We start from the raw sequence: 72,089 nt of genomic DNA, 5'->3' as shown, positions 1-72,089 counted from the left end.
TCTCCCTGGGCGACTTGCAGGGATCCAAGATCCAGGGTGGTAGGCCCAACCATAGGCCGACCACCTAGGACCCTAAAAATTATTTTTTTTTCTTTTGGTTTCTTCAACTTTGCTACTTAGTTAATGGATATGCCCTCGGCTATTGGCTTCATTATGTTCACTTACTAACTTTACTCTTTATTTTGCCTTTGTTGCAGATGTCCAGCTCTTCTTTGTCAGATAAGTCTGTAAGCGAGTGTACTCCACAAGCGTTCTTGGAAAGGGTAAAAAGGATTCTCCCATGCTTCGCTTTATATCTATTCAGTGAGGAAGATTTCTTGAAAATGTATTGTCTAATGGCGAGAGTGAAACAGACAACTCGGCAACCCTCCGAAGATAATCCTCAGATTGCCAGGCACATCACCCAGGGCTCTCCGCCTGGCTCTTCGCATATCTCTTCTCAGCATAGTACTCCTCATGTCTCTCAGGGCACATCTCATCGAAGTCACTCTTCTCAGTTGAGTTTGTCCGGTCAGCAGGAATCCTTGCCACACCCTTTGTAACGACCTGCTAATTAGGGTCTGTTACCAAGTGTGTTTAAAATTAGTGCTGGACTTGCTAAACAAGTCATTTGGACTAAACATGTGATTAAGCCACTAAAGGTTTAGGTATTACAAATTTGGTCAAGTCATAAACATTTTCATTAAACCAAAAACTTTGTTCTTTACACGAGATCCCAAAACCACAAGCTTAAAAGTTGGTCACAACCCCAAGGTTACATAATAAGCCGGCCTAGGCGGCAAAATTTGGGTTCAACTCTAGCTTCCTTGAGTATCTTGGCCATGGCAGTCAAGTGGAATGCATATGTACATTTCACTGCTATCGCTCTCCAACTCATGGCTGGCCAAGCCTCTCTTTACCTTTGCATGCACCACGAAGAACCCGTGAGCCAAAAGAATCATCAAGAAAACATATTAAACTATTCACGAAGTAATATATTAGACTAATAGTAATAACTGAATCTAGCATAGACCTTATACAAATCAGCAACCATAGAGTTGCACAAGTGCGTGTCGTACTCCCTTTCAATTTGTTTGGCATTCGAGCCAGTCAGGTGCTTGACGCACCCCCAAGGTGGCCCAGCCATGGTGGCCTGCACTCCACGTGCATAAGGCCAAACTCAGCTCATAAGCCGAGTCCTACAGGTCCTTGACTTACAAGTCAGGCCTCACATGCCCCCGACTTATAAGTCGAAGCTTTAAGATCCTCGACTTATAAGCTGAGCTTCGGAGACCCTCGACTTATAAGCCGAGCCCCTCAAATCACATATGCCCTCGACTAATAAGTCGATCTCTAACTAGATATCCCAACAATTTTCTGGTTTATAAATCGAGCTCCCTGGTCACAGAAGACAATCACATATTCCATTTATCATACATATATATAGATACAATGTATTATAATACATTTAATCAAACATACATAAGCATAATCATGCACATTCACAGGCCAAATGCCTAAATCAAGATTATACTCAGCATTCAGGCCAAGCCCCAATCATGTATGTTATATTCTGGGTGCAGTTTCTTACCTTCGGTCCAAGTGCAAGCTACCAACGAACGACTCTTGAGTACGATCCCTGATCAGAGCCCTTAGCGTTGACCTAGTCACAACCATGATAAAGAATTCCTTCAACAACGAGTGAATAAAGGCTTCCGGACCAAATCCTAGCCTCCGAGACATTGAATTCCACTAAACACGGTAGTAGAATCGATCTGAGCTCATAAGGTTGAGTTCCCGCACTCAAAACTTTCTCGGGGGCCAAAAACCTTTTAAGAGCCATGGCCCACCTCAATCAGAGGCTCAGCCTCCCCAAGACACCAGGCACGCACCACGATGCCCTTGAGACAGAGCCCTCCTTGGCTCCCTTTTGTTCTAGAGGGTCGTGGGACACCAAGAACAAAGCCGCAACTCGACCCCATCGAATCCAGAATTCTGGGATTTTCCCTTAGTCGAACCCAACTAAAAACAACCCAATCACAATCAAATCTTTAACTCAATCCCCATAATTAGTTTAACTCATTTCTAGCAACAAAACCTAATTAATTAGTTGACTAAAACTCATCAAGAATCCCAAAATTCACTCTCCCAACCCACACAAATGCAAACACCAAAGCTTTCAACAAAATCACAGAAGTATCATGAAGAATTAGAATTTAAACCCTTACCTCTGAGAAGATAACACCCTTGAGCTAATCCCCAAGTTTCCCAAGCTCAATCCTTCAATTTTCCAAGCTTGATTCCTCCAATTCCTCAAGATCCTCAAACCACCAAGAAGAGGGAGAGAGAGTTACGGGAGAGAGAAAGTATTTCTGGTTTTGTTTACTCTGTTTCTTAGTTTCCCTTCAGCTGAAGAAACCTCTAGCTTAAGCCTCTAATTAAGCACCAAATGACCTAAATACCCCTAGGCCAAACCAATCTCTCCAAAGCCCTTCAAGGGCAATTCCGTCTATTTCCACTTCCCGTAAATCCTCGAGTATTCCTCTAAATCCCCAAATATCTCAAAATAATAATCATTTAATCTCCCATTACCCGATAAATCCCAAAAATGTACTAAATTATGAAAATATCCCTAAGCTGACCTCGAGCCGGGTATTTTACCCCGTTGTGACTTTTCCGCTAACTTGCTCACCAGGATCGCCTCGCGTCGAGTAACCCAAATATATCCACATAATAATGTGGTCTCAATCACACATAATCAAATTTACAATTATACCCTCAGCAGGTCAAATTACTAAAATGCCCTTCTTATAAGAAACTGGCCCACATACACATTTAATATTTCTAAACATGTAAGCATAATTATATTATAATATAATTCACATAATAACATGTTCATGCAATATTAACACATAATTAAAACAAGTATTGCCTCCTGGCACCCTAATCCATGCACTAAGCCATATTAGGGAATTTGGGATGTTACAACTTTCCCTCCTTACAGGAATTTTTTCCTCGAAGTTTTTACGTGAACAGCTCGGGATACTGGTCCCACATGGTTGATTCCAACTCCCAGGTCGCTTCCTCGACCTTGTTGTTCCTCCATAATAGCTTCACTAAAGGTATGGTTTTATTCCTCAGGACCTTGTCCTTTCTGTCTAATATCTGGACTGGCTGCTCCTCAAAGGACAAATCTGCCTGCAGCTCCAGATCTTCATAACTCAGTACATGAGTCTCATCAGATATATACTTCTGTAGCATCGAAATATGAAACATATTATGCATGGTCGACAATGCCGGAGGTAATGCCAACCTATAAGCCACCTGACCAATCCTTTCCAAAATCTCAAAAGGTCCTACGAACCTAGGGCTCAGCTTGCCCTTTTTCCCAAATCTCCTCACCCCCTTGAGTGGCGAGACTCTAAGGAAGACATAGTCTCCCACCTGGAACTCCACGTTCATGTACTTCGGATTCGCATAACTTCTCTGTCTACTATATGATGCAAGCATCTGAGCTCTGATCTTTTCAATGGCTTCATTGGTCCTTTGAACTGCCTCAGGACCCAAATATATGCGCTCACCCATCTCATCCCAATGAATAGGTGATCTACACTTCCTATCGTACAACATCTCATAAGGAGCCACTCCTATGGTCGGCTAGTAGCTGTTGTTGTAGGAAAATTCTATCATGGATAAATATTTACTCCAAGAACCCTCAAAGTCCAGTACACATGCTCTCAACATGTTTTCCAATATCTGGATAGTCCTCTCAGACTGACCATCGGTCTGAGGATGATAGGCTATACTAAACTTCAGCTGCATACCCATTGCCTTCTGCAAACTTCCCCACAACTTGGAAGTAAATGTGGGGTCTCGATCCGACACGATCAAGGCTCCATGAAGACGTACTATCTCTTTTACATAGACATATGCGTACTGGTAAACAGTATAAGTCATCTTCACTGGTAGAAAGTGAGCCGATTTGGTATATCTGTCTACAATCACCCATGTCGAATCATGCTGACCCATTGTCTTGGGCAATCCCACCATAAAGTCCATTTTAATGTCTTCCCACTTCCACTCTTGAATGTCCAAGGGTTGTAGCAATCCAGCTGGTCTCTGATGTTCAGCTTTGATTTGCTGACACGTCAGACACTTGGCTACATACTCTGTTACATCACCATTCATCCTCAGCCACCAATACAAAGTTCTCAGACACTGGTACATCTTCGTGGTGTCAGGATGCAAGGAATACGGAGTGGTACGAGATTCATCCAGAATCTCCCGTCTAATAACAACATTCATTGGAACACAAATCTGACCCTTATATCTTAGCAAACCCATATCTAATATTGTATAGTCTCTAGCCACTCCAGCTAGGATGTCCTCTCTAATCTTCACCAACTGTGGCTCTTGTAACTGACCTTCCTTTATCCTTTCTAGAAGAGTGGACTGCAAGGCAATATTGGCTAACTGGTCCACTACTAACTCAATCCCTGCTCTGGTCATATCCTCCGCTAACCTCTTGGATATTTGCCTCCCACTGTACAACTGCCCTGGACCTCTCCAACTTAAGCCATCTGCCACCACGTTGGCCTTCCCTGGATGATAAAGGATATCATAATCATAATCCTTCACTAGTTCCAACCAACGCCTCTGCCTCATATTCAAATCCTTCTGTGTAAAGAAGTACTTGAGGCTCTTGTGGTCTGTATATATCTCACACTTCTCTCCATAAATGTATTACCTCCATACCTTTAATGCAAAGACCATCGTTGCCAACTCTAGATCATGGGTTGGGTATCTCTACTCATAATCCTTCAACTGGCGTGACGCATAAGCAATCACCTTCTTTGCCTGCATCAGGACATAGCCTAACCCCTATCTTAAGGCATCACAATAAACCATAAACTTCTCCTGGTCTATCGGAAGACTCAGGACTGGGGAGGTAATCAAACGTCGCTTTAACTCCTAGAAGTTGTTCTCCCATCTGTCTGACCATGTAAACTTCTGATTCTTACGTGTTAGTTATGTCAGTGGAGTAGCTATTCTTGAGAGTCCTTCCGAAAACTTCCTATAATAGCCTACCAATCCAAGGAAGCTTCTAATCTCGGAGGCATTCCTTGGCCTTGGCCAATTCCTAACAGCCTCAATCTTAGCTGGGTCAACCTTAATCCCATCTCTACTAACAATATGACCCAAGAATGTCACCTGCGGTAACCAAAACTCACACTTTTTAAACTTCGCAAATAACTTGTGTTCCCTCAGTCTCTAAAAGACCAATCTGAGGTGCTTCTCATGCTCTTCCTTTGACTATGAATAAATCAAGATATCATCAATGAAGACGATCACGAATCGGTCCAGATAGTCCTTGAACACTCTGTTCATTAAGTCCATGAAAGATGTCGGGGCGTTAGTCAAACCAAACAACATAACGAGGAATTCATAGTGCCCATATGTGGTACGAAAAGCTGTCTTTGGTATGTCTTCCTCCTTAATCCTCAACTGGTGATAGCCAAATTGAAGATCTATCTTCGAAAATACCATTTTACCTTGCAGTTGGTCAAACAAGTCATCTATCCTTGGCAGAGGATATCTGTTCTTAATAGTCAACTTATTCAGTTCCCTGAAGTCTATGCACATCCTTAAAGAAACATCACTCTTCTTCACAAATAACACTAGTGCACCCCACGGCGAGAAACTGGGTTTGATAAAACCCATATCCAACAACTCCTGTAACTGTACCTTGAGTTCCCTCAACTCTACTAGGGCCATTTGGTAAGGTTCCCTAGACACTGGCTGTAACGCCCTGGATAGCCAAGACAGTTACACTGTGTGTTTATAAAGTGCTAGACTTGCTAATCAAGTCGTTTAATTAAAAACGTGTTATTGGAACTACAAAGGAACTACGGTTAAAGTGTTTTGGTCTCAAAGGTCACATTTTCATAAAGAAACATTTCCTAATTACACGGGATCCCAAAAATGTTAAGTTTGAAACTATTTACAAAAGATTCAAGGACTAAATACAGTATTAGCCATATTAAGGCAAAACAGACAATTAGGCAGTCTCTGTCCTGATCCACTCCTCGGCCATGGCGACCGAACAGCCGGCTATGTACATTCAGCCCCACAGCTCTCCATCTCATGACTGGTCTAACTTGTCTTTGCCTTTACCTGCACCACGTAGCACCCGTGAGCCAAGGCCCAGCAAGAAAACACAACAACAGAGCATAAGCAATCAACAGAAAAATCAATATCTCATATAGCATCACATATTCTTAACCATATCAACATTCTGAATAGTCAAGCATTCAGCATACTAAACATATTAGTTTATAGCATACACCAAATCACATATGATAACTAGGGTTAGCGCCCTCAGGCCACACCCTCTGTTATCCCACTGACTCCGGCCCGCTTAAACCGAGCTCAGTGAATATTAATATGTCCTCGACTACCAGTGGCCAAGCTGCGCCCTGTGCACAAATATTGTGTACGGCACCCTTAGGCCGCTGTCACATGTCCCATGGCATAATACCATCATTGACATAATACAAATATCGGGAGTGCTTATTCCCATCACAAACATATAATCGGGTGCAGTTTTCTTACCTTTCGATTCGTTAGCTTTGATCACTTGACTCCTTGAGCACGATCCCTCTCGAGCCCTAGCACTCACCTAAACACAACCATAGGTCAAAGTCATCACCAAACCTCAAGTCCAAAACCTAGCCTCAGGACCAATCTCGAGCCTCCGGGAAGTTCTAGTTCCACCAAACAAGGTGGTGGAATCAAACCCCAAACCCTTGGTCAAAAACCCTTGAAAACAACCCTAAAATCCCTTTCTGAAGACAGGGTGGCGCTACAGTGCTCATTGGAGGGCGCTATAGCGCTACAAGCAGAACCAAAATACCCTCATCATGCATGGCCTAGCGCTACAGCACCCAAAGGCTAGCGCTGTAGCGCTAGTCACAGACAAGCAACAGCTCAATTTCCCTTCCTGCGATTTCCTCGAGCCAAACTTAACCAAAACTTCTCCAAACCTTCACCAAACTCAAAAACAAGCTTATTAACACACTCCACTCATCCCAAGCATCCCAAATATTCAAAACCCAATCACATGCATCCCTGATCTCAAAATTCACCATTGTTGCTCACAGACTTTAGAAACTCAGCAAAGACAATCAAACCTTCAAAGTTTAAAGCTTAGAATTTCATACCTTTAATGGGAATTCGATTTCAAGACAACCTCTACACCTCCTTAGCTTGCTCTTCCTCACCCTTTGGCCTGAATTCCCTAAAGTTCCCATCAAATCCAGCTTATGCACCATAGGTCAAAAACTAAAACCAGAAACTGAAGAAGCTACAAAGTCTTACCTCAAGTGACGGTGTGTTCTTGCTAAACCCCTGCCAATTCTTCAAGCCTAGCTTAGGATCCTTGATGCTCAGCCTAACCTAGCTCTCCTCTGAGCTTTGCTCCAAGAAAACCCAAGAAAAATGGTGAGAGAACCACAAACCGACCCTAGAGAAAACAGCTATGTTTTCCTCCCTTTCTTTTTTCTTTCTTTTCCTTCTTTTCTTTCTTTCCTCAGACTTCTATATGTTGGTTTTTATTGATCAAATCAGAGATTATACGCAGCGGAACAACAATCAAATTGTTAGATTAATCCCATAAGATTTCTAGATCTACTTCTTCACATGCATATACATATTGAATCAAGGACAAGAATAGAAAAATTACCTCAGGTCCTTCCTTGCTGCTATCTTTTCGTATGGCTAAATCCTCGAGATCTCACACCAAGATCTTCCAAAATGTTCTCAGGCACACAAAGAACGAGTGTGGGCTCACTATACAAATAATAGGCAATAACTATTTATCAGATGTTCTCAACACATGAGATCTGATAAAGTTTGGACCTAGGTTTTGTGAAGAACAATGACTTTAGTTTTTGTCACTGTTCTCTTTCTCTGAGAGAGATTCCTAGATATTTTTCTATCCCTGAAAAGTTACGTTCTATGAAAAACTGATATCCAATATTTAATAATATCCAATATATTAAAATATTTGTTATTTTAAACAAATTCAAAATAACTGATCAATTATCAGATTTTTGTTTAAATAATAATATTTTAATCATATTAAAATATCTCATTATTTATTTAATATTTAAATAACTAAAATTGTGGAATCAAGAGACTGAGTAAAGTCTCTTATGCGTGTAGCACAGTGCCTGTGCACTGTGCCACACGTGTACCACATGCTTGTGATGGCATGTGATTTTTCCCAATTTTTATTATTATTTAAATACCAAAAATCCCAAAAATAAATTAATTCAAAATTAATTATATTTTTGTTAAATCAAATAATTAATTAATTCTTAATTAATTAATTACACATAATTATAAAATAATTATGTTTGATACATAGAAAAATATTTTACTTATCACATAAGTCCTTTTGCCCATTTTTTGTATTTGCCTTTGACAGTGATTGTTTGAGCCATTTCGGGAACCATAGACCTATAACATTAAGCTCCAATAAATTGAAATTAAATAATTAAACTCTTTAATTATAATAGTTAATTTATTAATTCTGATATTACCCCACTATAAATTCAGAATTGCACTCTTTATGTTATAGATATACTTTTACATAAATCTTTTTTTTCTTAAGGCGCCCATTGATATAACCATCTTACAATAGTTCAACCCTCTAATTAATTAGTTCATAAATTAGAATGGAAGAATTACCATTTAACCTTTCTAATTTACTTCTTATTCCTTAAGTACCATTAATTCACTAGTGAATAATTAATCTATAATCTAATTATAGATTTGAGCTCAAAATCATTCAATTCCAGAATTAACCCTTAAGGGAACTAATATACGATTCGTTAGGAAAGATTAGATTCTGTATTGTTGATACATGTTCCCAGCCATCCATGATATTAAATCTCCAAAACAAAAGTCATTAGCCTCATTCTTTGAAGAGACCTTAACGAATGAATCAAAAGATTTAATAAACATGAACAGGAGTTCATGAACACTCAGGATTTAGGTTGATCTATAAATGATCATCAGTTATGATATGAATTACAAGTCTTTATTGTTAAATGGTTTTTGGATAAAGACTTTAATTCACATCGGTCCATGTCATATATAATCATATTATATAAAGCACATTTACCGAGATGCCTTTCCACATCAATAATCCAAATCTAGATTATTTGTATCATTATGATACTCAGTAAACCGTACTTACAACTCCAATTAAAGAATTCCATAACTTTAATTTGTTGTTGTTGACTATTTTTATTCATTCATGTGATCTTAATTCTCTCGTACTAATACAAGATCACATCCTCAATAATGAATATGGAATTTTTCTGATATTTACAAAATTATTCAAACAATAATTTAACAATCTAAATATAACAATAATAATAAACCATTGTATTTATTTATTCATAGAAAATCAAATGTCTTTACATGATTTTAGGACACACTCCTAACAATATATTATTCTACAACTTCCACTAACATAAAAGCCTCAGTTTTGCTTATCTCTATCTGCCAAATGACCACAATACTCCACTTAAGGGCATTTTGGTCATTTCGCCCAATTCCTGCTAGTTCCTCGAGTGTCTCTAATATTTTCCCGCTTACTTCCCAATACCTAATTAATCACCAATAATATTCCTCGATGTTAAAATAGACTCCAATATACTCACTAAATTCCCTTTTACACCCCCAGGCTCACCCCGAGCCGGGTATAAATCCCCGCCATGACTTTTTTGCTAATCTGCTCACTAGGATCGTCTCGAGTCACAGATCACAGATATATCCACATAATAATGTGGTCCCAACAATTATCACATATATGTATACAATTATGCCCATAATGACCAAAATTATGATTATGCCCTTCTAACCTAATCAGGGCCTACATGCATACTAATACACATAGTCATGCATCTCAAATAGTCAAATAGTCATATAACATGATTTAAATCATAATCATGCATTTTACTCATTAAAGTCACACATAACTCCCATTATGCCCTCCAGGCACACTAATCAAGGCCCTTAAGCCTTATTAGCGAATTTGGGTCGTTACCCTAGCTCTGTCCCTAGTGCCAGCTCAATAACGAACTCGATCTCCCTGAGTGGTGGCAGCCCTGGAAAATCTTCTGGGAACACATCCAGGAACTCACAAACCAACCTAGTCTCTTCTGGTCCCACTGACACGACCTGAGTGGTATCCACCACACTGGCTAGGAATCCTATGCAGCCTCCCTGCAGTAGATCTCTAGCCCTCAGTGCTGAAATCATAGGTACTCAGGGTCAATGCACAGTGCCAACGAATACGAAGGGTTCCTCACCCTCAGGTTCAAAGGTTACCATCCTCTTATTACAATCAATGGTTGCTCCATATCTAGTTAACCAGTCCATTCCCAAAATCATGTCAGAATCGGTCATAGCTAACTCTATTAAGTCGACCGACAACTCCCTGTCGTCCACCATCACTGGCAAGGATCTAACCCATCTCCTGGAAAACACTAACTCCCCAGTGGGTAGTAACGTCCTAAACCCCACAGCATAAAACTCACAGGGCCTACACAGTCTATCAATAATCCTAGTAGAAACATAAGATTAGCACCAGAATCAATCAGCACAGTATAAGATCTGCCAGCACTAGAAAGCTGACCTGTGACCACTATGGGCCTAGCTTTAGTCTCAGCTTGTGTCAAAGCAAATACTTGAGCTGGAGTCGAGCTTTCTATCTTCTTAGGTTCCTCTTTCTTCATTCTTGGGCAGTCTTTCTTAAGATGCCACACAATTCCACATACAAAGCAGGCCTTCGCCTGACACTCTCCCAGATGACATCTCCTGCATCTGGCACACTCTGGATATGTCTTCCAGTTCTCATTACTGCCTTGGCAGCCAATCTGTACACCATGTGGTGTCCTATCAGGTCTAGGAGTCAAACTAGTATCCGGGGTCTTCCTTTTCTGGTCACTAGGGCCTCCGCCCCTACCTGATCTTGAAAAGGGAGGTCTCGTCCTCCTCATATCCCTCCTGGCCAGGTTCTTGCGCCAGATCTTGTTCTCATCACCCTCCGCAGTAAGGGCTCTCTCCACTACCTGAGCATATGTCGTCACTCTAGGTACTGTGGTAATTCTGACATTCTGGGCTATCATAGGTTGTAGTTGTTGACCCTTGTTTTGGCCAACGACACGGAGTCAAGTATACGACAGGAAATTAGTACGATGCTTGAGAATACAATCTAATGGAAAGTAAAGAACACCAAGAATTATAGTGGTTCAGCCCCAGTGATTGGTAATGACCTATGTTCACTTGATACTATTATTAATATTGAGCTTCAAAGGTGTGATTAAAGAACTAGGGTTCCTGAGTTTCACAGACCTTAGAAGGAGAAACAATACAAACGATGGATAATAGCAATACAATTCGGAAAAGATCCCTTGATCTCCCCTTGAGCTATTTCTTGACTATTTATAGGCTCAAGGAGGATTACATGAGTCAATTAATCATATATTTCCTTAATAAACGGATATTCAGGTTATAATGAAGAGATATTCTCGGATATCATTACAACTATACAAATTTATACATAAATAAATGGAGTATACGACCAGGCTGGTCGTATACAAAACTTGAACCTCGCATATGGAAGTATCTCTAGTCGATAGGCGAGCAACATCTCAGCCACGTGTCAGCCACGTGTTGACAATTCTTGCCACGTCATCCACAGCTGTTTTTTGGATAAACATTTGCCCTCCAAGTTTATTTATTGCGACCAGCAATAAGTAAACTTAGGAAACTAACCTTTCGTATGCCCCACGAAATCTGTCAGAGACACTCGTGCTTCCTCGAAAAAGGTGACCTAATCACGTCCAATCACACCTTTTTGGTTTCCATGTAATCCTTCTGACGGCTATTACACTCCCCCATGCCTTGAAAAATGTAACTCATGATTACCCCTTTTCATCATATCTCAACCATTATAAATAATCCCCAAATTTACCTTTTCACTTTTTACTCGCCATTATCTTGCCAAGAACCCTCAAGAACTTCATCTCAGAGCTCAGAAATTTTGTAGATCATTCGTCGCTTGTTCTAAAGATCCTCTGTTCGCACGTCCAAAGTTGCTTCATTTCAGAACCTCCAATCTTCATCTAGGTAACTTTCTTCAACTTTCGTGCTCTCTAACATGCCATGCATACTGTCACATGCCTGTTTTGAGTTCTGAAATTTTTCATGTTCTTGGGTAGAAATGCATGAGGATTTGTATACTGATTGATGCTTGATAAGGTAGTGTAGTTTTGCTCGCAGCTCGACCCCTTGGAACCCAGAATTCTGGGTTTTTCCCTTAGTCGAACCCAACTAAAAACAACACAATCACACTCAAATCTTTAACTCAATCCCCATAATCAGTTTAACTCCTTTCGAGCAACAAAACCTAACTAATTAGTTGACTAAAACTCGTCAAGAATCCCAAAATTCACTCTCCCAACTCACACACATGCAAACACCAAAGCTTTCAACAAAATCACAGAAGTATCATGAAGAATTAGAATTTAAACCCTACATACTAAGATGATAACACCCTTGAGCTAATCCCTAAGTTTCCCAAGCTCAATCCTTCAATTTTCCAAGCTTGATTCCTCCAATTCCTCAAGATCCTCAAACCACCAAGAAAAGGGAGAGAGAGTTACGGGAGAGAGAAAGTATTTTTGGTTTTGTTTACTCTGTTTCTTAGTTTCCCTTCAGCTGAAGAAACCTCTAGCTTAAGCCTCTAATTAGGCACCAAATGACCTAAATACCCCTAGGCCAAACCAATCTCTCCAAAGCCCTTCAAGGGCAATTCTGTCTATTGCCACTTCCCGTAAATCCTCGAGTGTTCTTCTAAATCCTCAACTATCTCAAAATAATTATCATTTAATCTCCCATTACCTGATAAATCCCGGGAATGTACTAAATTACTAAAATACCCCTAAGCTCACCCCGAGCCGGGTATTTTACCCCGTTGTGACTTTTCTACTAACTTGCTCACCAGGATCGCCTCGCGTCGAGTAACCCAAATATATCCACATAATAATGTGGTCTCAATCACACAGACTCAAATTTACAATTATACCCTCAACGAGTCAAATTACTAAAATGCCCTTCTTATAAGAAATGGGCCCACATACACATTTAATATTTCTAAACATGTAAGCATAATTATATTATAATATAATTCACATAATAACATGCTCATACAATATTAACACATAATTAAAACAATTATTGCCTCCCAGCCCCCTAATCCAAGCACTAAGCCATATTAGGGAATTTGGGATGTTACACCCTTTGAACCGGGATACCAGTCGGGTTCCCCATCACTCTTCTTCTCAACGAGAACATACCGAGGGCTCTCATCGCTAGGTTACTTACCCTCAGGAGCATTCTATTCATAGGTTCCATCCTAAGGTGGTTCGCCCTTCTTCCAAGAGCAAGACAAGCTCGCCAGCTGTGCAGCAGAAGAAGAGACGACAAAAAGAGTTCCATTCATCAGATTTTGGGGCCACCTTTGTCAGTGAGATCATATGGAAATTGGTTGAGAAGCCTAGCCCTGCTGATTATGAGGTTGTTTGGTTCAAGGGGGCTGCCTCAGATATGACTGAAGAGAAGGTAAAGTACTTAAGGAAAACCTTTGACCTCTCTGGCGTTTCTATTACTATCCCTGGTCCAAACAACAGAGCTGAGGACCCACCTTTGGGTATGTGCGCCTAGACATGCTCTATCATCAAGTCTAGCGCCCTACTTCCTCTTCATCCATACTTCCGGAGCGTGGCGAATTATTTAGGTATTAGTCCTTCTCAGCTGGACCCCAATGCGATCTTGGTGTTATCTGCGTTGTACATTATCTATCATCGCAGAAAATAGGCTGCTCCAGTGCCTCACGAGATCCACTACTTATTTGATCTGAAGAAGAACCCTTCTCAGCATAACTCGAGGTATTTCCACTTCCACCATTATACAAGCGAGGGTATCGACACCTTCTTGGAAGAGATCTCTAGAAATAGAAAGGCGTTTAGATATGTCGATAACTATTTCTTCACTAAGGATGCAAAGGCTAAATACCCCAAGTTTAAGCACGTCGAGCCTTTTTATAGAACTCTCCTGACCCAAGCTATGACATTTAGGGCCAAGGCGTTGATTTCCATGACCCCTCAGGAGAAGAATGTCAAGACCCTCATTACTTTAGAGAACCTTAGGAAGGTCGGGTTGTTTCATCCTACTATAGCCAATGTTCCGGATGAAGATGGTCTTGAGCCCGTGAACGCCATAGACTCCCTGGGATCTATTCATGTCGACAAGGTACCCTCTTTTCCTGTGGTAGCTGGACAGGAGGGTGATGAGGTGGGTGCATCTGTCGCATACTCATTGCTTGCTTCAGATGACTTTGATGAGACTATGTTCGAGCCCAAATCTCATTCAGAAGGTTCGACACTTTATCACCTTTATTTTATGATTCATCTGTGCTTGATATCCTTCTAACATTTGATCTCTTTTGCAAATTCAGACATGTTCAGCCTTGTCCATGCCCAGCAGAGGTCGACTCCCACCGAGGCCAGTCCTTCTATCTGAGTGGCTAAGAGGGCCAGGGTTGAGGCTGAGTCAATAATGGAGGTTCCTCCTAAGGTCCCTCCTTCAACTCCTTTGGTGTCCAGTCCTAACGCAGAGGTAGAGCCATCCTTGCCTACACCAGTTCCTCCTATTTTCACTGATGCGGGTGCCTCCTGTTCTGCGCCTGCTCCCTTATCTGAGCCACACCGGTCTTCCATACGGAACCTAGGTGCCATCATGGACCAAACATCCCATCTGGAGCAAATGACAATGGATTTTAATGAGATTAAGAATGAGGACTTGAGCACCATCTTCACGAAGTCGCTCCTTGACATTCAGAGCGTAAGTCATTTACAATTTTCTTCTTGTCTCGTTAGCTTGTGTGCTGACGTTTATCTAACACTTGTATGTTTTTTTCAGGCACTGATGTTGGTCTCCCATGTCCATGATAGGTCTGTAGAGTATACCTCTACGCTTTCCAACCTTCGTTCTGAGCTTGAAGCTATCTGCCAGGTGGTGCTGGACCTTAGGCGCGTTCTTGGTTCTAGGGATGTGGACATTACATTGAAGGATGGAGAGATCAACACTCTCCATAGTACCATTGAGTTCAAATAGTAGGAAGTGATCAAGTTGACTCTCAGGATAACCCAGAAGAAGGGAAACTTGCCTATTGGCTCCAACAATCTGAAGCTAAGAAAGATAAGCTGATTGCTGACATGGACTAACTGCGGAAAGATGCTCTTGTCGAGAAGGAGCAAGAGGTCAAGGTTGCCCGAGACAAGGCTCAAGAGGTATATTCAGAGATAGATTTCTCTTGCTTCTACTTGATCTGGAAGTCCAACAAAGATCTGAACTTGGATTTCCTTCCCGAGAAGATGCGAACGAAGGAGCTTAGGAAGTGTCTGGCTCGCAAGGCTTTCGAGGCTCAGCGTGGTCTTTTAGATGATACTCCTTGCCCTAGTTAGTCTTCTTTTTGGTCTTTTATTCTTTATCTTTCCTTTTGTGCCATTGGTGGGGCACCTTGTACTTGACAGTTTTTACATATGACATTTTATGCCTTTATGCTTTTTTGTTATGAGTACTCAGTGTATTGATTGAAAAATTTTATGTTCAATGCTTACTAAGTATATCGACTCACAACCCTCATTGGTTTAGGTATCAGTATACTCTTAACACATGTATTTCACTTGCCATACTAACCTTACTCTTTTATGTTTTTCATGCTAACAACCATGGTAATGTGAGTAGTATGATACTTCACCAAGTACCATGAACAAAACAGGTCTGGTCGACCACCCCATGGGTGATAGGCCGACCACCCTACAGGTATGGATTGGCCAACCGCCCTATAAGGTTCCATGGCTAGGAGTCTCCTCACCAATGCCTTTTTTGTTTTTGTTTTTTGCACTTTCGGAACATATGTTAAACAAATGTCGTAGAAAAACTTGAGCTTGCTTAGTACTTAAGGTCACGTCCTCATTGCTTGTGTATACCCCAATTGGTATGTACTATATGCCCCCCAAGTGATCATGGGTTTAAAAGCCTTGGTCACCTGCTACTTGACCATTCCTTGCTTTGAGCGTTTAGACACATAGTACTATCATTTCCACCCAATGATGCAAGCAGCAAATGCTTGTCCCTCATTGGTAGTCAGGTGATGGTTTCATACTCAGTAGTAATGATACCTATACACAGATGCAGATTGTGTAGCAAGTGTCGATCACGATCTACGTAATCTCTCGTGTACTCGTTATAATGATTGTAGACGGAAGTGTCTAAGTTGGACCAACCGGGTCTAGATGGGGTAATCGAGCCTGTAACGAGTCTTAGATCAAATTATTAATCAGTCCCTCAAGGACCAGATTTGATTATGATTAGATGATGGCAACTGGTCTTCGGACCACTCTTTTTTTTGGTTGTATGGGTCAATGGGTTCCTCAAGAACTAGGATCGAACGTGATCAAATAATAGTGACTGGTCCTCGGACTAGTCTCTTTTGTTGATCGTATAGGTTGATAGGTTCCTCAAGAACCAAGATCGAACATGATCAAATAAATTGGTGACAAGGTCCTTGGACCAGTCTATTGTTTGGATCGTATGGGTCGATAGGCTCCTTAAGAACCAAGATCGAACATGATCCATAATTTGACGACAAGGTCCTAGGACCTATCTCTCTTGTTGATCGGGTAGGTCGATAGGTTCCTCAAGAACCAGGATCGAACATGATCAAATAGTTTGGCGACAAGGTCCTAGGACCTGTCTCTTTTTTGGATCGTATGGATCGATAGGCTCCTCAAGAACCAAGATCGAACATGATTCATTAATTTGGCGACAAGGTCCTAGGACCTGTCTCTCTTTTGGATCGTTTGGGTCGATAGGCTCCTTAAGAACCAAGATCGAACATGATCCATTAATTTGGCAACAAGTTCCTAGGACCTATCTCTCTTTTGGATCGTATGGGTCGATAGGCTCCTCAAGAACCAAGATCCAACATGATCCATTAATTTAGCGACAAGGCTCTTGGACCTGTCTCTTGTTGAATGTAATTTAAATAATTAAGAGAGACGTAAGAAATTAAATTCATTCATTGAAGCACAATAGTTGTTACATAGATAATTTGGAAATAATACATTTGCAATTAAAACTTATGTCACTGTTGAACAACTTCACTGATAGTACCGATGGATGTGTTTGGCATTGAAATAGTTTTTTATTAGTTATCCATTCAGTTGAGCTATCTTGTATGTCCCTGGTGGGATCACCTCCTCCACAAGGTATGGCCCTTCTCAATTAGGTCCTAGTACCCCTGCTACAGTGTCCTTAGTGTTTAGGAACACCCTCCTGAGTACTAAGTCTCCAACTTGGAATTTTTGATCTTTCACTCTGGAGTTGAAGTATCTGGCCACTTTTTGTTGATGTGTTGCTACCCTGAGACTTGCCTTTTCTCGTCTTTCCTTGATTAAATCGAGTGAATCTTCTATTAGTTGATGTTTCCTCCCTTGATTGTATGTCTCTAGTCTATGCGATAAGGGAGTGAGTTCAATTGGCAACATGGCTTCATACTCGAATGCCAAAGAGAAAGGCATATGGCCTGTCGTCATTCGAGCCGTCATCTGATGTGACCATAGGACCTTTGGAAGTAATTCTGTCTAGGCTCATTTGGCTTGTTCAAGGCATTTCTTCAGAGTGTATTTGATAGTCTTGTTCACTGCTTCTACTTGACCATTAGCTTGGGGGTGTGCTACCGAGGAAAATATATTTGTGATTCCATGCCTCGTACAAAATTCGGTGAACATATCACTGTCGAATTGAGTCCCATTGTCTGAGACTATCTTCTTTGGTAGACCAAATTATATGATATTCTTGACCACAAACTCTAAGACTTTCTTCGAGGTTATGGTGGCGAGCAGTTCTGCTTCAGTCCATATTTGGTGAAGTAGTCTACGGCTACAACAGCAAATTGGACTCCTCCCCTTCCCGTGGGTAGCTTTCCGATCAGGTCAATTCCCTATATAGCGAAGGGCCAAGGGCTTTGCATTTGTGTTAATTCATTAGGTGCCACCCAGGGTATCTTAGAAACCATATGACACTTGTGGCATCTTCTAACAAGCTCCATCGAGTCTTCATTCATCGTTGGCCAAAAGTATCCTTGTCTTAGGATTTTCTTTGATAGGCTCTTACCCCCCAACGTGATCTCCACAAAACCCCTCGTGTACCTCGATCATTAACAACTTTGACTGGTTGGGTGTAACATACCTTAGCAGTGGTAGGGAGTACCCTCATCAGTACAGGACCCCTTCGACTATCATATATCGTGCAGCTTGTCTCACCAATTTCCTTGCTTTGTTCCAATCACTGGGTACTACTCCTTGGTTGAGATAGTTAATAATAGGGGTCATCCATGTATCTCCTGACTCAACAGGTAGTGCCTCCTACTCAGTTTCCACCAAGTATTTGACGGGAACGACATTCAGGGTGTCCACATCTTTGGCACTGCCAAGCTTAGCTAAGGCATCAACATTAGCATTCTTCTCCCTTGGGACTTATATAATTGAGTATTTCTTAAACTGTGTCAACAAGTCCTTCACCTTGTTCAGGTACTGCACCATCCTAAGTCCTTTGGCTTGATACTCCCCCAGTACTTGGTACACCACTAGCTAGGAATCACTGAATATCTCCAGGGACTGTGCATGCACATCTCGAGACAAGCGTAGTCCTATTAATAATGCCTCGTACTCAGCCTCGTTGTTTGAAGCATTGAATCCAAATTTGAGAGCACAATGGATTAGGTGATTCTTCGGAGTGATCAATATGATTCCTGTGCCTGAGTTGTGTTCATTGGATGTTCCATCAACATATAGCTTCCATACAGGAGTATCTTCTTCCTTCTCGGTAACACCATTCTCTAATTGGTAGGAAGGGTCTTCAAGGTTGGTGCCTTCGACTATGAAGTCTGCCAATGCTTGTCCTTTTATCGCCGTCCTCGAATGATTGAGTAATCATCCTGAGGCCTCTGGTTTCCGAAGAACTTATCTCAGCAGTTGATCGGTCAGGACTCGGATCGAGTGATCTTGGAAGTATGGACGCAGCTTTCAAGAGGTGATTACTAAAAAGTAGGCTAGCTTTTCAAGAAGGGGATACCTAGACTCCGAACCTACTATCCTTTTACTGATATAGTACACAGGGTGCTGTACCCTATTCTCTTCTTTTACCAAAGAAGTGTTGATTGCATGCTCGATGATTGCCAAATAGATGAATAGTACTTCACCATATATTGGCTTCGCTAGGATGGGAGGTTGAGCGAGATGCTCCTTCAAGGCTTGGAAAGCTTTCTCGCACTCCTCGTTCCATTGGATCTTCTTGCTGCCCCTCAGTAGGTTTAAGAAGGAGACACACTTGTTCATTGACTTCGATATGAACCTACTTAGTGCAACTACTCTCCCTGTTAAGCTTTGCATTTCTTTTATTGTGGTAGGTGACTTCATGTCGATCAATGCTTTGATCCTCTTGGGGTTAGCCTCAACTCCACGTGAATTGACTATGTATCCAAGAAACTTACCAGAAGCAACTCCAAACGAGAACTTGAGAGGGCTTAACTTCATGATATACTTTCTAAGTATTGCAAAGCATTCCTCCAAGTCTCGAACATGCCTTCTTTGGACTTGACCAACATGTCATCGACGTATACCTCCATATTTTTGCCGATCAAGTCTCAGAACATTCCATTAGCTAAATGCTGGTAGGTGGCTCCTGCATTCTTCAAGCCGAATGGCATCACCTTATAACAGTATAATCCCTTGTTTGTCTGGAAGCTGGTATGTTCCTCGTCGAGAGGGTGCATACTTATTTGATTATACTAAGAATATGCATCCATGAATGAAAGTATTTCATGTCCTGCAGTTGCATCGACCAATTAGTTTATTCTAGGTAGTGGGAAGCAGTCTTTGGGGCAGGCCTTGTTCAAATCTGTGAAATCCACGCATGTTCTCCAGTTCCTGTTTGGCTTTGGGACAAGCACGGGGTTTGATACCCAATCTAGGTAGTAGGCTTCCCTTATAAAAAAAATTTCCTTGAGCCGCTCAACCTCCTCCTTCGGGGCTTGAGATGGGTCTTTGTCAAGCCATCTCCTTTTTTGTTCCACCGGTGGGTATTTCTTGTCCACATTGAGGACATGGCTTATCACTGATGGAGAAACTCCAACCATGTCCTTGTGTGACCAGGAAAAGACGTCCTGGTTCTTCTTCAAAAATTCTACCAATCATGCGTTAATTTCCACCTTTAGCTCCCTCCTGACTTTAATTACTTTAGTCGGGTCCTCCTCATCTAGTAGGACTTCGTCAAGATCTTTTAATGGTCATACCCCCATAACGTCATCCCCAAAGTGAGGATCAATGTCATTTCCCTCGCTTTGAGAAACTTGCTATAATAACAAATCTTCGTAAAAAGGAGCCCCTAGCTCCAGTAGAGTGTTTCTTTCAACGTCAACTTCCATGTTGACAACCTCATCGGTTCCTTCATTCTCTTCATAGCAGGTTACTACCATGTTGTTTACGCATGGTCCTTTCTTTGCCTTGACCACTACCGCATTATATCATTCTCGTGCCTCTCTTTGTTACCCTGTACTCATCTTTGCCCAGCGCTTGTGGGGAACTTCAAAGATAGATGCCAGATAGACATTGTTGCGTATAATGCCATCAGGAGGGGTCTCCCGAGCACTACATTGTAATATAATGAGTAATCTACCACTAGGAACTCTGTCATCACAGTCTCATGCCTAGGGGCATCCCCCACCGTGACCGGTAGTCTGATAGTTCCTGCTGGTGTTAGGCATTCTCCCGTGAACCCATATATCACTTGGGAATACAGTGTTAGGTCCTTGACTGTGAGCTTCATCTTCTCGAGGGGTGATTTGTAGATGATATCTACTAAGCTTCCCGTATCCACCAAGCATTTCTTCACTCAAGCATTGGCGATTTGAATGGTAAGGACCAGAGGGTCATTGTGGGGGTACCTCACGTGCCTGACGTCATCCTCCGTAAAAGTGAGAGTTTCACTTTCATACTTCAGATTTTTTGGAGACCATTCCTCGATTGCCATGCACTGGGAAGACTCATCTACCTCATGTCTTAGGTTCCTTGCATATCTCTCACGAGCATTGTTACTGTTGCCGGCTATGTGGGGCCCTCCACATATGGTATCCAATGTGAAGTCCATGGCCACTGGCTCCAATGGTGGACTCCTCTGGCTTCGAAACTTTGGATTCCTACTCAGGGTTTTGGTCTTTACTCAGTACCTCCAGAGTTTTCCTGATCGGAGGAGAAACTCTATCTCATCTTTCAAATGTTTGCATTCATTTGTGTTGTGCCCAAAATCATTGTGGAAATGACAAAACTTATTTTTGTCCCTCTTTCCTTCTGAACGCAAGGGTGTTGGCTTTCGGTATGGTTCCTCCTGGTATGTTGCCAAGTAAATCTCAGCCCTTGATGTAGTCAGGATGGTATAGTTAAAGAACCTGGGCTGGTAGGGTTGATGCTTAGGCTGTTTGTCGGTTGGTGCTGACTTATCTTTCTTTTCTACACCCTGCTCGGCCCCTGAGGTACTCCTCTTTTTACCGTTGCCCCCATTGCCGCCCTGAGGGTTTGCACCATTCTTGTCTGTCTTGGTAGTGGTTGGATGGTTTATGCCTTTTTCTTCCTTCATGATAGCATCATCTAGCTTCATGTATTTGTCTGCTCAGTCCAGGAACTCCTACAAGTTGTTGATGGGGTTCCTGTGTATGCTATCCCACAAGGAACTACAATAAATTATTCCTACCGAGATGGCAATGAACTTCCCCTCATCTCCTACTGTGGATGCTCGGTTTGCCTCTCTCATGAATGTAGTCCTTCAAGGATTCATCATTCTCTTGCTTGATGTCAGCTAGCTAATTGGCATAAATTGGTTGAATTCGTCTGACACTGAAGACTTTGCAAAATTCCTCCCTGAACTGCTCCTAGGAAGTGACGGATCCAGGTTTGAACTTCCAATACCATTCCTAAGCTGAGTCAGAGAAAGTGGTAGGGAATACCCTACACCTTTACTCATGTTCCACACCGAGTAACTCCATCTGATCCTCGAACTTTCCAATGTGTCGTACTAGGTCCTCCTTCCCAGTGTATGTTGGAAGTTTCGGGGTCTTGTATTTTGGTGGTGGTTGATCAGCTTGGATCTTGGCACTGAAGGGACTCCCACTTCTATGAGTTAGCTCGATATCATAAGGTTTCTTTGTTAGACCCTGAACAGCGATGACGAGTGCATCTCTTTGAGCCTGCACTGCTGACGAGATCGCTGCTCTAGGTGGCGTAGACGTCCATGGTACCCTCTCCTAAGCGCTGGTCCTCCTGTTGATGACCTCCCTTAGATCCTGAGGTTTTGCATCTTTCCTGAGTCTATCGAACACGGTATTGGTGTTGTTCATTGGTTCCTTTCCCTTGCGAGACTGAGGGTGTAGGGGTTGTAGGTCTGCCTTGCCCTTGTCGGTGCAACCCTGCCCTCAAGCCTCTCCTCCTACATGACTTTGAGACTTTGAGCGGCCATTTCCATTCCTTTCATGCCTCTCAGATGTTTGACCCTCATTTCCCGCGTCGTTTCGTCTATCCCCCTGGGATGGGGCCTTTGGGTTGGTAGCACTCTTACTATGAGATGAAGTGTTATTCTTCTTAGTCATGGAGGAGGCAGTCTTCGACTGTTCCTCTTCATCCTGTCTCTAGGAAAGTGGCTCTGAGAGCGTCCTTGGGGTTCGACTCCTCCCCTGGGACTCCCTATTATTATTGTCTCGCATTCCTGCTACTTTGTCCTGAGCCTCCTTCACCGCCTGAGTAGCGGCTTCAGCGTTAGCTCAAGCTAACTAGGTAGCCTCCTCAAGGGCCACAACAACCTTCTGGTGCCTTCGGTCAGCTTCCTGCTCCCTCTGGACCTGTTCATCTATCTTTCGTCGTTTTCGTTCCATAGTCACCCTTTGGAGGGCAATTTCTGCAGCAAAGGCCTCCTACCTCGCCAAAAATTGTGCCATCTCCTCCTGGTGAGCATCTTGTGGATCTTCCACATCAAGTCGATCTCCAACTTCCACCTGAGTTCGTTAACGGGATCGATGGGATCTTGAGTGGTGGGATCCCTGAGAGCCGTCTTCTTTGTCTGACTGGGTTTTGGAGGCATCGTAAAACTGATGAAAGTGTGTTTCTTGATTTCGTACTCTCAATGAAAGCACCAAAATGTTGACCTATTGATCTGCTAGGTGCTAGGCATGTTGATCTCAGTTTGAATGAGCGTGAGTTTTACCCAGTGAAGTGTCTTTGGGAGTATAAGCCATCCACCCTATGAAGGATAGGGTGGGCCGACCACCCCAAGGGGTTCTTGGGCCTACTTAGTCTGACCACCCCTAGGGATTGTGGTCAGGCCGACCACCCTAGCAGACCGATGCCAGGCCGACCACCCCTAGGGGGTTTAGGGCTAGTTGACTTTCTATAGGTCCTGGACCTATCTTTTTTGCTCATCTGTCTTTTTTCAATACTTCGTCGTTTTTCCTTGATTTTTGATGTCACGTGCCTCTTTCTCATTCGCCACGTCATCTATGGATTTTTGAGGGATAACAATATGATAAAATAAATACATCATATTTTATAGTGGTTCGACCCCAAAAAGATGAGCTACGTCCACTTAGTCACTTTTATTTAGCTTGAAGAACCATAGTTTCTGGCGAACCTGCATCGCCAATTTTTCTATAGTCCTCCTTCACTTTACATTACATAAAGACTGTTTATACAATAATGGAGATTTGATGATGGACCCAAAATGGGTATGCTTTAAATATTTATATCGCAAGCGCACGAATCGTTCATATAGAATAGTGATCGTGTAAACAAGGATGTCGAACCCAAAGGAGTTGTCTAAAATAAAAAAAAAAGAAAACTATTTTAAACCAAAATTAATAAATTCTAACCTAGCTCCAAAGATTGATGAGATTTAATGTCATGAACATAAAATAAAAGATTTAAAATAAAACTATTTAAGAGAATAAAAATAAACCAATTATGATTTGAAAATAAGTTGTAAAAGAAAGATTATTAAGATACTAGAATCCACAAAATGTACGTTTAATAATACTTATTAGTGTATTGATTCCCAAGTTTTAGTGATAGTTAAAATCTCGTATACCACGGGAGTGGCTGCCGATCCCAGCGCAATTGGGGGAGTGACGCGCTGCTGGGCCGGATACTACACCCCGTATCCTTGAAATGCTTGGGCACTTGGCTGAGGTGCCAGCTGCCATCCGAATGCTTGGATTTGGGCCTCCTCCCAATTAATAAAGCCTTGGGCCCTTATTATGAATTCCTCGAGGGTAGCCACCTTGCTGCACTGCATGTCATCCCAGAGGGGAGATCCGGCCTGAATCCTGGATTGCAGGGCCACCAGGCATTGCCCATCGTCCACCTTGGTCTTGGAGGCTTCCTCGGTGAAACGTTGGATGTAGGCCCTCAGCGTCTCCGTGGGGAGCTGTTTGATGTTGGCGAGGGCACTGATCTGCATGTCCATCCTCATGGCGGCCACGAACTGTTTACAGAAGGCTGACTGCAGTTTGAACCAAGATTGGATGGATCCCGGCTTGAGCCTCTTCCACCATTCCTCCGCAGGTCCACCTAGAGTAATCGAAAAACAAAGGCACTTGCCGTTATCACAGGCGTGGGCCACGGTCATTAGTCGATTGTAGCGCGACAGATGATCTCTAGGGTCGATGTTCCCAATGTAGGCAGGCAGACTCGGCATTTTGAATCCTTTGGGGAGCACCACATCCAGGATTTGCTTGGCGCAGGGTTCCTTTTCTTCCTTGTAAGAATCGGTGTCTACTCCTTCCTGCTTGTGGACCAGGCGGTTCGTGACTTTCTTTGAGGCGACCAGCTGTTCCATGATCTGTTTGGCCATCTTGTCTTCCAGGGGGACTCTTTCGTTCCTCCTGACATTGAGATTATTTCTCAAATCGCTGCCTCGGGGCAGATCTTTTCCTTGCAAGCCCGTTCCTTTCGAGCATTCAGCCCATTGCGTAGGTCTACCCGAGATGTATCATCCCCAAAGCTAGGGGCGTTTGGCTCGTCATTCTACTGGCACTCCCAGTGGCGCTGGTTCACAGAAGCGCTTGGATGGAAAGACCATTCCCGTCCAGTCCGCCCTAGGGTGGACCGGGGCCTGGTACCCTGCGGGTGCGTCCCTCACAGATTGATTGGGTGGCCCTGTCCTGGGATGGGGTGCACCTTCTCTTTCCTAGGGAGCGGCCAGGGACGGGTCCCGGTCTTCTAGACAGGAGGGACTTACCTCTGGGAGTTTGCTTTGGCCTTCCCTTTCTCTTGGGCCGGGTTAACCAGGCCCTGTCCGGGATCATCTTGTCCCGGGGTAGGAATCGACCTCGCTTCTCCGAGCGCACCATTCCTAGCTTACGGAGCGAGTGGTTGTGTTCCCGGAGGCGGAATGACTGGAGGGTTAGCTACTAAGCCTTGGGCAGCTATGAAAGCTTGCAGGGCTTGGAGGGAATCTTGCATCCATTGAGTGGCTTCCTTTTGTTCGACAATCCTGGCCTCTTGGTCCAGGACCTACTGTCTCAGTTTAGTCACCTCCGGGTTCTCCTGGTTGGGGTCTACTTCTTTAGGGATCGCAGGATCCTCAGCTTCGAGATCGTGGTATTCCCCCTCATTTCCCTCCTCTTCCTCATATTCTGCCCCGCCTTCGTAGTTCTGCGACTCGTTAAGCTGGGACATCTAATGAGGTGTGTCTTCAGATTGACCTTGAGGAAGAGGTTGGCTGGGCAGTGGCTCTCCATTGCCTTGTTCTTGATTAGTAGGGTTGAAAGTGGTGTGTCTTGTGTTCACCATTGTTGCAGATGTTCAAGATCAACTCTAGCTTTCTTCAGCTCTCAATGAAAGCACCAAAAATTTTACCGAGTTTTTCAAAAACTATAATAATAGAAGAAAGGGTTTGAGGAGTAAAGATAAGGTTTTTACGTGGTTGGGGCGTTAATGAGCCTTAGTCCACGAGACAGTTGTAATAGAGCTTAGAGAACATTTGAAAATTGAGTTTTGCTACAAGTTTGAGCAGAGTAACTGCTTACAATCAAAATCTCGGATCCCCTCCCCAGTGCACCATTATTCGTAATTATAGGCACAAGAGTGCACTGGACTTGGGCCGGGCTGACCCGGGCCCAATAAGGGCGTAAATACCATTAGCTTCTCTGATGGGAGCCCAATACAAAGGATTAAAATATGAAACGTACAATAATCAAAGCCTATTGAGCCAAACCAAATAATATCTTATTCTAAGACATGAGACAAACTGGAGTTTCAGTCTGGGTTCTCTGGGCTACGAGGAAGATTTAGGGGGACAAGATCAGTCAGAGTAGTGGCAGCGCAGTTCTGAACCAACGGCGTACAATCCCGAGGTAGCCTCTTCTGCAGGCTAAGCATGGGTACAACCCCCACTCTTCATGGGACGATGTCATTATCTTGGGCACTTTATCTCGCCAAACTCGGACAACCAACCCGGGTTCGTTTACCAGGATCCGGGTCTATCCACAATGATCCCGGCTGTAACGCCCTAAACTCCAGGGACCGTTATGGTGTGCCTTATAAACAATGCTAAACTCGTTAATCGAGTCATTTGGCAAAAATGGTGTAACTAAGTATGATTAGCGGTTTAGGGATTAAAATTTTTGGTTACGATATAACGTTTCATTAGAACATTTACTGTATACATTGGGATCCCAAAAATATAATTTAAAGGTCTATTACAATAAAATATTTACAACCAGTCGATCTAAGCAGCAAAACAAGGTTTAACCCTAGTTCCTCTTTCAACCCTCGGCCGTGGCGGTCGAGCAGCCGCATATGTACACATCGCCACCTAAGCTCTCCAACTCAAGGATGGTCCAGCTTTCTTTTGCCTTTACCTGCACCACATGGCCCCCATGAGCCGAAGCCCAGCAAGAAAACTTAATATGCTCATGAATAGCAATAACATGTCATCAAATCATAAGGCACACGCCTAACAAATATAGCCCTATTCAAGCAGGCAAATAAGTTCACGTAATGATGGGTATCTAGGATAAGGAATCCTGCCCTCCTGAGTGGATGACTATCAAGTCAATCCTAATCAGATAAATGATTTAACACTGGTGGTTCCGGTAACCATGCTGGGCTTATAGCCCTAAATAGAAGAGTGACAGTTGTAAAAGTCACTAAGGTGGGTTCCATTCCCTCTATAAATAAGTGATCATTTCACTAGCTTAAACAAGATAGGTGTTTGATGAACTAGTCACCAATATAACCTATCGGATGACCATAGAGTCACAACCATGGGATTCCGATCCCTAGCCACGTGACAAACAGTCACCTAGGCCTTTGGCCCTGCTCTGAGTAACTAGTCCTAGATTAGTCAAGCGCTTAGAATTTTCATCGAACTTCGGGTTGGTTCAGCATTAATGCTCCTAGAGTCATTCAACGCTGATATCTATTAGATCTAATCTTTTATCGGCCCTACGTTCATGACGCTTATGCCGTTTCTGACTCTCAGGTCAGTAAAACGCGACCAGTGCCGACCCTGACTAGTCAGTGCCATACACAAGTAAGCAATGCTACCAAACATATATCATATGTCAAATATCCAAATACTTAACAATTTCTAGCATAATTGGAATCATGCATAAACACAGAGACTCAAGCTCTGAACAGTCTCATATTCAATATTCATGGCATGCCCTAATCACATGTTTCTTGTGCATCACATGCATCACATTTAAACATCCAACATGCCTCATTAATAACCATATACAAGTGAGCAAGATTGCTAAGCATTCAATATGCTATCAATATTCACATTTAGACATCCAACTTGCATCAAGAATAACCATGCATGTCACATATGGGGTGCAGTTTTCTTACCTTTGGTCCAAGCACAGGTTACCAATAAATGAGCCATAAGCACGATCCTTACTCCAAGCCTCTAGTCATAACCTAGTCACAACCACAAATGTTGATCCATTGAGTTCAAGTTCTAAAACCAAACCCGGAACCAAAACCTAGCCTCCGAGACATCGAATTCCCACTAAATCGGGTAGTAGGAACGATCCCGAGGCCTAAGGTTTGAGCTCCCCTAACCAAAACATCAATTTGGCCATAAACAGCACCAAGCGCCGCGGCCCTCCCGGCAAGCGTCGTGGCCCTCAAGCCAAACAGAACCTCCATCTGCTTCTTCAAGCCTGGGCCGCGACGCCCAAGAACAAGGTCGCGGCCCAACCTCGAACCAGCCATTTTTCCCCATTTTCAACCTTTTAAAACCTTCCAAAAACCTATCCAAACATTTCCAAACTCAAAAATCAAAGTTCCCAAACATCCCCATCATCCAAAACCAACAAAACCCAAGTCTCAAATCTAATAAAAACTCATCAAAGCACAAAGTCCAATTCAAGCTTAAAAACTTAAAACTTAAAACTTGAATTACCTCCAATTGAGTTGTTTCCAACTAAATACTCCAGCTAATTAGCTTCTAATCTTCCCTAGGATCGCTATGCCTCGATCCTCGCTTGAATCCGAGTCCTAGAACTCAAGTTTCCTTCAAAAATGCGATCGGGAGACGAAAATGGAACTTTGAGGGAGAGAGAATGTTCTGAACGTTCTTTTTATTTCTTAAAAGGTTACTTCAAGCTTAAGTAGCCTCAACCAAATCCTAATGCTCGGGGTCCCGAAAACACTCCCGGGGACAAAATAGTCAAAACCTCCAGAATTTCCCCCTGATCTTACTAACTCCCAATTTATCACCAAATATTCATTCCCATTACCCAATAACCTGGTAATGCTCTAAATACCCCTTTACTCACTCCGAGCCAAGCATAAATCCCGTTGTGACTTTCCCACTAGCTTACCTCCTAGGATCGTCTTGTGCTGAGTAACCCTAGCTTAACCAAATAATAATAAAGCTCCACACACATATCACATATATGCCCGAAATGGCCAAAATATGAAAATCACCCAATTACTCAGAAATGGGTTCACATGCATATTTAATACACCTAAACATGCATATTATCATTAAATAGCATAATAAATCAATTATGGCCCTCCCAACCTCCTAATCAAGGTCCTAAACCTTATTAGGAAATTTGAGACATTAACTATCCCCTCCTTACAGAATTTCGTCCTCGAAATTTATCTGACTTGCTCGGAATAAGAATTCCGCACAACTGATTCCAGTTATTCAGGTCGCTCCCTCAACCTCACTGTTTCTGTAACATTACCTTAACTCAAGGTACACTCTTGTTCCTCAGAACCTTATTCTTTCAATTTCATATCTGGACTGGTTATTCCTCACAGGATATCCTAGCCTCAAATTCCCAGATTCTCATAACTCAGCTCATGAGTTTCTCTTAACCCATGTTCTCAGCATGGAAATACATAATACATTGTGTACAACTAACAGTGCCAAAGATTAGGTCAATCCAAAGTCAATCTGACCAGTCCTATCCAGGATTCAAACTGGCAAAATAATTTGGGGTTCAACTTGCCCTTAACTCCTCACTCCTTTCCATGGCGATACTTTTAAGGAAGATACAATCCCTTACTTGGAATTCCATGCTCCTGCTTTTCTATTCAGTAAAACTTTTCCATTTACTCTGAGAAGTGAGCATCCAAGCTCTAACCTCTAATAATCTCAATGGTCCCCTGAGCCACCTCAGGATCCAGATATAACATCTCACCCATCTCATTCCAATGAACTGGTGCTAAGAATTTTCAAACATACCTCATCTCATAAGGTACCTTTCCAATACTAGATAGCTCTCCCTTTCCCTCTCTGATTTACCATCAGTCTGAGAATAATAAACTGTACCAAATTCCATCTATATACTTATCGCCTTTCTTAACCCTTCCAAAACCTAGAAGTAACAATAGAGTCTTCATCTGATGAGATAGACCTTGAATTTCATGACAGCACACTATCTCTCTCACAAAGAGATCTGAATACTGATCAGCTGTATTATTCGTCCTTGCTGACAAAAATAAACTCACTTAAAACACTGGTCCACAATGACCCAAACCAATTCACGTTGTCCCACTAACCTGGGCAATCCCACCGCGAAATCCATCGCGATGCTTTCTTGTTTCCATTATAAAATACTCAAAGGCTGCAATGGCCCCACTGATTCCTAATACTCTGTCTTGACCTGCTAACAAGTTAAGAACTCTATAACGTATTCCATTATGTCCCTCTTCATCCCAAGCCATCAATAAAAACTTTCAAACTCTAGTACACTGCCATGATGCCTGAATGAAGAGAATAAGAGAGTAGCATGAGATTCATCCAGAATCTCCCAATTAACCTCAGTGTCCATCGAATTCCAAATCCGATCCTTATACCTCAATAAATTCACACCTGACACTGTAACACCCTTAGCTAATCCAGCTAAGACTTCCCACGCAATCTTTCCTATATGTGGTTCACTTAGTCATCTTTCCTTTTGATATTTTCTGAGATAGTAATCTCAAGCATAGAACTGACCATCTGGCCCACCAGAAACTCTACTCTAGTTTTAATTAGATCCTTTAACCAACATGTTGCATAAGTAATCACTTCTCCCTATTACTGAGATGTCATAACCACCTACTAACTGAATCTAATATGCAAGAACACTCAGAACTCTTTCCCAAGGCATATATAATATCCTGCCCCTAAGGCGTTCCTTGACCTTGGCAAATCTCCGCAAGAAATACATCACGATACCATCGTCCAAGATGATCACAAATCCCATTCAAATAATCCTTTGAATGCCCTGTCCATCTAATTCATCAAGATAACTTGACATTGATTAAACTCTCAAATCATAACTCAGCACTCCCAGTGCCCTTATCTGATACAAACACAGTCTTCTGTATACCCTTCTCCCTGATCTCTAGCTGTAATAACCATATCAAAGATCCACCTTGGAGAATACCATCTTACTCACTAGCTGAACCTTTAATTCTTACAACTCTGCTGAGCTATTCAATACAGTTCCATAAATCTGACTCCATTCCTGGCACTAATCCAATCACCATTCTATCCTTTTTATGCAAATACAACCCCGACTAATCCTCTGGAAGCACATCAAGAAACTCACAGACTAATCCAGTCTGTCCTGATCCCACTGGCACAATCTAAGTGGTATCCACCACACTAGCTAAGAGTTCCATGCATCTTTCTGCCATAAAACTTTAGCTCTCACTACATATGTCATAAGCATACCAAATCTATGCACAATGCCAACTGCCACAAGGCTTTCCTCTCTCAAGCCCAAGAGATACTATTTTTTCCTTGCCATTTAAAATTTCCCCACACTTACTTAACCAATCCATATCCCAGATCATACCAAAGTCAGTCATAACCAACATTATCATATCAACTGATGAGTCCTTTTCACCACAATCCAACTCATCTCTTAAATCACCAATACAATATTACTTTTACCATCATAACATAACCATGTGATCTGCATACTAACTTTATGCTTCTCTATATGCAACAAACAAAGGAACAACATAGCACCAAAACCAATCAGCATAACTCAAAAATTAGAACTAGAAAACTGACCTGCCACCCCTGAGGAACTAGTCTCAGTCTCAGACTCTGACTGCCTCAGAATAAACACTCGAGTTGGAATCGAGCTGTCTATCCCCTTCTGCTTATCCTTCCTTAGCATTGGGCAATCCTTCTTATGATGTCCAAACATTTTACATGAAAAACATGCTCTTGCTCAACATTCTCCTAGAAGATGCCTCTTGCACCGAGCGTATATTGGATAAGTCTTCCAGCTTTCCTTCTTGCTTTCTCCAATAAGTGGAGGTACCACTATCTGAGCTCCGTGCTCTCTGACACTCTTATGCCCAATCTGATGTCCTGCGCTCTCAACAGCAAGAGCCTTCCCTACCACCTGAGCGTAGGTAGATATTTCATACACTGGGGCAACTCTAATGCCCTGAACTATTTTGGGATTCAACCCTTGAATAAACCTTTCCTTCCGAGCTACATCTGTGGGTACCATGTCAAAAGTGAACTTGGCCAACCCATCAAATATGTTAACATACTCGGTTACTGTTGCATTTCCCTGAACGAGATTCAGAAACTCATTCACCTTAGCAGTCTTGGCTGCATCACAGTAATACCTTTCATTGAACAGCTGCCTAAATTCTTTCCAATCCATCACAGCTGTGTCTCGTATCTGGAATACTACTTCCCACCACGTCCAGGCATCATCCCATAGCACACATGTAGCATAGATCACCCTATCGTGACCCACTAGCTCCATACTGTCAAGAATGGAACTGATCATGCCCATCCATTGCTCAGCTCTGAATGGATCTATGCCTCCCTCGAAGACTAGAGGGTAATACTCTTGGAATCTTCCACAGAGAAATTCCCATCTATTCTCAACCCTAGGCTGAGCCAAAGCTGGTGCCACTACTAGCACAACAAAGGAAGGGGTGCTCCCCAACAGATTCTGCTGTTGCTTCAAACACCTAATCTCTTCCTCATGCCTATGCAATCTTGATTGCAAATCCATGAACATCTGCTAAAAATTCATAGGAGCAGATGAAGAACTGAAACCCTAGATGTAACTCCCAGCCTCAGTATAACCACTACCAGGCCTCATTATCTGCCTTGGATATAAACCTACTGATTGAATCTGGAGTCAATAACTTGACCCATTAATCATGATGAGCATATCAAGAACTTTCCCCACGGAAACAATCTTACCACACCACATTTACAAACCATTTGCAGTGCTATAAACATGCCCATGGCATTCATACATCAGTCATAATTCCTGCTCTTCCAACATTCACACCATGCCTCCAACTCCAGCATGCAAATATCACATTTATATATTCATGGAGCAGGTAATCATATAATCACATTCATATACATATTCACGAAGCATATAATCATATAGTCAAGAGTCAAGCTCTATCAGAATCTCATGCTCCCTAATACACTGTGCAGGTAAAGCATTTACATTCTATTTAAGCAGTTAAGCACATAACTACAGAAATAGTTACCATTCTCTGAGTGAAGCTATCTTTAGTGACGAGTGTACATGCCCAGCTTGCACTACACCAAATACCTATTTCCATAACACATGAATATAATACTAATAAAAAAGTATTATGAGACGGTATTATATTGGGCATGAAAAAAAGACGGTAATATACACCATCCCGCCACTTAGCCTTTTTTTTCATTCCTGAGACCTGAAAATTTGTGAGACCCGAGAGACCCATTTCCTCTCCTTCAACATTTCCTTAATTCTAGTCGAGAGACCTGAAAATTTCTTTCATTCAATTCCTTCAACATTTCTGAGACCCGAGACCTTCAACATATCTCAGGGGCTATCGATTTACTCCTGACCATCTACAAAACGGAATTTGCAACAATGGGTGGTTACCTGACTAATTCCTTGGAGGTGAGTACCTTTAGTTTATGGCGTATTTATAGTTTTTGTTGTCATTGTGATACCTAACTAATTCCCAGCCCCCCCCCCCCCCGACCGACCGACCGCCCAGTCAGTAGCCACCACCGGTCACCAAGCACCAAGTTTCAAGTCACCTCCCAGTCCCAGCGGCAACCCAAAGTTCGTGCAGCTCTAACCATCTCCAGTTCACTCAACCCAAAACTCTGAGGCGTTGATCTTCTATCTCCGGTAAGCTCCAAAATCTAAGGTTCTACCCTCCTCCATTCATCTATCTATCTTCCCTTTTCTTGCTAAAGCCAAATGCATTTCGATTTTTAAGTATTATTTGCATAAACTAGGACGAGAAATTGGGATTGGAATGGTTCGAATATTACTACTCTGGTTTTAAGTTGGGGTAGCACTCACTCGTGTTGGTTGGTCAATCTATGAGAAGCAATTTGGTATTTGTAACTTTGTCTAAAAATGGAGTGCCAGATTAGTATATTGATTTCACCATTTGAGCATCTAGGTTACAGTATTGCTTATCAGTGAGACTACGAATTAAAGAGGTGGAATTAAAGAGGTGGAGCGATCACTTGGTGAGCGTACAAAGGATTTCGAGTTGTCCAGGAGGTATATAATTTTGTTTTATTTTTTAATTGTTTTCTGTAATAGTGAGTTCCAGAAATTCATTTCAATCTAAAACCCGTGATATTGCAATGCTTTGCAGAAAATGAGACACATGGAAACTTCATTGTCTAAAGCCAGTGCGGTGTACCCTGATTGCTCTGCCATGGCTGCTAAGCTCTGTGCTATGGCTCACACAACCGATCGCAAAATAAGCAAGCAGCATATCTTGTCCATATTGCTTCACGAACTACCTCGAAAGGGCTCCATCGTCTTGCTATGTGCCTTACTGCTGAATGCTTTGCTTTAGAGCCAAAAGAGAGGCAGCTTCCCAAGCAACAGAAGATAAAAATTTTGCATGATCAAAACCTTCATCATTATGTTGTATTCTCTGATAATATTCTGGCATGTGCAGTGGTTGTTAGCTCCACTGTTTCTGCAGCGGCGGTAATTTGAATTCCTACTATTCTTCTATGTTTCCTTTCCCAATAATGCATATTTTAAGCAATGGTAAAAAAATGTTGCGGCGGCTTCTTGGCTTTTATTTCATTCTACACTTGTAACTACTTATTCTGGATTCCATGATATTATTGGTATGAAATAGATATATCAGACCTTGATCGTTGTTTCTTGTCATAAAATTGTGCAGGAACTAAAGAAAATTGTGTTTCCATGTGGTGACTAATTCACTCAATTTCCCTGAAATCTCAATGTGGTTCATATTGAACCCTCTAGGCAAAGCCACAATCTAAATCCAGAGCATAGACAATTTTGGGTGGTTGTTCACCAAGTATAATAATCCAATATTGAAGCAAGAGTCTAGTGATTCCAGATTTACTTTTCAACTTAACCACCTTCGTTTCTATCTGCCCAAGATCTTCCCTGCACTGAATAAGGTAGTTCTCTTTGACCATGATGTGGTGGTGCTAAGAGACCTAACTGGGTTGTGGCATCTTGACATGTAGGGACAATGATGATTCATAGTAGAAAAATTTTACAGCCTATTTTTCTTGCCTTAGGAACTTCACTTGTTCATTTTATTCTATTTATTATAATGATTCTTCATGTTACTTTGTATTTTATATCTTTATTTATCAGATATTGTTTGCTAAAAGGTCTCACTATCAATCAATACCTCATTTCCACCATAAAACAGATATTAATACTTCCATTCTTACTCATTCTATGGCTCTATTTCCTAATATGCTGCTTGTGTCTCTCAACACCAATATTTCTCATCCAGGGATTGTAGAAAAAATGCCTCTACGAAATTTCATTCACTGTATATATATATATATATGTTCATGTTTATGTGTGCTTGTAATTTCTAATTTTATTAGGTTTCTGCTTGTGTAGCGCCTCATTACACTGAAACTTTGCTTGATGGGACTAAGTTCAATTCCAGCCATTATAGAGGATTCCTTTCAAGTTTAAGCTTGGCCAAGGTATTAATTATCAACTAGTGTTTGTGGTATTGTATTTTTTTCTTTCTTTTAACTTATAAGTAAAAAATTGTATTATGTAAACTACTTTATATAATACCGAAAAAGTATTATTATAAAGTATACTATACTTTATAAAGACAGGTTAAACATTCAAGTATTCCATGCCAATCTGATTCGTTTTGTTTATGAATGTCCTGAAATCTTGCCTAAAATATAGCTGCTTATTTGAATATTTGTGGAAAGGGATAATGTTGCTTATTTGATGCAATGAAGACCACATTCTGAATCTCTTTGTAAGCTCTTAACAAGCTTTTCTTAAGCTATTTTTACAGCTGATGTTACTGATTAAGGTTCACTAATTGATTATCATAGTCTGTATCAAGAAATACTGCAATAAACTTAAATTCTACCATTATGTAGTTATGTGTAATAAGGATTTAAGTTTGATTTCTCTAGTTTGGTAAGTTTTACCATTAGTTGTGTGTAATATGGTTCAAATGGGCAGGTTTAATTGTTGTATATCTTTTGCTCTTTTCAATCAACTTACTATCAAATTATGCTCTGTTTTATAGAGTGATAGTAGAAAGACTATATTTTTTGTTACTTTTAAAAGTTGTTATATTAATGAATAATTGTTAACTTATTATACTTTGCATATGGCTTTATTTATAGAGTGATAGTAGAAAGACTATCATTTTTTTTTTACTTTCACTCATATATTTTTTCTTTGTTTTAAATAAGACTACATGCTAACATATTCTTGTGCAATAGTGACAGCTTATATGGTCTTCACCATTATCAGAAAAATTAAGTTGCCTATTTTATATGGTCTCTTTTGTTATTTTTGTTCCCTCTTGATAAAATTAGTTCTTGCTTAATTAATTGCTTTTACAGAATACCATAACACAAAAAGTGACCCAATATATATAATTAAATGATGTTAACGTGATGCCAATTTATTGTAATTAAATTCTGGATATAATTTTTATGTAATAATAAAGAAGAAGAAAAAACACACTCACACATCACCAGTTTGTTAAGCTTTTCTTAAGATTTTTGGTCTTATTGTGAGAATAATATATATTTTTGTACGTAATTATTTTTTTTATACATAAATAGAAGAGCTCAACAAATTTGATACACCAGTTTGTTCATTTTCTCTTACATCTAGATTCTAATTAGTGTAGAGCTCAACAAACGTGGCAGTGGCGATGGTGTATTGGAGAATGGCGTGGTCGATTTGACGAGTCAGGTACACCTGATGGAGAAGGGAGATGCGGAGGGGTCCGAGAGGGAGAAGAAGGAGTTCGAGGAGAGGGAGAAGGCCTGGCTTGAGGCCAAGGAGATGAAAAGGAAGAAGATGGAAGAAGAAGAATAGGAACAGCGAAAGAAGGCACTGGACGAAGAGTCTCAGAAACAGCAGGTACTTTCTTCTTTTCTTTACTTTCTTGGAGTATTTTGGTTTTAACGGCTGTTTAGTTGCTAGAAAAGAATGAAAAACTAACCAAATTAATATAATTATGTGTTTTCATTGTTTACAATTCTCTGTTTTCACTGTTTCTCTTACTCTCTGATTGTTCTTTCCCCTTTAATTGCTGAAAAAAATGATGAATGTCGTAGTAGAAGCTCTGTGACAGTGTGATTTTAATTTGGATTTGGAACAGTTTTTCTTATCTGCTTTTATTTCCATTGTTTAGTTGTTTATAGTTTTCGTTGTCTTGGAGGATAATTGAATGTTCTGTGAAGCTAATGTTAAGTGCATTGGTTTTATGAAGGGGAGTTACAAAATAGAGTTGCTGAACTAGAAGAGAGTAATTGCAAACTAGCAATTCTCAAGGCTCGGAGAGATGCCGCAAAAGTGGCAGGCTTTCCTGTCTTAAATTTAGGGAGCAAGCATGTTAGTAGTGACAAAGTCAGAGATAAAGTAAAAGATATACAAGATATGGAGACTGCTCTTAAAGAATTAATGGTAGTGTAATTACCTTTCTTTCGAACACTTACCTTTGTAACTGATTTGAGCTCTGCAGGATCAAGCTTCTTGCCGGCTTAAAGAAATAAAAGGTCTTCATGAAGAGAGAGTACAAATATTACAGCAGTTATCTAACTTGCAGGTCACTTTAATGTATAACTAGTCTTTTGTGTGTGCTGGTTTTATTACTTTAAATTATCATTTCACTAATGCTGACTCTTCTCGCAAATGGACAGAGCATATTGAAGAATGTAGCATGTATTTCCTCTTCCCAAGCCTACCTCTTAGTGAGAGATCAAATTGAAAAATCAAAATCTAAAGTTATTGAGTATCAAGCTTCGTATGAGAAACTTCAGGTTACAACTGGTCGGTAGTTTATTTATGCCTTTAATCTGCCATTTTTTGCTAAGATGTCATTCTGATGCTAAAAATAATGTTGTCATTGGAGATTGTAGGCTGAGAAGGATATTCTTGTCTTAAAGGAAAGGGAACTCAGTGTTAAAAGTGATGTCATTGATTTCCTTCGAAGATCTGCTGCAATTGAGAATTCAAAGATTTTAGATCTTCGGATAGAAATACAGAAGCAGAACGATGAGAGAAAGATGATTGAAACAAAGGTGGAAGATGCTTCAAGAGAACCTAGTTAGAAGAAACCTGAAGCTTTATTGCAAGCCAATGGCTCTCTTTATTCTTTAATTCTGATGGAAGAATTATTATTTCAGGAAGAAAAGAAATCATTGCAGAATTTAAAGCCTTGGTGTCTTCCTTTCCTGTGGAAATGGAAAACATGCAAGACCAATTGTGAAAACATAAAGGAACTGCTTCAGATGTTCATTTTTTGAGGGCTGATGTGCAATCTCTTTCTAGCATTCTTGACAGGAAGGTGAGCATGTTTTTCATGTGGTGAAATTATTGGATGTTATCATTGGGCTTGTGATGACTTTTGTGCATCAGGTGAAATAGTGTGAAACTCTATTCGCTAGATTCATTGGTTAGGCTGCTGAGATACAAAAATTGCAAACCGTGGTATGTATTATGTTTTTCAGATTTGTATCTTTTAGATGGTCACTAGGTGGAGACTGGCCATCACTATTAATCTTTGGTTAATTGTATAAATGTCATGTCACATTAAATTTATCCTTCTAAGTTCTAAGTAATGGAAACTGGTTCTATGTTTTTATATTCATTGATTCTTTTCAGTTGTGCAAAAAATCTGCCAAGTCTATGATGTTGTTTAAAACATCATCATATAGATCATTTAAAACTCCATGTATAGGAATAGAAAGAGTAAATAATGAAATGAAGAATTCTACCCAAGAGAAGGATGTGATTTCTAATAAAGAAACAGGACAAGCTAAGTGGAGCTCTTATTCGCAGTAGTGTATGTTAGTCATGTGCCTTTAATTGGATTGCTAGTTCAATAAAGTGAATATTCAATGCTTTCCCTTCAATCTAAGTTCCAGCTTATGTGCGTGTGTGGTTTATTACTTGACACTAGCCATATAAATATATGTAAATGGTAATTTTGTTCCTGTTGAAGTTACATTATGAAAAGAAAAATATCCGCGTATAGTCTAGCCAAAAGAGCAAAAATTTCTTCATAAATAGCTTATTTAGTCCTATTATAATCGTGCTACTGGTTTCTATTGTGGGTCTTGGGCTCTTTGCAAGGGGATTCCCACTTGTAATGTCCAGAAAACTCTGTTACTTTTATGTCTTCATAACATAACATTATTAAAAAGGCCTTAATAACACTTTCTTTTTTCCTTGTTCTGTATGCAGCTTGCAAGGGTTATTTAATGACTGCAACTGTTAATGGAAAGCTATTCTCCGGCTATATGATGCATTGTTGTGCTTGTTTAACACAACATAGAACTAGATCTGATCCATAATTTGTATGAGAAGCTAATAAAAAATCTGTTTTTATTTTTCAATTCCCATTTGCAGGAGAGAGATTTAGTGATGTGGTTGGTAGCCCATATTACGTTGCACCAGAAGTCTTATGCAAGCGGTATGGGCCAGAAGCAGATGTTTGGAGTGTTGGAGTGATTCTTTACATTCTGTTAAGTGGAGTGCCTCCATTTTGGGCTGGTAGGATTTTTAAAGATGCTTCTTGTTAGTCATTGTTGTATTTAGTATCTGTTTTTCTATTTGTGTCTCTGTATGTGTATTTTGTGACCTTTTTTCTTTCCCCTTGGTTTCAATAGAGAGCGAGCAAGGGCTATTTGAAGAAGTATTACATGGTGACCTAGACTTTTCAACAGACCCATGGCCTAGTATTTCTAAAGGTGCCAAAGATTTAGTAAGGAAAATGCTTATTCGAGATCCCAAAAGGCGGATATCTGCACATGATGTTTTGTGTGAGTTTCTGTCACTAGTTTGCTTTCATAATTACAATTTTTGTGTTTAACTTGTGTTGCTACTGAAATTAAAGGGTTGCAATTATTGTTAAGCAAAGCTTTTCGGAAAAGCATCTGTTATTCATTTCAGCTGCTTTATAAATAATTATTCTCATCATTTTTGTTCAACAATTGTCATAATTTTTTGCTTATGTATAATTCTATATCAAGGTGTTCTTAGGCACAACATTTTGTTTGCACGATGACCTTTTGTTTATATGTCTCACAGGCCATCCCTGGGTTCAAGTTGGTGGTGTGGCTCCTGACAAGCCTCTCGATTCTGCAATATTAAGTCGATTGAAGCAATTCTCTGCAATGAACAAGCTCAAGAAAATGGCTATTAGAGTAAGTCACTTTATGTATTAAATAAGTGAATGGTTTGAAGCCAAATAATTGATAGTCATATACCTAAATTAAATTAATAGATGACTTGTAAGTATTCAACTCATTTCTTTCCCCTTTTTTTGGTAGGTAATTGCAGAGAGCTTATCTGAAGAAGAAATTGCTGGCCTAAAAGAAATGTTCAAAATGATAGACATTGACAGTAGTGGTCAAATCACTTTTGAAGAACTTAAGGCTGGTTTGAAAAGATTTGGAGCTAATCTTAAGGAATCTGAAATTTATGATTTAATGCAAGTAGTAAGTTCATATATGTTTAAAGATGATTATATGCACCTAAACTATTATAAATGGGATATCCTTGTTCTTTTTATTAAGATTCCAAATGAAGAGGCTGAAAAAACTGTGCTTCTCCCAGAGCTAAGTATATATTAAAAGATGATTCTAAACACCTAAACTATTGAGAAGCTCTCCTTTTGGTACCCTAAACGTCAGAATATATTGTTTTTGTCTTTAAAACTTTTCCACTTTAGCCCCTGAACACACATGTTGTTAGATTTAATTTAAGGGCACAGTTGTAATTTCATACAGAACTTAATATTTAGTATTGATCTCTAAGCCTTTTAAAAGCGTCATTTTATATTTTACAATTAATGTTAACTATTGGGAACACTTTTAAAAAATTTAGGATCAAAATGAAAAGATTTAAATCTAGGACTAAAAAAGATTTTCCCTGTAGTTTGGATCGATATGCTAGTATATCATGGCATAGATTTTTAAGATTAGATATACACTAGTATGGACTATGGGTTGCCTTTTTAGTTCCTTTTTCCTTATAATGGTCTCTGGGCTTTGTATGGTTTTCAACTTTAAACCAAGCACCAAGAGGTTGAAAATTTGTTCAATCTTGATTATATATGTTTTTTTATATATAAAAAATCCTTATATGTGATAATTTGCTTTACTCTTGTTCTATTTCTAAATTACTTCAAAAGATATTTCACCTTTGGTGACAAATCTCAGCAGGAAATCATTGAAATTGAAATATTATTCTTTCATCATAAGCAATGAGATTACTCACCTTTTAATATGCTATTCTCTTCTTCAATTATGGTGATCACTCAAGGATATGATAGAGAACTAATTCATAAATTGTTTGGAGAATAATACATTAGATATTCTTAGTTTAACTTATTTACTGATTTGCAGGCAGATGTAGATAACAGTGGAACAATTGATTATGGAGAGTTTGTAGCAGCCACTTTGCATTTAAACAAAATTGAGAGAGAAGATCATTTGTTCGCGGCATTGCATTTAAACAAAATTCCTTTAGCATTACTTTTAGAGAGGGTCGTAAACTTTAGTGTCATAATTGGCAACAAGGTTCTTATTTCTTTCATCCTTCGAATTTTTTTTTATATTTTTTTACAAGATTTTCTTGAGAGATCAAGATTTTACAGTAAGAAGAAGCTTAAATGCTGGCCTAAGGTATAGCCAGGGCTCAGTTATATATGCTTTTCTTTGAATTCATGGAGATCTCAGTCAGTGTTTGCAATGACCTTTGCAGCCATACCATGGTTTGTACACCATGAGAGAAAAAAAAAATTGTTTTCTTTACCCTTTAGTTTACTTTATGAAACTCGTTGAAAATACATTATGTACTTCTCTTGACAGAAACTGCATTTTATCGACGATCCAATTTTCTACACGAAATGTTTTTCAAGCTTCTCTTGCTTGATTTTTTATCATTTTTCTCTTCATTCTGTACTATGCTTCTCACAATTGTTTCCTGGAATCAGAGTGGATGAAAGTATTTTTCACATAATTTTGTTGTGTTTTAATGACAACTAAGAATGTGCCTCCTAAAAGGAAGTTTTGATAATATGAAGAAAAAAGTGATAATTATTGTTTAAATCAAGATGTGAGACTTATTTGTCTTTTATATTGTTTGTCATTCCTGTAATAGATAAAGCAACCATCTTTTGCAAACTGGCTTTCCAGCTAACAGTTGTACCGAAAACTGCCAAAACATAATCTGTAAGTGATTTTCTAATTTCTAGACAGCCTGCAAAATATGAGTCAACAACACCTTTTATAGCAACTGTCCTATATTCGTTTCCAGCTCCACCATAGACCAGAAATCTATACCCAAAATTAGTTTTACAGCACCCAAATCTTTCATCTCAAATTCTTTTTTCAGTTCAGCCTTTACCCTTTCAATTTCTCTTTACACTCTTCTATCCATTTTGTCAAAATTTACTAAGTCATACTTAAAATGCCTTTAAAGTAAATGTGTGTGTATATTTTATCCCCAAAATTGAAGATCGAATTAGATAAATTTTGGATTTCAAAGGCTGTTTTAATATCTATTGACAAATTTTAATTTTGTATTAATCTTTTAGGTATTGATTATATTCTTTAGGTTGTGGAACGAATTGGCAAGGAGCATTGCAAAGTTAATTTGCAAGAGGTACGGAATTTGTTCTTTTAACTCTTATTATTAATATCTTAAAAATGTCAGAGGAGTTTGAATATCTTAAATATTCATCCATAGAGAAGTAGGTTCTGTGATTAAAATTGTGTGATGCGGTGATAACGGAAGGTTGAAAACTTGTGTGTATTAGAGAAGTAGGTTCTGGAAAATTTGTTTGTGTACTGCGGTGATATAAGGAAGAAAACTTATTGTGTGTTGTTTGAATTTTTTGACTTGGTATTGATAGATGATTGGGTAAGCTTTTATATGTATAGATTAGATTTTTCATTATATGTATAGATTAAAATTTTCATTTAGTCATATTGTTTTCATTATTTCCATATGTATAGATTAGATTTAATTGCCATAACAAAATTGCCATAACCCAAGCTAAAATCTTGTCTTTGATCCAAACCCAATTAGTTAGTGGCTACCATTTTAGAATCTGATTTTTAAATTAAAAACAACACTAGAATCTCTTGAACTAGAGACTATTAAATGGATAGAAAATAAACCAGCAGAATTAACAAAAAATGGTGGTCAAGGCACAACATAGACCAATGCCAAGTTACTTGTAGGGCTGGAAAACTAAGATCTAATAATTTAGGAAGAGAAATCAGAGATCATAGATGGAATATTATACAAAGACAAAAATCTAAGTCTGACCATTGATGATACTGAAAGGTTAAATATTTTTGTTTATAAAAGAAAAGATGGTGATGAGGCTGACATTCTCATCCTTCATGTGATCTATTCCATCATACAAAAATAGTCCACACTCCACAAGCTGCTAACATGGCAATGGAATTTTGGAGGGGACCACTCTAAATACTAAGAAATATAATAATAATAATAATAATAATCTTGAGCAAAAAATAATAAAAAAAAACAAAAGAGATCAATGTCTTTTCCTTTTCTTTCCTTTTGGTTGGTTACCACCATTTGGATCATATAACCAATTATTTTTACAGATTTAAAAGACTGAATTAATCATATTATACTCTCAAGGAACAAGTTCTTAAGAGCACATGATGCAGAGTCTGCTGCTAAACCATCAAATTAGACATAATATCCCTTTTTTCTTAATCAAATTAAAAGGGCCAGTGCCCACTAGGCCTTTTCATTGATATATTTACAACCCACAAAACAATTGAGGTCGAAAATAACAATATGGTCAACTTCTCTATTAAACAACATTGACTTAATGACCTTTCTTTTCTTCTTCTTCTTCTGCAACTAACCCCAAAACAATACAGATGATCTAAAACATAAGCTGCTTGCTATTTTCAAAAGATACTAAGAAGACCCCCTTAAACTATGATGATCCTACTACCTATTGCAATGTCTATCAGAGGAAATGAAATGAAAAAATATTAAAAATTTCTTAAACTTAGCAAAAATAAAGGAATTCTTCCATTTTTAATCATTCATAGGATAAATAGCAAAAATATGATATTTAACTGAAGAAAAGGATCTTTTTAACTGGTATGACCTGAAATTCAACCAAGGCATGTTTTCTTTTAAAAGCATGTGTGTTAATGACCTTGTCATGACCCTGAAATTACAACTGCAAATAATGTGATTGTCTTGTCTAACAGTTGTTAAACCCAGACAAAAAACAAGATTTTATTAAGAGAACAACATCAAATTCAAATTCATTGGAGATGGATAAAAGTTGGATCCATCTTAACAGGTTAGTAACCAAAATCATATAGTTTATTTTGGGTATAAGTTTAAGTGTCAGTGCTTGATTATTGACGTATGCTCTAAAATTGTAGAGCAACGGTGGAATATGAGCAAAAAGCTAGGGAGTTTGTTAAGACAGCCATGACGAATCTTGGATTTCCAACCAAGATTCTTTGTCCATGCAACAAATGTCACAATCTAAGACATCAACTTTCAGACGAAGTTGTCGAACACTTAGTTTTTTGGGGCATGGACCGATCTTACAAAACATGGTTTCATCATGGGGAAGATCCAGTCCAAAGCAGCACGACAAACACAAGTTTTGAATATTGTATGTGGACCAAGTTTCTTTGTTTGCTTTGGTGTAGTTATGAATTCATTATTTTTTATGTGGTGTCCTTTCTTGGATATAATTTCCATAGCATTTTTCTTGATGTAATTTGTGATGCTAGATAATAACAATAAAATATTTCTTTGTTTATTTTGCAGATGTGACAAGCGAAGCAGAAAATGATACTTAATTTTGAAGGCTTTGTGTTGGGCAGGTGCAGAATATTTTGTGTTGAAAGTAGTAACTTTTCACTATGTTGAATATTTAAGACTCCTTGAATACTTAAAGAACATTTTGTTGTTGATGACAGTGTTGAATGTTTTAAACTAATTTGTGTATTGTTAATACAATGTTGAATGTTTTTACTTTTTGTTATTTGAAAATCAAGTTCATTTGATGATGCTAGTATATATTAGAAAGTTAATTTTAATTATATAAAAAAATTAAAATATAATGGAATAAATTAGTGTTATAATACGAAAATTGTGTTATAATATCTATTACAATAACACTTTTTATGCAAAGAATTATGTTATGCAAACTTCATTATATAACACAAATAATGTGTTATACTAAAGTGTAGTATAACACAAAAAATGCGTTATACTAAAGTGTAGTATAACACAAAAAAAAGTGTTATACTAAAGTGTAGTATAACACAAATTTATAAGTATTGAAATGTGTTATATAATCGACTATAAATAACACAATTAAACACTTATCTATTTATTAAAATAACACAGAAATTGTGTTATCATTGACAATATAATAACACATCTGTATAACAATGATAAAGTCTTATGTAAAGTACCTTGACCTACGATAACATAGTCGGTCTTAACACATCAAAAAGTGTTATGGTATGTTTTGATAACACATTTTCGGTGTTATTAAAAGCATTTTTTCTTGTAGTGTTGTCTCTAGGAACCATAAACCTTGGCAAGCTCTGATACCAAGTTGTAACGCCCTAAACTCCAGGGACCGTTACGGTGTGCCTTATAAACAGTGCTAAACTCGCTAATCGAGTCATTTGGCCAAAATCGTGTAACTAAGTATGATTAGCAGTTTAGGGATTACAAATTTTGGTTAAGATATAACGTTTCATTATAACGTTTACTGTATACATTGGGATCCCAAAAATATAATTTAAAGGTCTATTACAATAAAATATTTACAACCAGTCGATCTAAGCGGCAAAACAGGGTTTAACCCTAGTTCCTCTTTCAACCCTCGGCCGTGGCGGTCGAGCAGCTGCATATGTACACATTGCCACCTAAGCTCTCCAACTCAAGGATGGTTCAGCTTTATTTTGCCTTTACCTGCACCACATAGCACCCGTGAGCCGAAGCCCAGCAAGAAAACTTAATATGCTCATGAATCACAATAACATGTCATCATATCATAAGGCACATGCCTAGCAAATATAGCTCTATTCAAGCAGGCAAATAAGTTCACGTAATGATGGGTATCAAGGATAAGGAATCCTGCCCTTCTGAGTGGATGACTATCAAGTCAATCCTAATCAGATAAATGATTTAACACTGGTGGTTCCGGTAACCATGCTGGGCTTACAGCCCTAAATAGAAGAGTGACAGTTGCAAAAGTCACTAAGATGGGTTCCATTCCCTTTATAAATAAGTGATCCTTTCACTAGCTTAAACAAGATAGGTGTTTGATGAACTAGTCACCAATATAACCTATCGGATGACCATAGAGTCACAACCATGGGATTCCGCTCCCTAGCCACGTGACAAACAATCACCTAGGCCTTTGGCCCTGGCTCTGAGTAACTAGTCCTAGACTAGTCAAGCGCTTAGAATTTTCATCGACCTTCGGGTCAGTCCAACATTAATGCTCCTAGAGTCATTCAACACTGATATCGATTAGATCTAATCTTTTATCGGCCCTGCGTTCATGACGCTTATGTCGTTTCTGACTCTCAGGTCAGTAATACGCGACCAGTGCCAACCCTGACTAGTCAGTGCCATACACAAGTAAGCAATGCTACCAAACATATATCATATGTCAAATATCCAAATACAGGGCATTCAGCATGCTTACTTAACAATTTCTAGCATAATTGGAATCATGCATAAACATAGAGACTCAAGCTCTGAACAATCTCATATTCAATATTCATGGCATGCCCTAATCACATGTTTCTTGTGCATCACATTTAAACAACATGCCTCATTAATAACCATATACAAGTGAGCAAGATTGCTCAGCATTCAATATGCTATCAATATTCACATTTAAACATCCAACTTGCATCAAGAATAACCATGCATGTCACATATGGGGTGCAGTTTTCTTACCTTTGGTCCAAGCACATGTTACCAATAAACGAGCCACAAGCATGATCCTTACTCCAAGCCTTTAGTGATAACCTAGTCACAACCAAAAATGGTGATCCAATGAGTTCAAGTTCTAAAACCAAACCCGGAACCAAAACCTAGCCTCTGAGACATCAAATTCCCACTAAACTGGGTAGTAGGAACGATCACGAGGCCTAAGGTTTGAGCTCCCCTAACCAAAACATCAATTTGGCCATAAATAGCACCAAACGTCGTGGCCCTCCCGGTAAGCGCCGCGGCCCTCAGGCCAAATAGAACCTCCACCTGCTTCTTCAAGCTTGGGCCGCAACGCCCAAGAACAAGGCCGTGGCCCAACCTCGGACCAGCCATTTTTCCCCGTTTTCAACCTTTTAAAACCTTCCAAAATCCTATCCAAACATCTCCAAACTCAAAAATCAAAGTTCCCAAACATCCCCATCATCCAAAACCAACAAAACCCAAGTCTCAAATCTAATAAAAACTCATCAAAACACAAAGTCCAATTCAAGCTTAAAAACTTAAAACTTGAATTACCTCCAATTGAGTTGTCTCCAACTAAATACTCTGGCTAATTAGCTTCTAATCTTCCCTAGGATTGCTATGCCTCGATCCTCGCTTGAATCCGAGTCCTAGAACTCAAGTTTCCTTCAAAAATGCGATCGGGAGACGAAAATGGAACTTTGAGGGAGAGAGAACGTTCTGAATGTTCTTTTTATTTCTTAAAAGGTTACTTCAAGCTTAAGTAGCCTCAACCAAATCCTAATTCTCTGGGTCCCGAAAACACTCCCGGGGACAAAATAGTCAAAACCTCCAGAATTTCCCCCTGATCTTACTAACTCCCAATTTATCACCAAATATTCATTCCCATTACCCAATAACCCGGTAATGCTCTAAATACCCCTTAACTCACTTCGAGCCAAGCATAAATCCCGTTGTGACTTTTCCACTAGCTTACCTCCTAGGATCATCTTGTGCTGAGTAACCCTAGCTTAACCAAATAATAATAAAGCACCACACACATATCACATATATGCCCGAAATGGCCAAAATATGAAAATCACCCAATTACTCAGAAATGGGTTCACATGCATATTTAATACACCTAAACATGCATATTATCATTAAATAGCATAATAAATCAATTATGGCCCTCTCGGCCTCCTAATCAAGGTTCTAAACCTTATTAGGAAATTTGGGGCATTACACCGGCTCCCATCTTGGTTTTGCAAGCCGTGGCCTTCTCTGCCGCGCCTCGGGACGTTGGGGGGAGCGGTTCCGGGTTCATACCACCTGCCTCGATGGAGGTCCCGGTCCGCGCTCCCGGACGCCCTTTGGGCCTTGCCCAGACTTGGGCTGCCAACATCCGTTTTCCTCTCGTCAAATGGGCCCGATCTGGGCCTTAACTCCAAATCGGGCGGCCCACGGGCTTAGAGCAAGGATCCGGACACCCGGAAAGAAATGGGGATAACAGGAATCAATACTTGTTCGCTCGTAGCTGTATTTAAAGGATAACATTTATTTAGGTATGTTATGTATATCCTATTTCTTATCTATATACACCAGGCGAACAGAGAATCCAAAAGCATTTAGAGGCTACACAAAGTACATGCAGGAGTGTAAGAGTAAACAAGCCCAAGAGGTGGCTGTTAAAAAAGAGTGCCTATGTAACAATTAGAGAAGTGATCGTTTTGGGTTTTTAAAAAAATGTTATTTTATTAAAATGTCATTTAAAGTGTATTACCAAAAAGGAATGGGGATGTTTGTTCACATAACTAAGTCAGAATTATGCAAAGTACGAAAACTGACTTGGGGGCAAATGTTATACCCATTTTTGGGCATTTATGACATTTCAAAAAATAGCAATTATAAAGGGATGATAAATGGAACATATAGCCTTCCTGTTCTCACAAAGCACAAAGTACTTTCTGTTTTCACGAAGCACTAAGGAGTTCCTGTTCTCACAGAGTACAAAGCAGACTACCAAGCGCTAACATAAGGGATTTGGTCGTGTGGCCACATCCTTCAGCCTCTGTTCGGACAAGGCAAACCATTACACGCTAACAGAAGGATCTTGTTCATTCAACACACAAAATCCACGCTAACAGAGTTAGCAAAGGAGTACAGAGTTGTCATTTATCAAAATATAACTGTAGTTTTGTTGTAATGTATTATTTGCGGGCCAAGCCCAATAACTTAGGTCCATGAGCTAATTGTAACCCTAAACTCATCACTATAAATAAGAAGAGATGAGATAGAAATAAAGGGTGGGAAATCTATAATGCCAAATCTCCATTCTTGTATAAACAGTCCTTATGTAATGTAAAGTGAAGGAGGACTATAGAACAACCGACGACGCAGGTTCGCCGGAAACTATGGTTCTTCAAGCTTAAATATTAATAAAAGTGACTAAGTGGACGTAGGTCATCTTTTTTGGGGTCAAACCACTATAAAATATGGTGTATTTATTTTATCATATCTTTAATCTTGACTCCATGTTCTTATGTTCTCAAGTTGACGAAAAACGGTGTTAACAAGTATAGTAAAACAATTTTTTTAAAAATAGTAAGTGGGAGAATGTGAACGCTCAATGTTACCTATGGTCTCCATTATTAGTACAAAGCCGTGAGATGTGAATAGGGCTTTGAGACAGCTTTGTTTTTGTCCCCCTAAGGAAGGTTTCTAGACATATTAATACCAAGATTGGCTTCTTACGAAGACAGGAAGGAGTGATGTATTTTAGGCTTGACCGACCCTAAGGCGGCACTCTCTAAGCTAAGTCATGAATTCTGAAATAATGGGTTACACTTACAAAGACGCAATTAAGCTTTTGCAGTGGATAATTGCATCTTCATCAAACTGGCGGTATTTTATTTTTAAAAGAGAAAATAAAAAGTTATTTTGAGTTTTAAATTATAAAGATAAGATTGTATTACAAGCTATCTGAATTTAACTTGACCGAACCTAAGGCGACACTTTATTTGTTGGGTAGTTTTATCGTGGAATAGTAAATGTTTATTTATGTATTTTAATTGTTGCATTCATGCATCATACCAATACCATAGTCCAAATTCAAAGTCCTTAACAAAAGTTACTAAACTACTAAAAACTTAAAAAGTCCACAAAATGTCCAAAGTCCAAAAAAAAATAATTTCCAAAACATGTCATATGAGGTTCCCATCTTCATTCATTCAGTTCCTTGTGCAACAGATGAGGCTGTAGATGGAGCGTTAATAGAACTAGAAGGCGAGGCAAAGCAGAAACATTTTCACTAGCACTAGCAGCAGCAGTATCACCACCTGTGATCTCTGCAATATATCAATAAATTCCATATATTATATACTTCCATAAATATGATTCAAACAATAATTACAACTAAAATACCAAATAAAAGTTTGTTTAACAACTTACCAGATTCGAGAATCTGTGATGTCTCTCTTCTACTTCATCCATGTAGTCTCAAACAATGATTGGTTGATGTGAACTGGTCCACTAGTTTTTGAGACATATTAAACATTCAACCATTTTAGGACTCGGTGAGATCCTAAAAGGGTCTAAAATCCGACCACCAGTCGAAAAGGCAGCCTCAGAAGCACCAGTTGTAATTGATATGGCTAACACATCACTAGCAATGGTTGACAAGATCTTGTACTTTGATGCATTTCCAGCCCACCATGTCAAAATGTTAAAGTTGTCACCCTCAATCATAGGTTCAACATTCTCAGTTAGATACCTATCAACCTCAATTTTTGTCTTACCACCATTTCCCCTTTCCTTTATTATACAAGCTCATCATGCAACAAAGCATACTTCTTCAAACTAGAAGTAGAAATGAATGAGGAAGAGGAAGATCCACTAGGTTGGGGCTGAGGCTGAAGTAATGTAAATTCCCCCATCACCATACAAATCAAATAGTGTTCGTAATGTTTGTTCTACCTCATTAACCATCTGAGCGCATGTCAGTGGACCATAAAAAGCTTTGAAGCAATGGTTTAGATACTTGAGCTTGTATCTTGGGTCAATAACCAAGGGAATTATAAGGGCCTCATGACATTCCTCAATCTTTATCCAGTATTTGTCATATTTCACTTACATGCTCTGTGCCATACTCACTAACAACGGGTCATCCTCCTCAACTGACATTCTATACAAAGTGTGCTGCATATTACATATTTCAATAAAGTACTTGTCTGCCATAACATAGGTTGATCCACTAAACCTTAATGTCTCCTCGTAGAAAGTCTCCAAAAACTTCACAATGACTGTTGCATTCTCCCAGTCCTTTTCAGTAGGCAGCCCCTCTTTTTTCTTTCCATCTTTGTCAACCTTATCAAAATACTTCAAGAAATTAGCATCTGACATTAAAATTTCAAATGCCTTTTGGAATTTTAATGCATAATTAAGCATAAGATATATAGAGTTTCACCTCATCTGGACATCTAAAGATAGAAGTCCTTTGCATTAATTTCCTTCTTCTATGACAACTTCTTTAAACCTTTTGAGTCTAACAGGAGAAGACCTAACATATCTTACAGCATGTCTGATGCTAGCAATCGAATCATGCTTCTCTTTTAATCCTTCACTGACAATCAAGTTTTCAATATGAGCATAACACCTCATATATAAAAACTTCCCATCTAAAATGAGACCATTTTCCTTTTCTCTAAACCGTCTCTTCAAAAACCGAATAACAACATCATTAGAAGAGGCATTGTCCACCGTAATATGCAACATTTATTTAATTTTATTAGTTTTTTATATGATTTTATAAATTAAAATTATTTTTCTATATTTTTTCAAAGTAATTTAAGGAATATTTACAACAATAATATTAGATCTATAAATATAAAATCAATTTTTTCATTCTTTCTATTTTTTATATTTAATTTTTTAGATTTTAATAATTTAAAATTGATTTTATACATTTTAAAATTTATTCAAGGAATATTTGAAATAATTATCTTTTAAAATTAGCAAATATTTGGTATTATTGTCGTGATAAAAAAAGAATTAGTACTAAAGTGAAACTATTAACAAAGATTTAATATTTTTGCTGCCGAAAAAAAAAGAATTGATATATAAGTGAAAGTATTTAAAAATATTTAGTATTTTTGTCGCCATTATCCCAATATCTAATAATTGTAAAGGTGGCCCCTGGTGCGTGTAGTTTAGAGTCCAATCTTCATTAACTTAACAATAATAGGAAAAAAGTTAAAAAATTTCATTACGTAGCCTTATTCCGGACATTATACATTTTTGTTCTCTTTAAAATTTAGTGGGGACGCGTGTCCTTATGTGGCTTCGCCAATGGTCACATCGAACCTCCTATAAATCTTTATGAAAATCTGAATAATTTAGAGTGCTTAATCAAGGTTCTAAACTTTCAGTAACGCCACACACATAAATATTGTTTTAGATCCTAAGTTATTAAGATTTTTATAAAATTTATAAAAGGGTGGTTATGACTACAATGAATATCATTATGTAATAAGAGTCGGATTTACATGTTTAAAATTGTACAATTGACCATGATAGTGCACAAAAACATAACAAATCTAACTAAAAAAATGTAATGGGGGGAAGGACATTGTTATTATTATTATTATTAATTTCTTTGCATACAAAAAAGTATGGCTTTTACCGCTGGCAATTTTTATAGACTTTTTTCTATTGAAAAAAAATACTCTTAACTAATGTATCATATATTTAAAAATAAAAAGACAAAATTAATGAAACACTAACCAACATGAAAGCGAAATAAATTATAAACAACGACATTAATGGTAAGAAACGACAATAATAACTTTAAACGACATTACACTAAAACGACATAAGTTATAAAACGACATTAAGTGAAAGAAACGACAATCATGGGATAAAACGACATAAATTACCGAAAACAATATCAAACTTGAGAAACGACATTAAACTATTAAAACGACACAAATTAAGGAAAACGACAACTACTTGAAACCGACCACAGGCTCTTACGTGCAATTTTCTCCACACGTGCCAGTTGGAGCCACATATAAACCTCTTCCATTGCCCTCAAGATGTCCTTCTGGTTCGTCTTCCACTTCCACTCTCGCCTGAAAAATCGTATCGTCTTCCCTCCAATCCACCCAGCCATGACGGTGGAGACACTCCCCCAACCGAACGGCGTCGTTTCCAATGGCGGCGGCGTTGATACAAACTCTACCTCCAACGCTCCCAAGAAATCGCGGGAGAGCGAGCGCCGTCGTCGGAGGCGAAAGCAGAAGAAAAACAAAGCTGCTCGCGCCGCCGATGACGCTACCGGAGACGATAGCGATGAATATGCCAAGGAAAACCAAAATCCGCAGCAGGTTCTGTCTCTCTTCTCCCCTCTTTATTTTTCATTTCCGTAGCTTTGCGACTCGTGTTTGATAACATTTCGAAGTTGATTTTAGGGTTTTGTTTAAGTTGTTTTATGGTGTTAGGGGTGTCATTGTGATATGTAGGCTGGAGATGGAAACGGAGTTTGTTTGGTGCATTTACACTTAGATCGGTGAAATTAGGGTTTTTATGGTTTGGGTTTCTGGTGATTGGAAGAACAGGAAATTACAGGACAGGAAATGCATCTTTGAAGCTTTAGGGATTGGCTGGACTAGATTGTTGTTTTCCTAGTCGTTCAAGAGAAAAAAAGGAAGTAAAATTTTGAGGACTCATTTATGCAATATCTGGTTTTTCATGGATTTCATGTTTACTTGTGATATCTTTTTGGAACTTTTAGATGAGTCACCATGTCAAACTCTGAGTGAGTGTGCGTGTTTGTATTCGGCATTGGTTTTTTTTTTGCTAGAATTGTTTGCTTGTGTGTTTGTGTTTTATTTTGTTTTTGTTAGCTTGGGTTTTTCAATTGAGATATGAATGTGTTGATGATACATTCTTATTTAGCCCGTTTTGGCACTGCTGGTGACTGCTTCTTACACCTTCGGTTTATTATGTTTACTAATACACTTTTTTATATCATTTTCAGGTTCTTGAGCAAGTTGAGATCGAGTATGTTCCTGAGAAAGCAGAGTTAGAAGAGGGTATGGATGAGGAGTTTAGAAAAATATTTGAAAAATTCAGTTTCCAGGATTCAGCTGGTGCTGAGGTATTAAGTAATTTTGTTGTCATCTTCCCAAAAATAGTTTCTTGTTTGTTTATTAATTTTGCTCATTGATAGAATACTACTGAAGTATCTCTTACTATTTTTTAATTCATTTTAGGAGGATAAGAAAGATGAATCTGCTGAGAAAGCAGCTGCAAATAAGAATAGTGACTCAGACTCAGAAGAGGACGAGCATGACAACCAACTAAAGGAGAAAGGTGTGTCAAACAAGAAAAAGAAGGTATAGTAACTGACTTGCATTGATAATTAGTCATCGTAATTGTTTTTATGAGTTGGTACTTTCTTTCGTCAAATTAGAGTCATCATAATTGTTTATATGAGTTGGTACTTTTTTGTCAAGCTAATTTAATTCCTTGAACATCTTTCAGCTTCAACGGCGGATGAAGATCGCCGAACTTAAACAGATATGTGCGAGGCCTGATGTTGTTGAGGTATGCTATTATTTTCTGTTGAAACATCAGTACCTGTTTAAGGTTTTCTTTCTAGTTTCTACTTTTGCTTATTTTTTTTGTTTTTATTTTTGTCTTAGTTGTACTCATTCTAGTTATATGTTCATTTTCTGTCTTCAGGTGTGGGATGCAACTGCTGCAGATCCCAAGTTGCTGGTCTTTTTGAAATCCTATCGAAATACCGTACCAGTGCCTAGACATTGGTGCCAAAAACGGAAATTTTTGCAGGTTAGCATTTCCTCACACAATACTAACAGTTTGAGATATGCATGCATGGGAGATGGGCACAGGGATTAGATTTAGGTAAAAGATAACGTCGAATAAGGTTTCTCTTATATGTATATATGTGATTCTTGCAGGGTTTCGGCTGTTACAAACTTGGAGCCTGGAGTTGTAGGTGCTTGGCTAAGGGCACTCTTGAATTATGATTTGTTTTTATTTACATGTGCTATAGTGGGTGGTGATAGAAATCGTAATTATGAAAATAATGGGGTTTTTTTGGTGGATAAATATCTTTGCATTATAGATTTTGGGAATGATTTACTTTTAAGATGCTAATTTATCTGCTTTGAATTTTCAGATGCCTTTCCATTCTGCCTAGTGCTCCGCTGAATTCCTCTATATTTTGATATCTTTATGATTGACGTAATTTTGATGCAAAATCATTCTTATGGGTATAATTGAAAACACTTCATCTAATCGGGTGATATTTTATTTTGCAGGGCAAGCGTGGTATTGAGAAACAACCTTTTCAGCTACCTGATTTTATTGCTGCAACTGGAATTGAGAAAATTAGACAGGTAATATGTGCCTTCAAAGAAGTGAATTTATAAATTTTTTGTCTAGCTGGTCCCTGTCTATACACATTTCACTCCATTGTTTATGAAGTTTTTTTTTTTTTAAGATTTTTTATGCACACTGCCCCCATCTCATGTTAAATTGTGCTTTTTTTATGTCATATTTTAGAGGAATTGTTAGACTATGTGATTGGAGTAAGCGTCAAGTAGTGTTTACTACTGTTTCTCGCAAGTAGTGTTTATTTATTTATTATTATTTTTTTAAGTTCCAGTCTTCCATTTCTGCTTATTATTTCCCAAGTTAATAGGGTTAAAAATCAGGAATGCAAACCGTATAATGATCATGGTAGATGCTATTGACACCCTCTATCTGGCATCATGCTTTCTTGTACTCTGTAAAACGTTAGTATTTGCAAAATTGAATTCTTGTGTTCTTCTTGTATGTAAGTTTAAAAGCCTCTAATAGCCTGCTGCATTGTGTATGATTGTCTATATAGGCTTACATTGAAAAAGAGGATAGCAAGAAGTTGAAGCAAAAGCAACGAGAACGTATGCAGCCTAAGATGGGCAAAATGGATATTGACTATCAGGTTTCTACTCTTAAATCTTAATATATATATATATATATGTGTGTGTGTGTGTGGATTACTTCGTGATAAAACCTGTACTTTTAGTCATTTTGTCTTGTTTAATAATAAGACTGCAAATTCTGTTTGTTAGGTTCTCCACGATGCATTTTTTAAATACCAGACTAAGCCAAAGCTGACAAGTCTCGGTGATTTGTACCATGAAGGCAAGGAGTTTGAGGTATTATACTTGACTGAGTTATGTTTTCATGTTCATATGCATCTTTTCTTTTGGAAAATATCTGGGTTTAATGTAATGAATGCATTGTTTGCACTTTACATATTCTCTTGTACGATTAGAGGGTTCCTTTCCAGATATATGAGTGAAAGTGTGGTTTCTGGATCCATGGGTTTTGTTAGCCTGTCAATTTTTCTGAATTCTCAAAAACTAATTTGGAATACAGTTTTTGATTCATATTTATGCGCTCTTGTTTCACTTTCAGGTAAAATTGAGAGAAATGAAGCCAGGTATGTTGTCACATGAATTAAAAGAAGCTCTTGGTATGCCAGATGGTGCGCCTCCCCCATGGCTCATCAATATGCAGGTGAGATGATGAAATTTCTTTCATGGTGTTTAAATGCAATTTGTCATGCTATGGCTTGTTTTGATGTTGTATGATTTTTTTTCCCAACAGAGATACGGTCCTCCACCATCATATCCACACCTAAAGATTCCTGGGCTAAATGCTCCTATTCCAGCTGGAGCTAGCTTTGGTTATCATCCTGGAGGCTGGGGTAAGCCTCCTGTTGATGAAGTAAGTTTTTCAATGCATGACATTTTCTTTCAGTGCTCCATTGTTTCTGCTTAAAATTATTTTCTACAACTAGCATCCAAAATTTGTTTATTCTAATTCTAAGTTCTGTGTTTTCTGGTTAAGTATGGACACCCGCTATATGGAGATGTTTTTGGTGTTCTGCAACATGAACAGCCTAATTATGAGGTAACTTTCTGCTTGCTTGAGGTTATATAATGATAGACACTGTTATCAGTTTAAAATTTGTGGATCAATTATGACTAATTCCAGTAATTTATGTGGAAAATTTGGGGCTGAATTAGTCTTATTGTATACTTACAGATTTTACGCCATCTAATATGATGTTTATATGTTTTTTTTCTTCTTTTTTTCCCTTAATTCATTTAGGAAGAACCTGTCGATAAGACAAAACACTGGGGTGATCTGGAGGAGGAGGAGGAGGAGGAGGAAGAAGAAGAGGAGGAGGAGGAAGAAGAGGAAGAAGATCAAATGGGTGAAGAAGAATTAGGAGATGGCACACAATCTGTGGAAAGTTTCTCGAGGTATTTAAATTTTCTTTTGATTAGTATGGTTGTTCCAGTGTAACTATACATATGAAGTTGATAGTTGGTGTGTACTATCTAGTCTTCTTGGGATGCCAAACTACACCCATGAAAATTGTACCGACCATGATCATTTTTGAACGTTAGAAAGTGGTAGCTATTTTTGCTTTCTATGTTAATATTTGCTGTTGTTCACTCCAGTACTCCTACTGGTGTTGAGACACCTGATGTCATTGACCTGCGTAAGCAGCAGAGAAAAGAACCGGACAGGCCGTTATATCAAGTGAGTTGACTGTGACTGATTAGAAAAATCACCTTCATATAATTTGTATCTTTATCTACAATACACTCTCGCATGTTCTAAATCTGAATTCGTGTTTCTTGTGTATTCAAGGTACTTGAAGAAAAAGAGGAGAGAATTGCTCCAGGGACACTGCTCGGAACAACCCACACGTATGTACAGTCGTTTTTGGTCAAAATGTCGCTCATTAAAAGCTATTATTTATTCTTAACTTTATTTTGATAATGCCTTTCTGCTTGCAGATATGTTGTCGGGGCCGGCACACAAGACAAATCGTCAGCTGCTGCTAAAAGAGTAAGACAAAGACTTAATGTTATCCATCTCTATTAGAACTATCAGTTGATTCAATGGATATTCTTGTGCAGGTTGATCTACTTAGAGGCCAGAAAACAGATAAAGTGGATGTCACTCTACAACCCGAAGAATTGGAAGCTTTGGAAAATGTTTTGCCTGCCAAGTGAGTAAAAATAAAAAAACCCTTAAGTAAACACATTAAGATTGTTCTCTGGGCAAGAGTCAGTGTCTCTGATTCTGTTCCATTTTTTGCAGATATGAGGAAGCTAGAGAAGAGGAGAAGCTTCGGAGTCAGCGAGAGGATTTCAGTGACATGGTCGCAGAGGTATGCCTCTTCGTCACAGATTTCGACTTATAAGTGGAATTGGCTTTGGTTGATTAATGGATTTTGATTTTTTAATCTTTTATAATAATATTGATGCAGAATGAGAAGAAGAGGAAGCGTAAAATGCAAGAGAAGGAAGGGAAATCGAAGAAGAAGGATTTTAAGTTCTAGAGTACTATCATCATCATCAATTTGGGAGGGACATTATTATAACCCATTTTCTATGGCCAGCCCCATTTTGCATGGGTAAAGCCCAAGAGCCCAATGTTTTCAGAGTGAGTTTTTTTTATGAGATGTATTACACTCGGTTGGGTTGGTAGTTAAAGTCAGTGTATTAAGTTTGGTCAATATAATGACTTGTAACACCTGAGCTAGTCTGTTTCTGTAGCAACTTTGGTCAAATGATATATACGAGTAAAGTATATTACTGTATCGTTTTATCCCAAAATAATTTGTCGTTTTCGCTAATTGAATTTTTTGTTTCAAAGTGACTTGTTGAGAGAGAATCTTGTTTGTTTGGAGAGTGAACAAGTAAGCATTTTTTGGATTATAGTGCAGGATAAGCGAAAATTAATCTCTTTAAGTTGTAGATCAAACAATATAAGATATAAATCCAAAGTTTCAAAAATATTTAGTGAATATTAAGCAAAGCAAGAGTTGGAATTATGAGAAAACAAAAACAATCACTCCATCTCTAATGATAATTATTATGATTTTCTCGTTGAAGAGCAAGGAAGAGTTTAGGGTATTAGAATAGTAAGGTATTACTTTAGTGATGACAATATATTTTTGGAGCTCTAATAAAATTGTATTTAAGGACTTGAATTTGTTTTAAAAAGTATATTAATCTTATAAAAGGTAATCTAATTTTAATTTTTTTTTTTTTTATATTTTAGATAAATCTTTATAAATTGGGAGTCCTAAATTTGGGCCAGACTCGTACTAAGGTATACTAAGATTAAGTAAAACAAGACTATACAACTATACAAGAGCTTCAATATGATCGTTAAAATATGATACGCAAGTGCACGCAACCGATTCAAGTAATATAGATGATAAATAGAGTATTATTCCCAGAAAGACTATTAACCAATTACTAATAATTGTTCTTTGATTTCTATTTGGTTGTAAAAAATAGAGTAATTTTTTACACTAAGACTTAAAATTAAAATAAACTTTGCAAAAATAAAGATTAATTCAATAATTAAAAACCTAGGGTATTAATTTCATCAACTTTTCATTCTATTAATTTTATTAATCAGTTCTAAATTTCTTTCTTCCTATTCTAATAGTAGGTTAACATAAATCGATTCCTATTCCTTTTCAAGATATAAGATCTCATCCTATATGCAGATTTTCTACATCTTTGTGATAAACTTAAACATAAAGCAGACATAAGCATAGAAACCTAATTATTACACAAGCCATATAAGTACTTTCGTCCAATATGCAACCTATATCTATATAACGATAGCATATTCAATTCTCATCTTTCGAGCTTTGAATCAAAATCATAAATCAAGCAAATATTGATCAGGTATATACTAATATTAAGCAAACATTATATAGATTAGAATAGAGAAGAAAAATTAATAGAACATCATAATTAAATTAAATAGAAATCCAAGTGACTATATTAAACCCTACATAAAAAAGTTTAGTTCATAACAGCCATGACTAAATCAACAAAATAATAATTCAGAAACATAAGATTAAAAAACTTGAAGAAGAAAGAAAAAATATAAAAGTGCAGAAAAACCAGTCTAAGAATCAAAATCAGTCTCTAAAAACGTAATTAAAATCTGACATGATGACTTAATTAAACCCTAAGTCTGAATTTATAATTAAAAAAACACAAATCCGTAGTTTTTCATAGGCGGACCGCGACTTGGCCTTATCTAGGTCGCGACCCGCATCAAATTTTAAAGGCTCTCCGAATTTGCATATGTCTTCAGGCGCCGCGACTCAGGCATATCAAGTCGCGGCCCGTGTCTTTGATGCACCCTTGCCTTAGCCTCTGACTTCCCTTAGCGCCACTACTTATAAGGGCAAGCCGCGGCTCTAATTCCCTTTAACAACTTTGTGTTTCTGACTTTCCCAGAGTCGCGACTCTAAACTCCTAGCCCGACCCTAATTCCATTATTTCTCAATTTAAGTCTTTCAACCTCGTTTCTTCATCAAAATCTGATTTTTACTTGTCCTTAGCACCATTTTGAGTCGAACAACCACCAAGAGCTTCGTTTTTCTACCATTTTCACTTCTTTTTATATTTTTCTCATTATTAAAAAGGCACCAACCTACAACAAAGACAAACAAAAACGTAATCTTGCACAAAATAAACATAAAGACTCAAAATTACCACAAAAACACATTCTAAAACGACACTAAAATGAAGTTATCAAGATGTCATGCATATTTCTTACCTATAATGGGAAAATACAATTTCGGCCCTTGTGTTTTTTTTCTTCTGAATATGCGATCGACCCGTATGTTTTGTTAAATGATAATTTATTCTGTATTTTACAGAATGGATCAAAATAGTACCCTAGACCTGATTTTGGTTAAAATATTTTCAATTATAAGATCAATTATCGGGTCCTTAGTGATGCGATGTGTTCAGAGAAGCGGGGAAAGTGATCGAGGAGCTAAGAATAAAAAATTATATTTGAATTTTTTTTTGACAAAAATTAGGTAAGGGTATTATTTTGATCCATTTTGTAAAACACAAGACCCGATCACGTATTCGGGAAATTCACAGGGCCAAACTGGTATTTTCTCTAAAAAGATTTGGAGGACATATGGACTAGTAAGGGTATACCAAGATCTTCCATGATAGTTATTGGAAGATTTCAAAGGGTGCAACGTTATTTGCATGAGATAAAAATATAATACTCTTTATATGATAAGCATACTAATTTATAAATGGAACAAGCAATGAATTTTCCAATTAGTGGCACTATAAACTTAGCCAAATGGTACTTTAAAAAAAAAGATTGCATACTTGAAATAAGGTTAGATTTTAGACATGTAGCACACAATTATAAAGAAGAGAACATTACATATTTTTCATTAGTGGAAAATATTATTTTTAGTGATATTAATTGATGATTCTTTAGAAAGGAATGTGTTTACCTTTTAAGATACAATTATGAAATGTTTGATGCTTTTATGAGATGAATATCATAGGTCTAAAAAACAAAACTCTCAAAACTAACAATGGTGATAAATATGAAAACACAAAATTTAAAAAGTTTTGTTCATTGCCAACTCTCTACTTTATAGATAAGGTTGAGTCATTTTTCTGTGATTATATAAAACATAAAAACATAAGGTTGTACCCAATTAATCAAAAGTACATAAAATAAGATTTTCACATTGATTTTTTATTTGTCTTCATATGTATAGAAATGTTCATGTTATTTTTTTTATGTGGAAAGTAATTACAAAAACTGGTGCTCAATATCTTAGTTACATGTTAGCTAGAATAATACAATAATATTCTTTTATATATATATTATGAATATTATTACCACGCTTAGAATATTTATAGGAGACAATTTGGGTCAAACACAATAACACCACTTGAACCCTCACTTAACATGAATTGGCATGATTAATTATTTTTTTATTAAAATATATAATAAAATGAGATAAATACTTTATAATATCATATAAAAACATATAAACTTAATGGGCTAACTAAATTTATTTATTAGAACTATTTAATAAAATTTAAGTAAATTAATTATTTTCTGAAAATATTCGGTATTATTCCTAAGGAAACCGAATATTTTTTTTTTGTTATTGTAAATATCTATTTTCTAGGATATTTAGTTAGTTTCCTGTTTTCTAGGACTTAGGACAACTGCTTTTAAATTAATAGAATAAATATAATTTATGTAGCTTTTTCTAAGTCGTTTTGTATTTCTTGTTTTTCTGCCTATTTAGAGACAATTTTCTGCATTAATAAAATTTATCAGAGTATATCTTTGTATCCTAACCTCTGTCCGATTATTTTTCTTCTCTTTTCTTCTTTTTACTATTTCCGCCATTGATAGTCGACCATGGCTGGAGAAAAATCTGATGACAATTTTGCCATCTCTTATTCTTGTAACGTCCTACTAATCTAGGACCATTACACTGCGTATTTTGAATAATGTTTAACTCACTAAACGAGTCATTTGGACTTTAAAATGTGTAATTAAAACTAACTTAAGGATTAGATATTAAAAATTTAGGTTAAACAATAACCATTTTATTAAAAAGGTATTAGTTCGTACACGAGATTCCAAAATAGTTTAGAAACTGACACCGATATAATATAAATACAAAAAAAAAAAAAAAAAACCGACCTAGGAGGCAAAATCAGGGTTCAACCCTAGTTCCAGCAAGTAATCTCGACCGTGGCAGTCGAGCAACCGCATATGTACACTCCACCCCTGAAGTTCTCAAACTCATGGCTAATCCAGTTTTCCCTTGCCCTTACCTGCACCATATAGCACCCGCGAGCCAAGGCCCAACAAGAAACATAAACAATTATTCAACAGACTACTGATCATAAATAGCGTGTCTGATAGTTTTAACCAATACTCAGGTTGCATTCAATTCAATTAAGCGGCCACAGAGCCATTCTGATGCCCATCACACTATTCCCTTTGAAAACGGCTATAGAGCCAGTCAAGCGTGAACCACACTCAATGTTCCAAGTGGCTATAGAGTTGTGCAAACGTATATTAGGCTTTCGGGTTGGCCTAGCCATAACAGCTTGCGTTCTGCACGCTATTGCCGGCCACGACTTATAAGCCAAGCTTTTGTGTTGGCCCTGTCATTTCGGCCTGCGATCTGCACGCTAATGTCGTTCACGGCTTATAAGCCGAGCTTCTGCATTGGCCTTGCCATTTTGGCCTGCGTTCTGAATGCTAATGCCATTCACGGCTTATAAGACGAGCTTCTGTATCAGATATTACAAGTAAGCATCTATCATTCGATGCAGATATACACAGTGTACTTAATCGTGCTTAATCAAACATATCTTACTTGGTTATAATTATGTTCAATAACCGGGGCTTGAGCCCTAATCTCAGACTACGTGCAATTTCCTTACCTCCAGTCCTGAGCGAATAGAGTATAGTGACCCTTAGTGCGATCCTTTCCTCCTGAGCCTAGTGGTATGCCCTAGTCACAACTATAACAAGGAATAACCATCAATTAATGAGCCAATAAAGGCTTCTGGACCAAGTCCTAGCCTCCGAGACCTTGAATTCTACTAAACCGGCTAGTAGAACCATTCCCGAGCCCTTAGGTTTGGGTTCCCATAACCCAAAACCTGTTTTTTGACTTTTTCCCTATTTGAGACACGACGCTCGACTTGGCAGAGAGGCCCGACCCAAAATCCCCTGCTCTTGCATCGCGATGCTAAGACGGTTTGAGGCAGGGGTGTTCATGCGGGCCGCGATGCTTCAAGAACAACGCTTGACGTGACCCTACAAACTCAAAATCCCAACGATTTTAGAAATCGTAAATCCTCCAAAATACAATCCAAAACCCAGTTTTAATCAAAATTGACCATCAAAATGGTCTCAACAATACAGATACACAATAAACAACCTTCAAAACCCACCAAAACTAAACTAAAACCCAAAATTAAGAAATTCTTCAAGAACACTCAAAAACAAAAACTTAAAGACTTTTAGGATTGAATTTACCTCTAAGGATTTGAATCCCTACTAGTTTCCCAAGCTTGACAACTTCTACTTCTCCTAAAGCAAGCTCCAAACCCCACCAAGCTTCCTTCTAGACTCAAGAATTCAAGTGCTTTCTTCAAAACAAAAAAAATCAAGGAAGGGAGAGAGAGAGAGAGAGAGAGAAGGTGATCTGAGTTAACTAACTCAACTATGGGCTATATCAACTAAATGGTCCAAAAGACCAAAATACCCTTACCCCTCAACTCTCCTCTCAAAGCCCCTCAAGGGAAAAATGGTCATATGACACTCTAATCCCACTAACCTCAAATTTCACTTATAATTCCCAATTAATTCCGCCAAACACCAAATAACACTATTTTTTCCTCAAAATACGACTCATACTCCAATGGGTCCCAATAACTCACTTAATTACCAAAATACTCATTGGCTCACCCTGAGCCGGGTATTAGTCCCCGTTGTGACTTTACCTCTACCTTGCTCAAAAGGACTGACTCATGACGAATATCTCAAATATACCCACATAACCATGTGGGCTCAAACATATAACAAATATAATTACAGATATATCCACAACATGTTAAAATTACAAAAATACCAATTTTAACAGAAATTGGCCTATAAGCACATTTAATACACTTAAACATGCATGATCAGTCATATTATAATATAACTCATGTAATTCACATAATCACATAATATTCAATAAAATCATGTATAACTCCAGTTATGCCCTCCCGACACCCTAATCAAGGCACTAAGCCTTATTAGGAATTTTGGGACGTTACACTTCTACTCCCAAACCATCTTCAGAGGCTTCAACTCTAAATTTTGAACAATCCTCACTTTAAATAATCATTCATAAACTGAATGGTCACGATCTGTGACATTGTATCTCCATGGAAGAATTCGCCTTGGATATCTAACTGGCGATATCCCTGCTCTAGACGCTGTTGATCCTACTTATGCTAAATGGGACTCCAAAAATTCTCTCATCATGGCCTGGCTCATGAACTCCATGGAGGTGGAGATTGGTCGAACATATTTATTCCTCTCTGCTGCAAAAGATGTTTGAGATACTGTTAAGGAAGCCTTCTCTGACTTGGAAAACTTTGCCCAAGTTTTTGAACTCAAGTCTAAACTCCGGGACCAGCGATAACAAGCACTTTCGGTGAATCAATATTATGGTGTATTGTATAATATTTGGCAAGAAATTGATTCATTTTATATTCCAGAATGGAAGTGCTTAGATGTTGCCTCTATCTACACCAAAATGCTTGATCGTGAGTAGCTGTTTGATTTTCTTCATGGGCTGAACCGTGAGCTAGACGAAGTTCATGGCCGTATTTTGGGGAAGACTCTTCTCCCATCTGTTTGGGAGGCCTTTGCAGAGGTGTGAAAGAAATCAGGAAGTGAGTGATGATAGGATCTGCTAAAAGCCTTGACACTGAAAATTCTGCCCTTGCTGCCCGCCGATTTGAAAATAATAGCGACTCATGAGGAATAGGAAAAGAATGTCCTTGGTGTGATCACTGCAGCAAACCAGGTCATACTAAGGCCACATGTTGGAAAATCCATGAGAAACCTGCTAATTAGAAGCCTCGAAATCCTACTGGATCCCACTCAAAAGGAATAGCTTTGACAGTTGCTCAATTTGATTTCCCATTCATTGATGACCAGATTGCACAACTTAACCAACTTTTAAAACCTACTGCCCAAATTTTAGATCACACTCCAGGTATCTTTCTGGTCATTTAGTTAAAAAAAAACCCCTGGATTGTTGACTCTGGTGCTTCCGACCATATGACTGGTCAAGCCCATCAATTATGTACCTATAGTCCTTGCCTAGGTAATCATAAAATAAAAATTGTTGATGGTTCATTATCGACAGTGGCTGGTAAAGGGTCAATTTTCTTGTCTCCTTATCTTACTCTCAAAAATGTACTTTATGTTCCTAACTTGTCTTGCAATCTGGTCTTTATCAGTAAACTCATTATTGATCATTATTGTATTGCCAAATTCTTACATTTCCACTGTGATTTTTAGGAACTGACCTCTGGGAAGACGATTGGGAGTGCAAAGGAATGTAATGGGTTGTACTATCTTGATGTTGCTCAGCCACTGCAACGCCCTACTTCCTTAGAGTCGTTACTAAGTGAGTTAAAAATGTGCCATTAGCTCGCTAATCGAGGTTTTAGGTTAAAAGTGTGACTAAACTGAAACAAAGCTCGTTTAAAGACATTAAGTATAAAAAAAATTTGGTTATTCATTGAAATCTTAGAAAGTTTTACAGCTGAGATCCCAAAATATTGTTTAGAAAATACTTTACAGATCAAAATATGCACATGGTCGACCTAGGCGACAAAATAACTATTACAGTATATCTTCCCAAAATAACCCTGGTCGTAGCAACCAGGTGGCCGAGCATGTACTCGTCGCTCCACGCTCTCCGTACTCATGGTTGGTCAACATTTCCTTTGCTCTTACCTGCACCATAGAGCACCCGTGAGCCGAAGCCCAACTAGAAAACTCAACACAAACCATAAACATATACATAACAATGCACAGTATACAACAAAATAGCCAACGGGCTATACACATAGCAGCCAACGCCGTCCCAGGCGCTTTACCAGGCCCTGGGTTCGCAGTCTTCACCGAGAGGGTGGCCCCAGCACCCTAGGTGGGTCTCGCCCTAACGACCTGTACTTTGCGTGCTCAACGCCAATCTCGGCCCCTTGCCGTATCTGGCTTCTTACCGTTCTCGGCCTTCGCCGTTCACCCACAAAAATGCATCACATAGCATAATATATTTAAACGCATATTAAACATAAGCATTAGGGCCGCGCCCTGCAATACAAAAAATAGGGTCACGCCTTGCTCTACGAGTACAACAATTTTCTTACTAGTGTCATGAGCTATCTGAATACTGCGATCCTGACCACAGTCCTCTAACCCGAGCCTTGTTGAAAACCTAGTCACAACGCATTCATAATAACCATCTATCAAGTTCTAAACCAATAAATAACTTCAGAATATTAATCTAGCCTCTGGGACCTTGGATTCTACTAAACTGGGTAGTAGAATCCTTCCCGAGCCTTAACATTTGGGTTCCCGAGTTTAGAACCCTAAAACAACCATGGTTTTTCATTTAAGCCATGGCCCACCCCTTAAGGGCCACAACGCGCTCAAGTTAGAGGCAAAACACCTCTCAGCTAAAGGACACGGGTCGCGACGCGCTAAGCCTTGCATCGCGGCACCTAGGCAATCTCAGGCCTCCCCAGGCCTTCTCGTACACACAGGCAACGACGCCTGATGAAAAGGGCCGTGAGCGAGTCCTAGAAACCCAAAAACCAGCCAATTTCTCATGTCTTCCCCGAGCCTAAACCCATAATTCATACTCCAAACACCAGCCAAATTCAGAACTAAGCCTAGAATTGTTATCCATATAGCCTAAACATCCTAACAAACTCATAAACAAATCCTTACACTCACCAACACCCAAAAAAAATCTTAGAATCCATTTTCATGCAAGCTCTAAGTTCTAACAAAATTCGGCAGAACTTAACAGAAAAGACTATGTTTAGGCTCTTACCTTTGAGATAGTTTAGCCCTAGATTAATCCCCAAGCCCAACCAATCTAATCCTTCAAGTCTTTAGTCTAGAATTCCTAAAAAATTCCTTAAAATTCTAAGCATCATAGAGAAAGAGAGTGAGCCGAATGAGAGAGAGAGCTGAGAGTTCTTGTGGTTTCTTTCCTTCTGTTTCTTCTAAGTCCCTCTAGAGTTTTAGCTTCCTAAACTATGTATATCCCTTTGCCAAAATGTCTAAAATGCCCTTAAGTTTATCTTAATCCTCAAGTGCCATCAAGGGTGATCTTGTCATATGCCACATCCCGCTAAGTCCTTGAGTATTCCTATAAATCTCCATTTAATCCCGACAAGTCCAAAAATTTGCTAAATTACTACCCGTTACTCGGTAAATCCCGAACACCAACTATGTTGCCAAAATACCCCTAAGCTCCTCTCGAGCCAGGTATTCGACCCCGTTGTGACTATTTATCTAAACTGCTCCTTAGGACCGTCTCAGATCGCTCATCACAGATATATCACCACTCACTCGTGGTATCAATCACAATATACACATATCACATTTATGCCCTCAATTAGCTAAAATTACAAATATGCCCTTAATAACCAAATGGGACCCACATGCATATTTAATTCACCTAAACATGCATTTCTAATCATATAATCATCGAATTCACATATTAACATAATTAAATCAATTATTGCCCTCCCGAATTGCTAATTAAGGCCCTAAGCATTATTAGAAAATTTGGGACGCTACATGTAACGCCCTGGATAGCCAAGACCGTTACACTGTGTGTTTATAAAGTGCTAGACTTGCTAATCAAGTCATTTAACTCAAAACGTGTTACAGAAACTACGAAGGAACTAGGGTTAAGAGTGTTTTGGTCTCAAAAGCCACATTATCATTAAGGAACGTTATTCGTTTACAAGGGATCCCAAAAATACAAGTTTAAAGATCGTTTACAAAAGTTATAAGACCCAATTACAATAACCAGCCATACTAAGGCAAAACAAGCAGTTAGGTAATCTCTGTCCTGGTCCACTCCTCGACCATGGTGATCGAACAGCTGGCTATGTACATTACACCTCGGAGTCTCCATCTCAGGCTTGGTCTAACTTGCCCTTGCCTTTACCTGCACCACGTAGCACCCGTGAGCCAAGGCCCAGCAAGAAAACACAATGACAGCAGAGCATAAGCAATTATCAGACATGTCAATATCTCACATTGCATCACATAGCCTCAGTCAAATAACCATTCAATATAGTCAAGTATTCCACATACTAGGCATATCAATTCATAACATGCACAGTTTACAAACGATAACCAGGGCTAGCGCTCACAGGCTGCTCCCTCCGTTATCCCAGTGTTCATGGCTCCTAGTGGCCAAATTGCGCTTTGTGCGCTAATAGTATGTACGACACTCTTAGGCCGCCTTTACATGTCCCATGGCATGATACCAACATTGACACGATACAGTTCTCAAGAGCACTTAGTCCCATCACAATCATATAACCGGGTGCAGTTTTCTTACCTTTCAATTCAATAGCTTTGATCCCTCGACTCCTTGAGCACGATCCCCCTCGAGCCCTAGCGCTCACCTAATCACAATCATGGCCAAAGTCATCATTAACCCTCAAGTTCAAAACCTAGCCCCGGGGTCAATCCCGAGCTCCCCGGGAAGTCCTAGTTCCACCAAATAAGGTGGTGGAACCAAACCCCAAACCTTAGGTCAAAAACCCTTGCAAATAACCCTAGAATCCCCTTCAGAAGGCAGGGTAGCGCTACAGCGCTCTTGGGAGGGCACTACAGCGCTACAAACAGAAGCCAAATTCCCCTCAGCATCATGGCCTAGCGCTACAGCACCCAAAGGCTAGCGCTGTAGCGCTAGTCACAGACAGCCCAGCACCAAAATTTCTCTTCTGCGATTTTCTCGAACCAACCTCAACCAAACCCCTTCCAACTCTTACCCAAACTTAAAAACAACCTCATGAACACACTCCACTCATCCCAAGCACCCCAAATACCTAAAACCCAAGCACATGCATCCATAAACTCAGATTTCACCATAGCCACTCCTAATCTCTAAAACTCAGTAAAAACCAGCTGATCATCAAATTTTAGAGTTTAGACCTTATACCTTTGATAGAATTTCGACTACAAGCTGCCTCTAGACTCCTTTTGCTTGCTCCTCCTTAACCTTTGTCCTGAATTTCCCAAAGTCCCCATCAAATTCTACTCATACACCATAGTTCATAAACCAAACCAGCAACTGAAGAGATTATAGAATCTTACCTCAAGTGATGGCCTAATCCTGCTAAACCCTTGTCAACCCTCAACCTTAGCTCAGTAACCTTGTGGCTTAATTGGGTTAGCTTCCCCCTGAGTTTTACTCTAGAAATCCTCAAGAAATTGGTGAAGAAAACCTGAACCGACTTAGAGAAATTCTCTCTGTTTTTCCTCTTTCTTTCCCTTCTTTTTCAGACTTCTTTGATATTCTACAAATTCCACTAACATAAAGCCTTAGTATAATCTAACTTCTGTAAAGAAAATGACCATTATGCCCTCCCTATTAATTCTAACCCTTTAGTCCACTTAAGGGCATTTTAGTCATTTCACCCTATTCCCGCTAATTCCTCGAGTGTCTTTACTATTTCCCGCCTAGTTCCCGATACCTAATTAATCACCAATAATATTCCTCAACGTCAAAATAAACTCCAGTATATCCACTAAATTCCCATTTATACCCCTGAGCTCACCCTGAGCCGGGTATAAATCCATGTTATGACTTTTCCACTACTTTGCTCACTAGGATCATCTCGAGTCACAAATCACAGATATATCCACATAATAATGTGGTCTCGACAATTATCACATATATCAAAGCAGTTATGCCCATAATGGCCAAAATTACGATTATGCCCTTCTAACCTAATCTGGGCCTATATGCATACTAACACACATAGTCATGCATCTCAAATACTCAAGTAATCATATAACACGCTTTAAATCATAATCATGCATCTAAATCATTAAAACCACACATAGTTCCAATTATGCCCTCCAGGCACACTAATCAAGGCCCTTAAGCCTTGTTAGCGAATTCGAGTCGTTACACTACAACTATCCCCTCCTTACAAAATTTCACCCACGAAGTTACCTGAATAACTTGGGATACCGATCTCGCATATCTGTCTCAAGTTCCCATGTCGCCTCTTCCACTTTTTTGTTCCTCCACAGCAGTTTCACTAAGGTGATGGTCTTGCTTCGCAAGACTTTATCCTTTCGGTCGAGAATCTGAACCGACTTCTCTTCATATGATAAATCATGATCCAGCTCCAAGTTCTCATAACTCAGCACATGTGTAGAATCTGATACATACTTCTGGAGCATAGATACATGAAACACATTATGAACCCCTGATAGAGCTGGAGGCATCGCCAATCTGTAAGCTACCTCTCCAACCCATTCCAGAATCTCAAAGGGGCCAACAAACCTAAGGCTCAGCTTGCTCCATACTCCAAACCATTTCACCCCTTTCAAGGAAAAAACTCTGAGAAACACATGGTCCCCGACCTGAAACTCTAAGCTCCTGCGTCTCAAGTCTGAGTAACTTTTCTGCCGAATCTGGGAGGCGAGCATTCGAGCTCTAATATTCTCAATCGTCTCATTGGTCCTATGAACAACCTCAGGACCTAGATACCTCCTCTCAGCCGTTTCATCCCAATGGATGGGTGATATGTATTTCCTTCAATATAACATCTCATACGGAGCCACTCCGATAGTCTCCTAATAATTGTTATTATACGCAAATTCAATCAAAGGGAGATACTTACTCCAAGATCCCCCAAAATCCAACACGCAGGCTCATAACATATCTTCCAGTATCTAAATCGTCCTCTCAGACTGTCCATCTGTCTGAGGATGATAAGCAGTACTAAACCGCAACTGTGTGCCCATAGCCTTCTGTAGGCTCTCCCAAAACTTGGAGGTGAAGGTGGGGTCCCTATCGAATACTATCTACCTTGGAGCCCCATGTAGTCGCACAATTTCCTTCACACATAGTTCAACATACTGCTCCACAGTATAATTTGTCTTAACAGGCAAAAAGTGGGCTGACTTGGTGTACCTATCCACAATCACCCACACTGAACCATGTTGTCCCACGGTCTTCGGTAATCCAACCACGAAATCCATGGTGATATCCTCCCATTTCCACTCCGGAATCCCTAGAGGTTGCAACAACCCTGCTGGCCTCTGATGTTCAGCCTTTACCCGCTGACAAGTCAAACACTTGGCCACATAATCCACCACATCCCTCTTCATTCCCGGCCACCAATACAAAGCTCTCAAATCTTGG

At 38.9% G+C, this 72,089-nt stretch overlaps 3 protein-coding genes and 1 long non-coding RNA gene across 4 annotated transcripts; all 4 read left to right on the top strand.

The window, feature by feature from the left end:
• Positions 1-37,863: 37,863 nt before the first annotated feature.
• Positions 37,864-38,607, top strand: LOC133800016 (E3 ubiquitin-protein ligase BRE1-like 1). Its single transcript, XM_062238000.1, has 3 exons — positions 37,864-38,010; positions 38,110-38,296; positions 38,377-38,607. Exons 1-3 carry the CDS (start codon positions 37,864-37,866, stop codon positions 38,457-38,459), a joined length of 417 nt encoding a protein of 138 aa, XP_062093984.1. The 3' UTR covers positions 38,460-38,607.
• On the top strand, positions 38,591-42,217 carry LOC133800015 (calcium-dependent protein kinase 1-like). Its single transcript, XM_062237999.1, has 8 exons — positions 38,591-38,608; positions 38,855-38,924; positions 39,437-39,445; positions 39,557-39,745; positions 39,862-40,014; positions 40,283-40,398; positions 40,525-40,692; positions 41,602-42,217. The coding sequence occupies exons 1-8, from the start codon at positions 38,591-38,593 to the stop codon at positions 41,884-41,886; spliced, it is 1,008 nt and encodes a 335-aa protein (XP_062093983.1). The 3' UTR covers positions 41,887-42,217.
• A 606-nt stretch (positions 42,218-42,823) lies between these two features.
• Positions 42,824-44,830, top strand: LOC133801831 (uncharacterized). Its single transcript, XR_009877008.1, has 3 exons — positions 42,824-42,862; positions 44,464-44,558; positions 44,644-44,830. It is a non-coding gene; the product is annotated as an uncharacterized LOC133801831 (long non-coding RNA).
• Positions 44,831-53,260: 8,430 nt separating this feature from the next.
• On the top strand, positions 53,261-58,871 carry LOC133802324 (uncharacterized). The gene is made up of 18 exons (XM_062240618.1): positions 53,261-53,559; positions 54,213-54,332; positions 54,448-54,570; positions 54,719-54,781; positions 54,920-55,027; positions 55,522-55,599; positions 56,094-56,186; positions 56,317-56,403; positions 56,666-56,767; positions 56,858-56,977; positions 57,101-57,163; positions 57,365-57,519; positions 57,721-57,802; positions 57,914-57,972; positions 58,063-58,114; positions 58,186-58,277; positions 58,370-58,439; positions 58,539-58,871. Exons 1-18 carry the CDS (start codon positions 53,269-53,271, stop codon positions 58,608-58,610), a joined length of 1,830 nt encoding a protein of 609 aa, XP_062096602.1. The 5' UTR covers positions 53,261-53,268; the 3' UTR covers positions 58,611-58,871.
• Positions 58,872-72,089: the final 13,218 nt, after the last annotated feature.

This window comes from Humulus lupulus, chromosome 9 (assembly GCF_963169125.1).
Source record: "Humulus lupulus chromosome 9, drHumLupu1.1, whole genome shotgun sequence".
Lineage (NCBI taxonomy): Eukaryota > Viridiplantae > Streptophyta > Magnoliopsida > Rosales > Cannabaceae > Humulus > Humulus lupulus.
This window is presented reverse-complemented; position numbering and strand designations above follow the sequence as displayed.

What these genes read in the sequence shown, in the direction of transcription:
- LOC133802324 (XM_062240618.1), top strand. Translation starts at nt 53,269, where the DNA reads ATGTCCTTCTGGTTCGTCTTCCACTTCCACTCTCGCCTGAAAAATCGT. An exon ending in TGTCAAACAAGAAAAAGAAG is followed by an intron (nt 54,571 to 54,718) that starts GTATAGTAACTG and finishes AACATCTTTCAG; the next exon opens with CTTCAACGGCGGATGAAGAT. An exon ending in AAATGGATATTGACTATCAG is followed by an intron (nt 56,187 to 56,316) that starts GTTTCTACTCTT and finishes TCTGTTTGTTAG; the next exon opens with GTTCTCCACGATGCATTTTT.
- LOC133800016 (XM_062238000.1), top strand. Translation starts at nt 37,864, where the DNA reads ATGCTGACTCTTCTCGCAAATGGACAGAGCATATTGAAGAATGTAGCA. An exon ending in CTTCGTATGAGAAACTTCAG is followed by an intron (nt 38,011 to 38,109) that starts GTTACAACTGGT and finishes TGGAGATTGTAG; the next exon opens with GCTGAGAAGGATATTCTTGT. An exon ending in AGATGCTTCAAGAGAACCTA is followed by an intron (nt 38,297 to 38,376) that starts GTTAGAAGAAAC and finishes TTATTATTTCAG; the next exon opens with GAAGAAAAGAAATCATTGCA.
- LOC133800015 (XM_062237999.1), top strand. An exon ending in ATCTGCACATGATGTTTTGT is followed by an intron (nt 40,015 to 40,282) that starts GTGAGTTTCTGT and finishes TATGTCTCACAG; the next exon opens with GCCATCCCTGGGTTCAAGTT. An exon ending in TCAAGAAAATGGCTATTAGA is followed by an intron (nt 40,399 to 40,524) that starts GTAAGTCACTTT and finishes TTTTTTTGGTAG; the next exon opens with GTAATTGCAGAGAGCTTATC.